At 42.9% G+C, this 71256-nt stretch overlaps 4 protein-coding genes, 1 long non-coding RNA gene and 2 pseudogenes across 5 annotated transcripts; 1 reads left to right on the top strand and 6 right to left on the bottom strand.

Annotated features, from left to right (window-relative positions):
* Nucleotides 1-1032: 1032 nt before the first annotated feature.
* On the bottom strand, nucleotides 1033-2392 carry LOC119865748 (annotated as a pseudogene).
* A 991-nt stretch (nucleotides 2393-3383) lies between these two features.
* LOC119865675 (WAP four-disulfide core domain protein 6A-like) lies at nucleotides 3384-8225 on the bottom strand. The gene is made up of 4 exons (XM_038572453.1): nucleotides 8028-8225; nucleotides 6684-6815; nucleotides 4638-4805; nucleotides 3384-3715 (listed from the first exon to the last, which is right to left on the bottom strand). Coding segments are annotated over exons 1-4 (492 nt in total). The 5' UTR covers nucleotides 8218-8225; the 3' UTR covers nucleotides 3384-3713.
* Nucleotides 8226-10410: 2185 nt separating this feature from the next.
* LOC119865676 lies at nucleotides 10411-13058 on the top strand. The gene is made up of 3 exons (XR_005377915.1): nucleotides 10411-10758; nucleotides 11285-11446; nucleotides 12925-13058. It is a non-coding gene; the product is annotated as an uncharacterized LOC119865676 (long non-coding RNA).
* Nucleotides 13059-17103: 4045 nt separating this feature from the next.
* Nucleotides 17104-32368, bottom strand: WFDC8 (WAP four-disulfide core domain 8). Its single transcript, XM_038572452.1, has 8 exons — nucleotides 32151-32368; nucleotides 26308-26417; nucleotides 22815-22955; nucleotides 21365-21532; nucleotides 19432-19572; nucleotides 18329-18471; nucleotides 18068-18095; nucleotides 17104-17486 (listed from the first exon to the last, which is right to left on the bottom strand). Exons 1-6 carry the CDS (start codon nucleotides 32207-32209, stop codon nucleotides 18332-18334), a joined length of 759 nt encoding a protein of 252 aa, XP_038428380.1. The 5' UTR covers nucleotides 32210-32368; the 3' UTR covers nucleotides 17104-17486; nucleotides 18068-18095; nucleotides 18329-18331.
* Nucleotides 32369-41530: 9162 nt separating this feature from the next.
* On the bottom strand, nucleotides 41531-45796 carry LOC100685603 (L-lactate dehydrogenase A chain-like). The gene is given in 5 exon segments (XM_038572995.1): nucleotides 41531-42096; nucleotides 42099-42452; nucleotides 42656-42691; nucleotides 42694-42858; nucleotides 45694-45796. Coding segments are annotated over 5 exon segments (1209 nt in total). The 3' UTR covers nucleotides 41531-41545.
* Nucleotides 45797-50957: 5161 nt separating this feature from the next.
* Nucleotides 50958-52790, bottom strand: CE10 (protein). Its single transcript, NM_001003165.1, is given in 3 exon segments — nucleotides 50958-51225; nucleotides 51604-51753; nucleotides 52661-52790. Coding segments are annotated over 3 exon segments (333 nt in total). The 5' UTR covers nucleotides 52770-52790; the 3' UTR covers nucleotides 50958-51151.
* Nucleotides 52791-54061: 1271 nt separating this feature from the next.
* LOC119865749 lies at nucleotides 54062-58409 on the bottom strand (annotated as a pseudogene).
* Between the last annotated feature and the right edge of the window lie 12847 nt (nucleotides 58410-71256).

Below are 71256 nucleotides of genomic sequence, written 5' to 3' on the forward strand. Positions count from 1 at the left end.
CTGGGTTCTAATGGACAGAATAATGAGCAAATGGTTGATAACAAAGAAACACAACATCTTCCACTGAGGTCCGTGTAAAGCAGAGAGTTCCCTGTGCTAAACTCCTATGACTCTAAGTTCATTCCTAAGGACAGCAGGTGAGCAGACTCTATAAATGGCAAGGCACACTCTGGCCATTTCCAAGGACCACTGATTCAAGGGCCTTCTAGGACAGAATGATTTTGTTCCAGTCATTCATGTATGTCAACATTAATCAAGGACTGAGAGGTACCAATGGGACAGACAAGCATCAGGTGCTTATCAGATTTGGCTGGGTTCCTGAGCTGCTATAGTTCCTCGATTGAGAAGTACTCTCTGACATTATTAATCCATCACCTTCATCTTATGCATAGGAGACTGAGGTCCTGAGGGAATCATCCCTCCATCCTACCCTGTCCCAACAAGGTCATACATTCAACCTAGGGCAAAGCTGGGATTTATATTTGGATATATTTATTCCCAGATAAGTGCTCTTCCCACAGGATGCAAACCAGTTTTGACTTTTTTGCAAATTTGGTCTGGATCACAAAGATGCACAAAGACAGGCTTCTCCAGAGAACAGACTCTCACAGATTTGTGGAGGCAAGAGCCAGATAAATTAAGGAGATGTAAACACAGGGGCCACTTGGATAGATGGTCCTCTGAAAACTGCCAGACGAATAGGACTTTGGGGTCTTCTGCACAACCTTTCCCTGATCCTCCCCAGACACCAATAGACTTCTTAATCTTTGATTTTTTCCCCCCACTGATGGGTTGGCCCTTAAATATCATCCAATCCACAGGTTCTGAAACTTTAAAATCACTTGGAAGTACTTGTTAAAAATGCATATTTATGGGATCCAGAGGACCCATATTTTATTTTTATTTTGTTGTTGTTTTGTTTTTATTTCATAATAACAAACTTAACTCTACAACTCAGCTAGACTTGGAGGGGAGTAAGGAAAACATGGAACCCATTGAACTGCAATGAGAGCACAAATATTATGGGATATTTCAAGAAGATGGGGGTGAGGAGGTGCTCTCTTCAGAAGGTGGTCTGGTCTTGCTGGACTTGCCGTTCTTGGACTCAAAGTGCTCCATGGCTTCCACAATATTCATGATCTCTTTGACCTTGCCAAAGACCATATGCTTGCTATCCAACCACTCAATCTTAGCAGTGCAGGTGAAAAGCTGGGAACTATTTGTGTTGGGTCCAGCATTTGCCATGCACAAGATACCAGGACCATGTGCTTCAGGATGAAATTCTCATCATCAAATTTCTCCCCATAGATGGACTTGCCACCAGTGCCATTATGGCAGGTGACATCACCACCCTGGCACATAAATCCCAGAATAATCCTGTGAGAGCAGGAAACTTTATAACTAAATCCTTTCTCCCCAGTGCTCAGAGCACAGAAATTCTCTGCTGTCTTTGGAACCTTGTCTGCAAACAGCTGGAAGGAGACCAAGGGCTCGCCATCCACAGACATGTTGAAGAACACGGTGAGATTGACTGTGGTTAGGTGGAACAGGCTGCTCCAGGACAGTGGCTTCTGCAATTCCTTGAGGACCTGTATTTTAGACAGCCTCTCCCCACCCTAAGTAACTCTAATGTAGGTGTTTGCTAACAGCATTTTCAGAAATATTCATTAGTTTAACTAGCCCCTTTTAAAGAAAAAGAAACAAAGACATGGAGAGGAAAGGAATTACTAAATAATAAGTGGATCCCAGACTTTCATTAGAGCCTCTTGATCCAAGTGATATCAGACAATGAACTCATTTGAAAGTTACATCCATTCGTCATGGATGCAGTCTTAAGCAACTGACTCTTGGTTTTGGCTCAGGTTGTGATCTCATGGTCCTGAGATCCAGCCCTTTGTGTCAGACTCAGCATGGAGTCTGCTTGAGATTCTCTCTCTCTCTCTCTCTCTCTCTCTGCCCCTCTGGCTTGTTCTCTCTCTCTCTCTCTCTCTCTCTTTCTCTCTCAAATCAATCAATCAATCAATCAATCAATCTTAAAAAAAGATACATCCAGGTTTTGGTGTGCTGTGGTAGTCAAGCCTCCTGCTGTGGGGCTCCTTCCTGAAGCCTGGCACCTTCTTATCTTTCCCAGTCCTTTGGGGACCCCTTTATCCATCCTCCTGACTTCCTAATGCCTTTCCTTTCCCCCATGCCTCCAGTCCTTGCCTCTCCTCTTCCTTCCACTTCTTTCTCATCTGTTCCAATTATCTACCTATAGCTGTGAAAAAATTCCCAGAACATTTTCTATTTCTCACCATTTTGTGGGTGAGAATTTGGGAGGGAATGAGCTCAGTGGTTCTCTCCTGAGGTCTTCACCCACTTTCAGTTGGATGTCTTCTGGGGCCACAGTCATCTGAAGCTCTGCTTAATTGGAAGCTCATTCATGTGGCTGGGAAATGACACAGGCTCTTGGGTAGACCTTGTCTGGGGCTGTTAACCAGAGTGCATGCTTGGGCCTCTCCAATATGGTTGTCTTGGAGTGACTGGACCTCTTACATGGTAGCTGCCTCACACACACACCCAAACAAGCATCCTAAGAGGATCAGGTGCACTTCTTCTGGCCTTAACCCTGGAAATCACACAGTATCATCTGGTTTTACTCTACTGGTCAAAGCAGTTCCACAGTGTGCCAAGATTCAAATGGAGGGAGCATAGACTCCAAGGACTCTACCTCTAGACTGAAGTGCTTGAAAGAATTGTAGGTCCCTTCTTTTAAACTGTGCCATCATTCAGTATCTTTCCTTCCTCCATCCCTCCTCTCTTCTCCCTTCCTCTGTCACTCTTCTTTGCTACCCCATCTCCTCCTTTCATGCTTCTCCCCAGTTATCTTCTATTTTGTAGTGTCTGTGCTGGACTCTGGAAGTGTGTCCTTTTTAAAAAAGATTTTATTTATTTATTCACGAGAGACACATAGAAAGAGTCAGAGACACAGGCAGAGGGAGAATCAGACTCCTCACAGGGAAACCGATGTGGGACTCGATTCTGGAACTGGGATTACACCCTGAGCCAAAGGCAGACGCTCAGCCGCTGAGCCACCCAGGCATCGCCTGGAAGTGTATCCTTTATTGAAAGCCCAGAAAACAAGCTCATAGCCTTTTCAGATATGGAGCTTCATGAAATTGATGGAGCTCAAGCTTCATGGTCCCTCACTTGCGCAAACCCAGTTCTATTCTTAAGCATTTTATGGCAATTTTACCGGACCATAGCATCACCAGAGTTCCCAACTTGCAGGATTTCTATACCTCTTTCTCTCTTTCTTTTGGTGTCACTGGATGACCCAATGGTTTCCTTGTTCTGCAAACATTCCACAGAGGGAGTAGATGCGAATTATTCATTCTCAGAGATATCAGACCTATAGAACACTTTATTAGGGAAACTGGAGGCTTCCAAAGTATACACAGGTATGCTGAGAGTTGAAGAGATAGGGTCAGACATTGATAAAGGGTTAAAGGATGAAGGGCATTGTGTTTGAAGAGAAGGTGACCTGGAGGAAAGGGAGTAAGCAAATTCTGAGGTTCCGTTTTTTTGGAACAGCCAATGTTTTGGCAGCTGAGATTTGGCCAGAGTAAGCCAATATGAAGCGTCAGTCAGGCACATGTGAAGAGAACCTTGGATTATGAGCCAAATTCTGAAGGTTGTTCCAGTTCTCTTTATCCTACTGAGGGAGATGGTGACTCTGCAAGATAGCAGAATAAAAAAGGATGAGATGATTGGGCCTTACTCACCTCAGGAACCAAATGCTGTAGTTAATGGAACAAAAGAGATGGGATCATTTTTATATCTTTTCACAGGAAGATAAAACAGAAGTGGAGTGACTTTTAGGGCTCATAGGGTGCTTGTGTGCTCTGGTTTTTCCAGTCAAGTCCCAGTTTACACCTGTTGTCCCAATGTAGTAATTCATGGCATCCCCTTTCACTCTCAAAAGTTTCTTGGTTTGGTCAATAAAGCATGTGGTTGCCCTGGTTCTAATCACCTTAAAAAGGAAAATGAAGAGATTGGGTGATGGTGCATGGCACCAACACTGGGCTGGTTCACTGGGCCTTTTTCTTTTTTTTTTTTTAATAATAAATTTATTTTTTATTGATGTTCAATTTGCCAACATATAGAACAACACCCAGTGCTCATCCCGTCAAGTGCCCCCCTCAGTGCCCCTCACCCATTCACCCCCACCCCCCGCCCTCCTCCCCTTCCACCACCCCTAGTTCGTTTCCCAGAGTTAGGAGTCTTCCATATTCTGTCTCCCTTTCTGATATTTCCTACCCATTTCTTCTCCCTTCCCCTCTATTCCCTTTCACTATTATTTATATTCCACTGGGCCTTTTTCTGACATAGTCTTGGACACTCCACCCCTTCTGCTTCCTCACTCTGCACCCTTTATCCATCTCATACCTCCCAACTTCCCTTTGGCTACTGCTCCTCATCTTACCTTCTCTTTTCCAAAGCATCCTCTATCGACCCCTCTACAAGGTGCATTCTTACCTTGTGATTGGACTTGTTCTATTTGCCCCAGGCCTGCCAACTTCCTGGAATGGGCCCGCCAACACCCAGATCTCCCACTGGTGCAGGTGAGCATGGGAGACGGGACCCCTGGGACTTACATATTTCTGGGCAGATGGCCCTGCAGACAGCTTCAGATTGGAAGTTGTTATTGTTCCCACTGCAACCACCATAGTTGAATCTGTAGCAGCGTTTGTATTCCTTATTGTACCACCAGCGTGGAATGAGGGCCAGGCAGAGGCCCACATTCATTGGCAAAGTGCATATGTCTGCAAGAAGATGGCAGAGCAGTACTGCTCGGGTGCCTGCCTTGCTAAAGAATATTCCAGGCATGTGCAAAGGCTTGGAAGAATGATAGAGCATGATATTTTTAGAGCAGCATGGATGTGCTAAAAAAAAATATTGTGCTGTTACACTTCTCCACTCTTTTGCACATGCTTGGAGAGTCCACCCCTCTCTTGCTTACTAGGTACATTTCTATTCATTCCTCAAAACACTCCACCCCACATCAGGCTCTTCTGTGATCTCTCTCCTGGCTCCATTCTTCACTGTTTGCTTTTCTTTATTGCTTTTCAATCTTGCCTACACTTCCACATAATTGTAATTATTTATTCATATTTTCTGACTTCTCCATCAGAAAGTGAGGTTTGTACATTACATCATCTTGGTATACTAGTTCCTAGCAGATAATCTGGCACTGAGAGGTTGCTTCAGGAATGTACACAGTACAAAATCAAATATATCCTGAACTTTGAGAAATACTTAATGAGCAACTGTTTTTTTTTAAGTTTTTATTTATTTATTCATGAGAGACACAGAGACAGAGAGAGAGAGAGAGAAAGACAGAGACACAGGCAGAGGGAGAAGCAGGCTCCATGCAGGGAGCCCGGCGTGGGACTTGATCCCGGGTCCCCAGGATCACGCCCTGGGCTGAAGGCAGGTGCTAAACCACTGAGCCACCCAGGTATCCCCCTGAGCAACTGTTTTGTGCACAGTACTATGAGGTACAAATAGAGTTGTTTAGAACCTCACAGTCTGAAGCACAACAATGACAGTTTTTTATTAAAACTCTTAGCACTTGACATATATTGACATATAACCTTAGGAGGTAGGTCCTCTTATTGTCTTCATTTTGCAGATGAGGAAACTGAAGCTCAGAGAGACAAAGTAACTTCCCTAAGGTCACAAAGATGACAAGGGATTTGAACATAGATATTCTGTTGCTCTTAGAATTAAGACCAGATCCCTTACTCTGGCTGGCAAGACTCTGCCTTGTCAGAACCCTGCCTATGTAGCATGGCCTCACCCTCCTGATACTTCTCTCTCTCATCATGGGCGTACTTGCTCTCTAGTCTCTGAAATTTCTACGCCTGAACTTGCTGTCCCTGAACACAGGGACTTTGCACATGTGTGCATTTCCTGTGCCTGGAAATTTTCCCTCCAATTTTTGCCTACTTACAGCCAATCTTTCAGATCTTAAATCATAGATCTCTTTTCCAGGAAAACCTGACCTGCCTCCCCTGGCCTATATTGAGCAAGCAGAGCCCATCATGTGTGTAAGCGGCACCAGTAAATATTTGTTGAATGGATGAATGAATGAATGGTCCTTGATGGTCCTCTTTAAAGTTCAATCATATGGGCACAGAAGGAAGAGTGGAAGAGTAAAAAAGTGGTTAGAGAAGGAATCCTGGATTTATATGACAGAGAAGCCTGGTGGGGGGCAAGGGGGAATGCCAGGAAATAGAAATTGTATACTTGTTTCTTATAGCTATCGTATCACCTGATACTATTTGATGTTTGATGGGACTTCACTGAGAACTTGGCATCTCAGAGGATCACAGAAGAATAGCCAAGAGACCATGTGGTCTAATGCCTACATCTTTCTTACAGATGCGAGAAACTAAGGTCCATAAAGCAAAAACTCTGTTATTCACATCACATACATGAATAGGGGCAGAAAATGAAATAAACTCCTCCCCATTCCAGCGCTGCTAGGATTTGGTTTAAGTAAAAGATGCACCCAGATTCTTGGTCAGAGACCAGCCATCAGGAAATCAGGGGAGGGGTCGAACACTGCCAGTGTAGATGGGCAGAAAGTGGGGGCCAGGAGGGAGGGCACTGGATACTTCAGGGGGTTTGTGTGTTACCTTCCTTGAGGTCTAAACATTTCTTTGAACAGTTAAAATTGCAGCAAGTCATCTTCTCAGGGCAGCTTTTACTCCTCGAGCATTGGTCGATTTCTCTGTAACGGCATGGTATTCTGGTACGGGGACACTTGACTGAGGAAGGGGAAAAAGGGAAGAAGGCAGGCAAGAACCCTCCATTGACAGGCCCAGCACATCACTGCAGAGTTAGAGAAGGCTTTTCGCTTCATCGTCCACAGAAGTAGAGACCTTCAGAGAGCTCAGGATTTTCATACCACTGGCCCCACTCCCAACCCCATAACAACTCCTCATCTATTCACCAAACACAACCCTACTCTCACCCGCACCGCCCGTAAGGTTTTAGGGAGAAGGATGCTCTCCTCTAGGACTACTCTGGTCATTGGATTTCCTATATTTGGACGTTCCCTGGGTGGGGGTAAAAGGGCTGTAGCTCCTCTAGGTGACTGAGATCTCCATTTGTGGAGTCAGGTAGCTGGGCTTTTGAATTCTCTGCAACCCGTGGTGTGGCAGGCACCATTTTTGGACCTTGATTCTTTCATTTGCCTGTAAAGTTATTTGGAGGTCTAGTTGACAAATCTTGGAGGCCTTGTCAGGCGGCCTGGGGCATATTACTAATAACTAATATTAAAGAGATACTATGAGCTTGTCCTCTTTTCCTTAATTCTCATGGCACTTCTATGGGTGAATCCTACCAATATCCACATTTTATAAAACAGAGGAATCTGGAGCACAGGGAGGTCATGTGAACTTCCCCAAGGTCACACAGCCACCAAAAAGTGGAGCCTGGATTTGAACCTGCAATGTATGGCTTCACTGCTGAGTGCTCAGTGTATTTTAACTGCTACTTATGGGAACCTTCATATCTCAGCATTCCAAGGGACTTCCAGAGACCATTCTTTACTCCACAGGCAAGGACTCTCTGGGGGTTTGGGTGTGGGGAGACTTTTGGGGGCTGCAACTGGAAAATTTGAAGCTGCTAAGGGTGGTGCTAGGGCAAGGGACCTTTCTTGTAGGAAAGGCCCACAAGATCCCAGCACCTTTAGTCCATCTCATGAGCTCCGGGTCTAGGCACCTCCAGAAGGAATCCCTCTCATAATGACAGTGGGGAGTCTGTTGCCATAAACTCGGGTTCCTGCACTCACAGAGTGCATCTTATCAGGAGGAAGGGGCCTGAGGGATGGACTGTGAATATCTCCCCTTTCTCCCACACAGGACCCCAGGTTGAGTAGGGGAAGCTTTCCTCATCTGTAGAATTCTTCCCAGAAACTTCCTCCCTCCCAGCAACTTCCATGTCTCCGCTGGGAGGATCTGGTCCCCAGTACTTACTGGCAAGTAACCCCTCAACCAGCTCAGGTTTCCGGACTCCCCCCAAGAGGATGAAGAGTGCTAGGACTGACAGAAGTCCCAAAAGCCCCATGTTAAGAGCTACTGGCCTGGCTGATGGCACCAAAATTAAGAACTGCTCCTCAGTAGCTCCTGCTTCTGAACTTTGGCTTCCCTGGAGCAAAAGCCACATATCACTGGAGACAAGCCAGCTACACTCCCTCTGTTGGGGAACATCAAGTCCCAGAGGTCATTAGTGGGAGTATCTGGAACCCACAGCACTAACCCTGGGGGAAAGGGATTTTGACAGGCAGCTTCTACTCCTCAGCTCACTGAGGCTCTCTGGCTCTCTGGTAGCCAGGAGGAGGGAGTAAAGCTTGTCTGGGACTTCTAGACTCCCTTGGAGAAAGGGATGTCCAATTTCATTTTCCATTTTCCAGGGGGGAGTTTAGAGATCAAGAATATGCTAGTTCTTGAGATGCCTGGGTGGCTCGGTTGATAAAGCATCTGCCTTTGGCTGAGGTTGTGATCCTGAGGTTCTGGGATCAAGCTCCATAGCATCGGACTCCCTGCTCACTGGGGAGCCTGCTTCTCCTTCTTCCTCTGCTCTTCTCTTCCCCACCCATGTTCTCTCTCTTTCTCTCTCTCTCTCTCTCTCAAATAAATAAATAAAATCTTAAAAGAATATTCCAGTTCCCTCTTTCCAATCTTACCCTTCTCCTGATATGTTTTTGTCTGCTTCTTTTTCTCACGCTGTTTATTTTTCTTCTCTCTATGCTTCCTCCTTTTATTCTGTCCCTTGCCTTTTTCTCTTTTCCTGTGAGTCTCCCTCTGAGTCTCTTTCTCCCTGCCCTTTGTTTCCCTTCTTTCTCCTTTTTGTTTTCTTTGGGCCACTCCTTTCTCTTAACCATTGCCAAAAAGAAAAGGTATTGCCATAAGGAGCTTTTGGGGGAGGAGACAGGTTGATCCCAGGTTAAGCCAAATCTTCAGAGAGTATATGTTGAGATCATGGTGCTTTGAAAGCAAGAGAGGATGCCAGAGCTAACAGAGAGCCTCTGTCATTGTGTGCAATTTGGAATGTATGATGCAGGAGGAAATGATAAATATCAGTTACAACCTCAGAAACAGAAGCCATAGGCCATGAGGATCCTTCCTTGAACTTTTCAACTTAAGGTTTGAAGCAGAAATATGACATGTTCTTGGCTCACCTTTGATTTCACCTGCAGCTGCAGGAGACAGATCTAGTGAACTTTTTTGTTCTAATCCATTTTTTAAAGTGAAGTGGAGTTCACATCAGATAAGATTAACCATTTTTAAGTGGACAGAGTAGAGGCTTCTTAGTACCATCACAATGTTGCATAATCACCACTTTTTTTTTTTTTTAATCACTCCAGAAGAAAACCTTAGGGGCACTGGGCTGGCTCAGTTGGAAGACCATATGACTCTTGATCGCAGGAGCTTGAGCTCCACATCTGATATAGATATTACTTAAAAAAATAAAACTTTTTTTTTTTTAAAAAAAGGACTACCTATTAGTAGTCACTATTTCCCCCAGCCTAATCCTGCCCCTGGCAACCAGTAACCAGTAACTTTCTATTTCTATAGATTTACCTTTTCTGGATATCTCATATAAATAGAATCATACAGCATATCATCTTTCATGTCTGGCTTTTTTTGCATAGCCTAATGCTTTTGAGGTTCATTCACATTGTAGCCTATATAACCGCTTTGCTCCTTGTTATGGCTGAATAGCATCCAGTGCACAGTAATAACTTCCCACTTCTAGTGTCAGAGTCTACTTCTGTGCTGTGGGTTTTCTCTGGCTCCCTGACAGCTTGCTCAGCTTGCATGAGGAACAATCTAGAAGAGCAAGGGGTTTAATACACCCAGATATCTGGGGGGGGGATGGGAATTAGTGAAAAAATGCCTCAGCTGCTCCATCACGGAGATGAATGCAGACATTTGGACATATGTTTACAGGGTTCCTTAGAAGGTCCCCAGGGGGAGTAAGCTGCAGTTTGTCCCCATCGTAACAGCTCACAATCGACTCTTCTCTTGCCTGTATCACTTACCCGCCCCCTCCCCCCCATCTTGTGTGTTTGGAAAGATGTCCCAAGTAAACTCCTTTATCCATGTCCTTGTCCTAGGATTGGTTTCTGGGGGATTCAAACTAAGGCAGTGCCTGTAGACCCTTGTCCTAAAAGGGTCTTATAATTTTTTTAAGAAACAGAGAATAACAATGTCTTTGATGCTCTCAGCTCTCGAAGTTCTGACTGTTTTCACTCCCTTTAATGGTGTCACAATAGCCTCAATGATCCTTTACTCTATGCAAGATGTAATGTACCAAACAATGTGAATTATTCAGCCTCAGAGGCATGGGACTAAACAGAATCTTAATTGGGGAAAACTGGGGGCTCTAGACATCGGACATAAAGGAAAGAAGCATAGGGATGGGATCAAAAGAGAATTATACCATGTTTGAAAAGAGGCTGAGATAGGGAAAGAGGAATGCAGAAACCAAGGTTCTGTTTGGGGGAAAACCTGGGGCCTTGGAATGTAGACTGGAACAGTGGAACCCAACGTGGAGAATCAGCCAGGTGCATGGACACAACCTCAGATCACGAGCCACCTCCTGGTGGTTGTTCAGGTGCATCCTTATGCACTGAGGAATAGGAACCCGGCAAGAATGTAGGATGGGACCCACTAAGCATCCTGGGCTCAGCTTATCTTCAGTGTGAGTCTTGAAGTTATGTTTGTGCTTCTTTGCACAGTACCATTTGAGGTACATGCTCTGCAATATTCACACCATTTGCTATCCCACACATCCACATCTTTTGCTCTGCATTCCCTCTGCCCACCCTGCTGCTGCTCATTAGCGGCACTCCCACCTCTCCCTTTAAAACCTCAAACATCAGCTCCTCTGTGATGTCACTGACTCCATCTATACCCCATACCCCACAGACACCTGGACCAATCCTGCATTGTTCTACCATGCTTCTGATTTCATGTGTGTTATTGTGGCTGGTTTACATCCTTGATCTCCTCCATGAGGTTGTGAGCTTCCAAGGGAGCTTTTCAGATTTTTTAGATTGTGTCTAATTTCTACCCACTCTGCTCCATTGTCAAGTCCTGCTTACTTTACCTCCTAGACACCTTTCAAACTCACCTCACTCCTCTCCATCCCCTCAGTTCCTCTCTGGCTCAAGCTACCACATCCTTTATTCCTGAGTCCTCAAAGATACTCTGTTCCTTCTTTGTAGGCATCGTAAAAACCTGATCATGTCACAGTCCACCTCAGTGGACTCATTTGCTCTTGGCATCAAAGTGAGATACTAGCCTCTGGTCCAGAGTAGTTGAAGGTTTCCTGGTGCTAAGTTGCACTTCAATAAGGAGAAAGGCAGCACATCTGCAGCAAAAAGCTGGTAAATACCAACAGCTTAGTTATGACGTACAGCAAAAATGTGCCAGTAATAGCCACCAGGGGACTCAAAAATTAACAAGCACAAACAAACAAAAAAGAGAATAATGAGTTAAAAGCAACCATGAGACTGCTGGTACAATCCTACAGTCATCTTCCGTTTGGGGAAACTGAGGTCCAGACAGGATGAAGATACTTCCTAATATTAACAAAATATCAGGGGCAGTGATGGTTCTAAATTGCAGGTCACCCCAACCCAGCAATCTTGCTCAGAGACCAGCCCTTAGCAAAGCAAGGATGATGCCACCTAGGTGGGCAGATGAGAAGGTGGGCAAGGTGGATGGTTATTCTGAGGCTCAGAATAATATCTTGATTGAGGTCTAAACATTTTTTTCCACAGCTGAATACACAACACTTCTTGTTGTCATCTAGACATTGTCTGTCCTTCGCACATTCATCCCTTTCTTGGAATTCACATTCCCTAGGGAAAGGACAGTTTTACAACCATGAATGATGGAGGGCACAGTGTCCACTCTTCCCCCAACGTGAGGCAATTCTGGGGAGTCAGGGAAGTTTGCTTTGTCTTTGCTCATCCACCAAGAGACCTTTCTTCAGGGTGTCTCATTTATTTCCCAGCACTGTCTATGCTACCCTCCCTTTTGACACCCCTTATTCTCTACCTTCTTACCCCATGCCTAGTTCCACCCCCTAGCCTCATCCCCTCTAAGGCAGGATGTCTCAACCTTGTCACTAGGGCCTGATCATTAGTTATGGGAGGAGAAGGGCTGTCCTGTGCACTGTAGGATGTTTAGCAGCGCCTTAGCCCTCTACCCACTGTACACCAATAGCACTCCCCAGTTTAAAAACTAAAAACATCTCCTGACATTGCACATGTCCCCTGGAAGGCAAAATGGCCCCACTGAAAGCCATTGGTCGGAGGTAATTTGGTCATTTTGGCCTGGTTGAGGAGTCCGTATTTGGGAGTTCTTTCTGGGGGGCACTATTGCACAGTGATTAGTATTGCTTACTCTGACTTCAGAGAGTTGGGTTTTAAAATTCTACCCCTTGGATTACCACTCACCTCTCTGAACTGTGGTTTCATCACTTGTAAAATCATTTTAGCCTCAAGAGGTGTTGAGGAAGAAATGAGACAAAGTGTGTAGGGACGCTTGGGTGGCTCAGTGTTTGAGCATCTGCCTTTGGCTCATGACCTGATCCCGGGATCTGGGATCAAGTCCCGCATTGGGCTCCTTGTGTGGGCCTGCTTCTCCCTCTGCCTGTGTCTCTGCCCCGCACTCTGTCTCTCATGAATAAATAAATGAAACCTTAAAAAATTTTTAAAAAGTGTGTAAAGCTCTAATCATAGCAACTGATGCATAGCGATGTTAACTAACATTTGTCAACTGTTTGCCATAAGCCAAGAGCTTTTCTGTGCATTTAAATCATACCTTGTTCAGTTTTACTGACATCCCCATTTTGCAGAGGAGGAGATACAGCACATGGAATTTAAGCATCATGCCCGAGGTCATGGACACTGAGTGGTGGAACCAGAATGTGGATCTCTCAAACTCCTGACTTTCTAAATGTTCAGTAAATGGCAGCAATAATCATTATTACTATGAGGTCATGGATTCTTAACTGCAGTTCAAAGAACCTTCTGGATACTGTCTTTTATCCTTAAGGTAAGGCACCCCTGGGGTTGCAGGAATGGTTTATAATACTCTGCAGTATTGTATTGCATTTGAAAGAATCAGGACTTGCTAGGGATAATATCCTGAGAAAGGGGGCTGTTTCTGTTGTGGGGTGAGAGGAAGGGCTCCTAGACTTCCCAGATTCCTACAGTCTCTCTCATACACACTAGATCCTGTGACTCTTCCCTCCACTCCACTCTACCCCATTGACCCTCACTTCAAAGGGGCTGAAAGTCCTGCATTCTTGCATTCACTGAAGGGCTCTTCCATAAAGAGAGAAATTGGAAGAAATATGCAAATTTCTCCCAACTTAGGACCAGCGCTAACATGGTGGGAAGCAACTCAAGTCTTATGCCTTGTTCCTTCCTCCTAGTAACTTTCCTCTCTCCAGGGTGAGGGCTGAAGCCCCAGTATTTACTGGGAAAGATCCAGTCACTCAGACAAGAACCCTTGTCTAGTGAATGGGACATTCACTAGAAGGGTGGATAAGACCAGGATGCTCAAAAGTCTAGAAGACTCCATACTGAAGAAGAGCTGGTCTGTCCAGTGATTCCAGAGCATGAAAATGTCCAGCTGCCTTTGACCAGCCTATTTCTTCAGTAGTCTGTATGTTGGATGTGAGAACTGGAGTGAAGCCAGCCACCTCCTTTCCTGCTGGGAACCCCAATTTCCTGAGATCATCAATGTGACAGCGGGTGTCTATAGCACACAGCCCTGGGGAAGGGTCTTTTGTTGCATGGTTCCTGATCCTCAGCAGCCTGGGCAGAAGCGTGCCCTCTGGTCAACCAGGGGGAGTGGGCAAAGCTTGTCTCACATTCCAGGTGACCTTCGGAGTCAATGCCACCATCAGGGTCGTCTTCTTGGTAACTCTGAGAGTTGCAGAATGTGCCTGCTCTCCATTCACTTTACATTTTATCTGCACACTAAGTGGCATGTCCTTTTTGTTTGTCTCTGACATGTGTCTCTATGGATCTCTTGTTATCTCTGTCTTTCTGTGCTTCTCTGTGTCAGTGTCTGACCTACTCTCTTCTTCTTTGGGTCTCTCAAGGTCTCTGTGTCTCTTTATCCCTCTCCTATCCTTTCCTCCCATCCTTCTCCATTTTCTCTTTCAGTAGTTTATATTCTTTGAATAAGGCCAAAAGAGTAAATGTGTTGCCACAGAGTGGGGCATGGGGAAGGAACAGCCTGTCAGCACAGTTTTCAGAGAGTATTTGTCAAAGTTGTATTACTTTGAGAACTTTAAGGAATGTCATAGAGCTTCTAGGGGGGTGTCTCCCATCTGGTGCAAACTCCTTGTTGTTGGAGGAGGAACTGTAAGATAGGGAGACCTGCCTGAGAGACTACACCCAAGAAGAGGTCCATAGCAGTGGAGTGGCTGGCTTCTGACTGGACTGGTGAAAGGGCTCTGGAGAGAGTGCTAGGGTACTTGGTAGCTTTCCAACAAAGAGTCCACATGTCAGCCAGTCTCTCAGTCTTGGCAGGGAGAGAGACTCTCTTCAGAGAGTAAATGTCATCTGTAGGGTCCTCATTTCTTCCATTAACTAGCTGTTGCACTTTTGGGCCAAGCTTTGTTCTCCATTTGTCCTACATGATGGGCAGAAGCCAGACAAAGCAAGCCTCATCATCAGTTTAGTGATGATATGGTCACAAAATTTAGGATCACTGACAGAGCCTTCTATGGGAGTTTGTGATGTGGGTCTCAGCCTATTTACAGTGAGTTTCTCAGCTAGGAAGGCCTGAGACATCCCTGAGTGGGGGGCATATTTACTCAAAGAGAGGCCTCCAGACATTCCCCTCACAGACATCCCCCTACCACCACTGGGCCAGTGTTGTGGTTGGATAAGATTTTGTGGTTCTTTTTATGATCCCAGGACTTGCATCTATCATACCATCAGGGAACTTAAGAGAACAAGATTTAATAGTCACAAGCCTTGTAGGGTACATGGCAGGCTAGAGGGCCACACAGGAGGTTGTGGACAGAGAATGTGGGAGAAAGTGCAGACCTAGGACTCTCCCTTTATTAGGGTCCCAGGGTGAAATGTAGGGTTTCATGAGTTCACTTTCTGTTGGTGAATTTAAAGCACATAGAAGTGGGTATTAGGGTGTGGGAAGGGAGAAACTGGGCTTTGCCATGATCAATGATTTGGATTCCTTGAGGACTTCCTAAAAGTGGAACTTCGTGGGTGAGGGGAGAGTGGTTGCTCATCTAGTCCTGTCATTACAATCTGTGTTATACAGCTGAGTTGTCCTATTGTGTATTGCAGTGGGTGTCTTTGAAATGGATGCCTCACCACTCAAAAGCTTAATGTCAGGCACTCACATTACAATGAAAAAGCTGACTCTCAGGCACTTACACTACAGAATCCCATACCATCAGTTTCAGGGACCCAGTGGACCCCACAAAGGGAGCAGGAAATAGAATTTCTAATGAATAACCAAGATGTCTTCAGAGGTGCTGTCCCTCTTTATTCTGTGTCCTTCTCAAAATCATCCCAGAAGAGATTACAAAGCTGAACCACCTGGGTGGAAGGACTCTGAGGGCACAAGTCCCATTTCCTCATCTTACACATAGGGGTCATAAGGCCCATTGGAGTGCAGATGCTGATTCAATGTCATCAAGTGAGTGAGTGTCAGAGATACAGGTCAGAGGGAATGGAGTGTCTGAGTTCTTGTCAGAGGTCACTATGGAATCTTCTGATATTAGTGTGGACATAATATGTTACTATGGAGTGGGAGGAATAGTACGTAAAAGGGGAGGGGGTGAAGGTGATGTGTACAGTGGGGACAGAAGCTAAGGAATTCCAGGGTCTATAAATGCCCAAATGGTTCCTGCGGCCCCCAAATGAGACCAAATTCTTCTCTAAATCTTCTTGAAAGTAAATGAAAACTCAGAATTCTGATTGTTCTATCTATCTATCCTGTCTTGCTTAATTTCCAGCCCCACCCAAGGGTCTCACTTTCAAAGCAGGTGAGATGAAATTTATGTCTTTGGGGCCTGAGATGAAAGACACATTTTGGCCCCTTCCCTCACCCAATTTCTTGAAGAAGGCGAGTAAGGATACATGTGGATCTTTGCCCTGCTTCTCTTACCTCCTCTCACTGATGGTCATAGTACCCTGCCTCTACTAGCTCAGCCACACTTCTGTTCAAGTACCTATCCCCTGTCAGAATGAGAAACTCCAAGGGGTACTAAGCTTGATGGCCTCTACCTGGAAATTTTTGCTTGTTAATTAGGCCAAGACAGTTTCCTCAAACTTCCTGTCCCTGGCTTTCTGTGTTGTTTCCTGAGTCCCTACATGTATTACTGAGTTTCATGTTGTGTCCTTAAATGAATTCTGACCTTCATTAAACAGGCCTATGTTTAGAGCCTAGTGCTTAGCACATTAATAGGCCCGGAATAAATGCTCCAAGTAAACTACTGGATGAGGAAGGTAGGTATGTGGGTGGTTCATAGTATGATGAATGGGAAGATCATTTGAAGAATATGAAGAAGGATGGGTGAGGGTATCATGGACATTTGGATGCATGAATACATGAACATGGATGGGTGGGTGAAGAAGTGGGTTGCACTGAACATAAGGATGGATAGGTTAGTCATGGAATGAATGGGTCTATTTGATGGAAACTCTGAATGGAAGGGAGGTGAGTAAATTGGTAGGTGGATGGAAGGGAGATGGGCATAGAAATGATGGAGAAGTATGTCGTTGGGCATGAGAGGATGGTGTGTGTATGAAAGATGGATAAAGGCTGGATATAAAACAGGCAGCTGCATAGGCAGAAAGAAGATGGGTGGGAAGGGTAAGTGGATGGATATATGAGTGAAACCATGGATGAAAAGACAGGTAAATTTAAAGATATATCAATGCAGTGTAGGTGAGTGGGTGGATACATGAGTAAATGGAGGGAATGGTGGTGAATAGGTGGGAGTAGGGTAGAAACATGAGTATAAGAATAAAAACATTAACGAAAATTAAAGATAAAAAATCATGTACAAAATAATTTATATTACTCTAAAGTAATACATTTGAAAGTGGAGAGAAAATGGATCAATTTTAGCAACACATAAGAGACCTAACTTTATAGAAGAAGAGGTAGAAAGCCTGTACAAGTATAAGATAAAACACAAAGAAAATTAGTAAAGATATATCTTACAGAAAGAACCTAACCTAGATGCTTTTGGAGCACAATTTTGTCCAGCTTTCAAGGAACAGAGGATATCATTAAAATGTTATTATTGAAACTATTATTAAAGATACTACAGATCTTGGGAGGTGTCTGGCTGGCTCAGTTGGCAGAGCATGCAACTCTTGATCTCCGAGAGTGAGTTCGAGCCCCACTGGGGTGTAGACATTGCTTAAAATAAAATAAATAATAAATTTTAAATGAGCACTGGGTGTTATACTATATGTTGGAAAATCGAACTCCAATTAAAAAATATACAAAATTTAAAATATTACAGGTCATAGGGAGAAAAAGTACGTTTTCCAATCAGTTTTCCATGCTAGTTTGTTGAAAGGTATATGACTCAGATAGTAAGACATACCAAAGTAATAGACCTATTTTTCTTTTGACCATTTATGTGAAAATTCTGCACAAATTATTTGCTTAAAGAACCTTCAGTGTATTAATACAAGTATATCCTCAATACGATTAAGGTCAATCCAAGAATGCAAGGATGATCCAACACTTGAAAATTTAATAATGTACTCTCTTATACCAGCACTTTAGAAGAGAAAAATCATTACATGATTTTTGGATGCCTAAAAGGTTTTTGACAAAATGCCACAGTAATTTCTAATAGCAGCTGTAAATGGATGAAAACAACCCAAGAGTAGTAACATCTGTTGATCCCAAAGCCAACAACAAGTATCATTTTATACAGCAAGAGACGCTGACTCTAAAATAAAGAACCAGACAGGGATAAATGTCATTACCTTTATTTTCAGCATTGTTTCAGAGGCTCTACATGATATAAAAAGACAAGGAAAGATATAAGTCGTGAAATTGGAATAAAGAAGAGTTAAATTTCTCATAATTTTTGGTTGACATGATTCTCTATAAAATCAAAGTAATCCCATTAAATACTGTTCTACTTCGAAGACAATTTGGAAGGTAGTTGGATAAGAGATAGTATTGATAGCTTTTTATCATGCTAGTCATAGTTAATTACATCGATGATAATATTTTCCACTTACTGGTCATTTTTGAGATTCCAGGCACTTCAGTCCACAATGTGAACAGCACTTCTGGGACACTGGGCAATCACGATCCTGCAGGCACTTGGGTCTCTCAATCTTGGAACACATCAGGGGCTTGCGTGGGCAGAAACCTGATTTGACTTTATGGGATAAAATAAGACTTGACCTTGAAATACTTGATCATAGTTTGAGACAAATTTGGGGGACTTGGGGAACCCTAAAAGGGCTATCTTCTGAGGAAGCCTCTTACTCTTTCCCCCTAGAGTAACAATAGTGTGCAGAAGGCAGAGTATCAGCATTCTATGGCTAATAATTTGAGGAGTATCAAAGAGGCTTGCCATGTCTGACATAGAGAATCCGTTAGGATTCCTGCCACTCCCACAAAACTAATGGATTTGGGTTTCCTAATCCCAAAGTACCAGAGTCTGAAGGAATGTTAGAGAGCATTCAGAACTTCCTCATTTTAGAAATTGTAAAATTTGAGGATTTTGTAGGGGCATGTGAGTTACCTAAGGCCATATGGAAAACAAGTAGAAGAGTTGAAGTCAGTTGAAAGGCCTTGGGTTCCTTCCAGGACACCAGGCTGTACCTCAAAACACTAACAATCTCTGAGACGAGAGCATATTATCTCAGCACTACATGCAGAAATGAGCACTAGTCTCAGAGGTACAAAGTTCAAGTCTGCCCCAACAGCATTTTGCTACCCATCTTTTCCCCAGCATCCCTTACATGATGTGAGTATGCTCTACATGTTCTGAAGTTTTGTGTAGACAGACATAAGACTTATTAGGAATGGACGTAATGGTTATCATTTTTTTTGTATGAATAAGTGGATATTGTCACCTGTTGGTCAGTGAAGAAGAGACTCAGAATAAATAAGTTCTCATGGGGAAAAATAGGCAGTGATACTATGCCTGGTTGGCTTTGAAGACTAGCACAATAGTTTCCTGAAATCAGGAAGGCAACAGGAGAGCAGTGATTGGGCCTTAAAAAAGGAAAATTTCCCAAGAGACATCTAAGGTCAACCAAAGGGGCATCCCCATTCCATGAGACAACATGACATCCTTAGCATATTTGGGAGGTATATCTCCAGTCCTCACCTGTCCAGGCCTTGGCACAAACAAAGCCACACATGGATTCACAACATTTGTCACTTTTGGGGCAATCCATGTCACCCTTACAGGAAGCTGGACACTCCATACGGTTCTTGAAGGGGAAGAGTGGGCACTGTCCAGTCTTGACTAAAACAAGAACAGATGTGAGTTTCCTCAAACCCCACCCATCTCACACCCTTCAAACACCTTTACCTTCTCTTCAAAACTAGTATATCTTTCTGTGACTTGGTTCACTCTACCATGACTACCTCTGGGAGCCTGCAGAGGAATGCAATGCCTCAGCATCTCATGGGATGTGGTAGGAAGAGAGTTAGGCTTGTTCTTTGAAACCCCAGGTAAGAAGGTGGCTCCTCAGGTTGGGCTGGCAGCTGAGGATGTGGTAGGAAATGGTCAGATTCAGTGGAACAGGACCCTGAACTTTACAGATTCTGGATCTATTTTTAAGGTAGATCTAAAAGGATTTCCTAACTCAGTAGATGTGGATTGAGAATGTTGATGTTGATTCATTAAGGGTCATTTAGAAGTCGATTTCAATCAAGATGGGGAGAACTATGGGCAGAGCAAGTTTGAGGTGGGAGAGCAAAGATGAGGAGTCTTGTTTTAGACAAGTGAAGCGTGAGGTGTTTGTGAGATTGAGATGAAGGAGTAGAGTAAGCAGTTGGAGTTTGGGAGTCAAATTCAGACTGGAGATAAGACTGTGTGGGTCACTAGGACCTGGGTGGTATTGAAATCAATTTGTTAGGATTTTGTGCATGTTTCCTGTGATCATTATGTGATTGCAAATTCTATGAGGGCAGGAAGTATTTCTTGTCTTCTCTTTCTCCTTCTACTCCTTGTCCTTCTTCCTCAAGTCAGACTCAGACAGACTGTGGTGTGTTTGACTCTCAGAGCTATTGTTAGGTTCTTTCTGAGCCCCAGATGGAAAAAAAGTTTCCCCCAAACTCACCCAAGCCCATTTCCCTGGTTGCTTCTTTCTGCTGGCTTCTGAGAGTGAGCCAAGGTCTAATCCATAGTGCCATGATTCCTTACAGCATCCCACAACGGGTAAGGCCACAACAGTGCCTTGTCTATTCAGGCTCACTGGATGTACAGAATTAAAATTCCAGATCTACCCGGGACCCACTGTGAATCCTTGGGCGACTAACTTTATCTCTCTGACTCTGTTTCTTTGTGAGGCTAATAGACGTGATGGTACAGTATTCAGCTCGATTCACAGACCCGGAGGCCAAAGTACTAGTGCTGCCTTGTATGTCACACAGTGTTGCGTTTGAACATCAATGGTCACTCCCTGGATTGCTACTATTTAGTGAGCCCACACTACTGAACAGCCCCCATGTCAGACCTTGTGTCCTGATCACATATAATCCTACCAACACCTCACCTCAGTGAAGTCTTTGCTGTTAGTCCAGTATTACAGGGGAGGGACAGAAACTCAAAGAGGTGAAGAAATTTTCAGGAAATGGGAAAAGGAGGAGTTTCATCTACCTCTGCAAGACACTGTCTCCCAATATTACTGGTGTTGGTCATTAGAGTAGGAACTAATCCACAGCCCTCACCTTCACCTCACCCTGTTCTTCACTTACTCCATGCTCTACTCCTACTTCATGGGATTCCAGACCTGACCTGTTGATGCTTCATTCTTGGATGAGTCCTCAGGTACTACTCAACAGGCATGTGCTCTATGTCATTTTTCTGCCACAATGTCTCCATTAGGTAAATGCTATTTTTATCCCCCTTTTATAGACAAGAATGCTGAAGTGCATGGAAGCAGAAGACTGACCCAAGGCCACTCATTCAGTGAATGACAGAGCTGACTTGAGTCAAGACAGTTTCACCTCAAAGCCTAAGCTTATACCTAGGCTGGTATGCTATTTCTGGTTAGACTAGTTCCTCGGACTGCTAGGCTTATAAGTCTTACCAACTGATGAGCAAGCCACTCTGCAGTTTCCTCTGCTGATGAAGTTGTTGGCATTCCCATAGCAGCCTCCATATTTAAACGGTTTGCATATCCGATGTTTAAAGTCAAAATACCAGCGCGAGAGCCCAATGTTACAGCTTCCTTGGTCTGAGGGTAGCATGCAGGGTTCTGAGGGTGGGAAGCAAAGAGTTAAGGCCAGAAAGGGTAGTAGAAAAGAGAAGGGGTCAGGTTCTTAGCTTCTACACAATTCTTGGTATGACCATACAAGTCATACAGAGCCACTGTCAAGAAAAGTCTAGACTAGTTCTCCTACAAATAATCTATGTTGTGCACTATCTCTGAGCACCATTTCTACCTTGCAAAAGACATAGTGAAAAGCATATGAGGATGTTTTGTAGCTGATCTTTTACTCTAAGGCCCTGAGCTTTGGGAAGGTGAGACTTGTTCATTGACTGTATCCAAAGTGCCTAACAAAGCACCTGGTGTATAGAAGGAACAAGCCATGAAGAAAGAAAAACAGCAATGTCTCATGTCTGGATCCTGTCTGATGCTCACAGCTGAACCATGTCATTCTCTATTAGAAATAGATAGGTCACAGGACATCCACATCAAAGAAGATTGCTCTAGGGCCATCATAAAGGGAAACTAAAAACACAATATTGTGAAACCCATGAAATGCCAAACACCTATGAGTGATTTATGCTTCTCTATCCATTATGGCTTCATCCTCAGTCTAGCCTGCCCTCTCTGTAGATAAGATTCCCTGAGAGTGTCCCACTTTTCAACAACACCCAATATAGACCACCCAGGCCCCAAATTCCCCAATCAAAGCCTCTCTCCTATAGTAGATTCTTTCCTGAATCTCAGTAGCTTTTTACTGAGATCCCTCCAGTTATATATGGTGAACATTCTCCCTCATTATAATGAATAATAAATCCACCTTGTTCACCTATAAGTGTATTCCCGATGGCCTTTGTCTAAAGGACATTAAAACAGACAATTTGGATATATATATATATATATCATAATTTCCTATTATGAGATGCTCTATATTTTAAGTTAGCAGGAAACTTATTTGAAGGCCAAAGGGTCCAAAACTAAGGCCAAAGGGTCCAAAACTAAGCCCAGCATCTAAACCAACTGAGCTTTGTATTTACCACATGCCCAGCAACAGTCTCTTGACGTTAGGGGGCACGCAACTAGTATTAGTTATTTGTGAATGCTTGAATGTTGACTCAAAAAAAGACTATCATCCATATTATCCAGTTAATATCCACCATGCCTGAACTCATTGTTTGTACTTGAGTGTTGGGAATCTGAATAGTAAAAGAAAAGCATGAACCCTAGCTTTTTGTCCTACCATCCAAGAGAATCATTCAACTAGTTCTGGATGGAGCAGGAAGAAAGGCACCTGTAAAGGCACCTGTGCCCACAGCCTGGGGGTCACTACCTTGGAATGGATCCATACACTTCTTCTCACAGGCGAATGAGCAGCACTTCATGTAATCCTGGCAGTGCAAATCACTTAAGCAGAAGTCTGGAACTTTAGTCTCACAGATGACCCTGTCTTTGGGGCATACTCCTGGTTTCCCTGCAACAAAGCAATGTCCACATTCACATCTCTTGAGAGTTTCAGCTCTCCTCCTATGGCAAAGGTGAAAAGTGATGTTCTATCGGCCCTGTCTTCTACCTTCCATCCTCTGTTCTCACTCTGCTTATATTTAGGGATTGGGTCTGTTTCTCACCACTCATGGTTCATTTAGATCTATCTGAGTCAGGAATCTATGCTCAGGTCAACTGAAGGGGAAGCATCTCAGATTCCACAGCAGGGAGTTATATGAGGATCAAGAGTCTTACCATAAGTTCAGGAGCTCCTCTCTCCTCTTGGAATAGAATATGTTAATGCCCATGGCATCTACCTCCAGAACTGTAGTTGATTGGGGAAGTTAATTAGTAAGGAGTAGAGGAAATATCATGGAAATAGGAGTATAGGAGTCACCAAAAAAACCTGATTTGGGCTCCTGGCTCCTTGTGAGCTCAAGGCCAAACTGAGTTCCACTATACAGCTTCGCAGTTACCTCTAAAGTGTGCAGAAATGGGCAGCAGGAGGAGCACTCCAAGATAGACCTGGTGTGGAGGCCTGACGCCAACACAACTATAAATAATCTTGGGAAAAAGGTATTCCTTTGGAGTCCAACGTTTCTCATCTATAATATGAGAAAATCCTTACAACCTGCTTAAAAGAATTAAGGGGATAATGCCTGTAATGCATTTGTCACAGTGCCTGGCACATGGAAAGAGCTTGGCAGATATGGGTTTTCTTCCTCCTTTTTAAGGGCTAGACATGGCTTCCTAATTGCCGGGGTTGTAGGAAGCAGAATTTGAAAGTTGCTTCGCCAAGATTCTCATCCTCTGGTTATTAAACCAAATATGAATTTAGGTGCTGCTGTTAAGGGAGTTCATAGATGTGAGTAGAGTCCCAAGTTAATTGATCTTAAAATATAGAGATTATCTGAGCGGACCAGTCCTAAGTTCTTGAGTCCTTAAAATGAAGCGCTTTCCCCCTGATTAATAGGGAAGAGGTAAGAGAGATTCAGTCCAACGCGCTATTAGTAACATTGAGGATGGAGGAAGCTAGGTGCCCTGGATGGAAGGTGGCTTCTGGAAGCAACCCCCATGGTACAACTGCAAGGAAATGATTCTGCCACAGCCAGAGTGCATGGCCAAGAACTCTGGGTTCCTAGATGGGAATGGCAGCTTTGGCTGACACCCTGGTTTCAGCCTGCCAAGACCCTGAGCAGAGAATCCTGGCACACTATACCAGACTTCTGGCCTAGAGGTAATGTGTCACACAGCGACAGATAACTACTATACTGTGCAGTTGGCTGCAGGACTCTAAACCAAGCAGCTCTCCAGTGAGATCTGACCAGAGAAGCATGATTCATTTGGATACTACTGAGACTTGGAATTATAGAAGTTTGGAATTGGAAAGACCATATAGGTCATTAGTATCACCCTCCCAATTTCCTAGGCAAAGGAAAGAAGAAGAAGAAGAAGAAGAAGAAGAAGAAGAAGAAGAAGAAGAAGAAGAAGAAGAAGAAGAAGAAGAAGAAGAAGAAGAAAGAAGAAGAAGGAGAAAGAAGAAGAAGAAGAAGAAGAAGAAGAAGAAGAAGAAGAAGAAGAAGAAGAAGAAGAAGAAGGAGGAGGAGGAGGAGGAGGAGGAGGAGGAGGAGGAGGAAAGGGAGAGGGAGAGGGAGAAGGAGAAGGAGAAGTCAGATGTGAAAATACAGTTAATGAGGGGCAGCCCTGGGACCTCCAATTCATGACTCACTCTGGAAGCCAGAAGCCCCGAGCATGCCATTGAGACTTTTAGTACTTTCCAGATATATTCCTTACCCTTCATACCATGCTTCATGCATCCACCATGGACATCTGAGGCTAAGAAGAATTGTGGTTCCTAATCTGGAGTGTACAATGGAAACCTCTGTGCATCTTTTAGAAACTGCAGACTGTGGCCTGAATCAGAATCTCTAGAAAGTGAAGCCTAGGGACTTCAATTTTTAAAAGCACATCTGGGGACACCAAAGCAGGCAGTTGAGCATCATGATGCAGGCTACTCCTTGGGAGCCAGTGTTCTAGCAAATTAAATAAAGGAGACTAGGGATCCCTGGGTGGCGCAGCGGTTTAGCGCCTGCCTTTGGCCCAGGGTGCAATCCTGGAGATCCGGGATTGAATCCCACGTCAGGCTCCCTGCATGGAGCCTGCTTCTCCCTCTGCCTGTGTCTCTGCCTCTCTCTCTGTGTGCCTATCATAAGTAAATAAAAATTTAAAAAAAGGAAGGTCTATGACTATTAATATATAAATAAATAAATACATAAATACATAAATGAGAGTAAAGCAAATCAAATAAGGGATACCTCCAAGAAGTAAAAAGGCATAGAAATCTTGAGATTCTAAAGACAAATGTCCCCACCTAATGTAGACTCTAGTCAGTCCAGCCTCCCTTCTGCTTCTGGAGGCTTGTAAACCATTTTTTTGGTTTAGCCATTGTACCTTCTTGCCCCACTGTCAGCTTCAGCTCTCACTTATAATCCTCCTCCCTGCCGGTCAGCCGTCCTCAGTTCCTTACCTTGTCTGTGCCGTCTCCTCCTGAATGCACACACCCTGATGGTCCCTCTGCAACTACTAAGGATGCTCCCTGGGTGTAGATATCAGCTCTCTGCTGTCTTTACTGGACACACACTTTCTGCACCACATCCATATCCATGATGCTAACTGTGGTTCCTATACCTCTCTCCAGACCCATCTTCACTTCCAAGCTAAAGACACATATTCAACCACCTGGGGAACATGCATCTGGGCATCTATAAGACCTCTATGCCCACATGTATAAAACAGAACTAGGGTCTCCCTATGCCTCAGCAATGCCTCCATCTCTCTACTCACATCTTTATATTTGACATCAGCAGGCTCCCAGGTGGTCATGAGAACCCTGAGATTCCTTTCTCCCAATATTTCACCCCAGCATCCTATCAGTCATGGACTTGGGCCAGTTTTCCCTCTAGTCTCTCTCCAAGCCCCATAGCTTCTTCTCTTGACCACCATTTCCAGGGCAGGCCAGACCTCATTCCATTTCTGTCCTCCACTGTGCAACTGCCTCCTCACTGTCCTCTACCTCAGGCTCCTGCTTAGTGATAGATTCACTTTAAAAATTAATCTTGGAAAAGACACATATCAGGAAAAGGTAGAGAAATAATTTGGAGGCAGTAGATGAGGGAAGGATCAAAGGGCCCAGGGTGTGTGAGCAGGGCTAGTTCTCTAAATCCACAGAAGATGTGGCTTTAGAGAACTCACTCAAATAATGTGAGTCCTTGCCTCCCGCCTGACACTCAGTCTCAGAAAGGCCTGCTAAGGAAGGGTGGCTGAAGCTCCTCTGAACCCACGTATCTCTATTTTGACTGGCGATGAAGTCGTCTCCTCCAAAGAGATAGAGAGAAGCAGCAGGAGTGCTATATTCCTCCAGGAGAAGGTCGAACTGTGGAGAGGAAGGTTCCTGTGTGGGATGAGAAGAGGCAGAGGGATTAGGCACAAGCCAGACAGACATATAGAGCTTGTGCTGAGAACCATGGAGACAGTCCACCACTTCTCTCAGTTCACAGCTGAGGAAACCAAGATGCACAGTGGGGAAGGGGTTTGTCTGAGGTCAGGTGGAGAGTAGGGCAGGACCTTCAGGCCTAGGACCTTCCCAGTGACCCCACACTCTGCCATGGTCTGGAGCATGTCCCAGCAGGACATTTGCCCATTGTCTTGTTCCTCCATGAAAGACCACATGTGAAGGATCACAGGATTGTTCTGGAATAGTTGCAGGGCTGGTTTGCCCACTGTCACACTGTCATTCCAAGGGCAACCCTAGCCATGAGTGGACACCTTTTCCTTGCTTCACTGATGACAAGAGACTGATGGTATGAGGTCTTCATGAGGGCCTGAGCATGTCCCTCTGGGTCTTAGAGCCCCAGGAGCAAAAAATCCCAGGTGACCTTGGGTGAAGAAAAGAATGCCTCATCTTCCTTCTGGTGTTATCCAAGCCTAGCTTCTGATACTCCCAGAGCACTCCATACACAGATGACCCTTCCCTACTCACTTGACACCCATTTCAACATGTCTTTTCTTTGTCCTTATGTCTTCTAAATTCTGTGATGTGAAGAACTGATAATGCCTTGCCATGTTACCTCTCTCAGACTAAATGCATCTCAAAAACAGCAAGAGAGATAGATGGAGGCAGAAAGGAGGGGAGACAGAAAGAGAGGAAGGCAGAGAACGTTGTTATGCCCAGGAAGGCACCTATGTTGTTGGTGGAACTTCAAACATGAAGTTCAGACATGAAGTTCTGAAAAGGCATAGAGTCTTTTCCAGATCTCCTGAAACCATATTACGTGGCTGCCTAAGACTAAAGACTTATAGCAATGTCTTCATTTTTGTCCCTAGAATTCTAATCCTGAATCCTCCCCACATTTTACAACAGTGCCTGGGCTGTTCAGTAATGACAGTTATGGCTCCAAACTCAGTGACACTAATTTTTGATCCTGGCTGGTAACTTAGCACTGTAGCTGTGTCTTGGAGCCTTAGTTTCCTCATCTGGAAAATGGGAATGATACAACATACCTGGCAACTTTGGTGTCACTGTAAGGATTAGATGAAATCAGGTGAAGCTTATTCATGAAGTGGCATGGCATGGTCAAAAATAGTGCTTGGAGTTGAATCTGAACTCATGTGGTGGATCCCCTACTTGCCAGCTATGCCTCTTGGCTCAGCCACTGAACCTCACTGAGCCTCAGTCTTTTTTCCTTTCTTTTTTCAAGACTTTAGTTTTAACTAGTCTCTATACTCGACGTGGGGTTTGAACTTACAAGCCCAAGTACAAGAGACACATGGTCCTCTGAGCCAGCCCGGTGTCCCTTACCTCAGTTTTCCTCGAAGGAAATAGTAACACACCTACTTCATAGACATGAGAATTAATGAAACTCTTGTGGAAAGCATGATGACTGGTGTAATTAATATACTTTAGGAAGTAAACAAATAATTTACTGAATCTCAAAGAAAAGGTGCCTATTGTCTTTTTGGCTCTTGAATTTCCCATAAACATCTCTGTATATCATTATTTCTCTTCCCTGGGAAGATTAGCCAAGGCCCTATGGTGTCTTAAATTCTTTTTTTTTAATTTTTTAAAATTTTTATTTATGATAGTCGCACACACAGAGAGAGAGAGACAGAGACAGAGACACAGGCAGAGGGAGAAGCAGACTCCATGCACCGGGAGCCTGACGTGGGATTCGATCCCGGGTCTCCAGGATCTTGCCCTGGGCCAAAGGCAGGCGCTAAACCGCTGCGCCACCCAGGGATCCCTAAATTCTTTTTTTTTTTTTCACTTTTTAAAAATTAAATGTATTTTTTTTTATTGGAGATCGATTTGCCAACATATCGTGGAGTCTTAAATTCTTATATCAAATCACTCTTTGGGTTTGAAGTTTTATATCTATTGACCCAGTCTTAAGTAGTAGTTGATCAGACAGCCTATAGTCTCTTAGTAGGAAGCAGATCTCCAGGGATGCGGGTACAAGGAAAGATGTAGATCAATTGGATTGCCAAATATAATGTAGGGTATTCGGTTAGAATTTTTAGTAGAAGTATATCCAATGAAATATAAAGACTGTAGTTACACGAAAAACGATTCAGTATTTATCTGACATTCAAATTTAGTTGGTCATGTAATATTTTTATGTGCTAAATCTAGCAACCATAAAACAGTGAATTCATTCTGGAGGGGTATTTCTTTGGGCAAGAGACTACAAAACGTGTCCTGTGGGGAACAAGCAAACGTGTGTGGCTTACTGGTTCAGTGGCCCTGCGGACTGGGACAGATGTGGGAGGCATGGACTCGATCGTCCTGTAGGAACAACAATGAGCCAGGAATGAAGACACTTTGATCAAAGCCCAAGTTCCACCATTAATTCACCATGTCAATTTGGGCTACTTTTATTTCAGTCTACCCATTTGAAAAATAAGGAGGCCAACTCAGTCAGTCCTGTCCATGCTGCATGCTGGCATTCCCCTACTCCAGAGGACACAGATAGATTTTCTAGAGGCACAGACAGGTTTAAGGACATGATGTCCTGGTTCTTAAATTCCACATTTACTGTTTCTTGAAGTTGGTCTGCCTGAGAAAAAGCCTGCAGCCTGCCTTTCTCCTCTTCTATCTGTCTCTCAGAATGTCCTGTGCTGCTTCCAGAAAAAGGTGGGGATGGGAGCATATGCCTTACCCATCTCTTATATGTGTTGAAAGTATAAAAACTGAGTTCTAAACAAAGGAACAATTTGAAAATGTATTTTCCTTTTTATTCTTTCTTTTTTAAATAAATTTATTTTTTATTGGTGTTCAATTTGCCAACATATAGAATAACACCCAGTGCTCATCCCATCAAGTGCCCCCCTCATTGCCCCTCACCCAGTCACCCCCACCCCCCGCCCACCTCCATTTCTACCACTCCTAGTTTGTTTCCCAGAGTTAGGAATCTCTCATGTTCTGTCTCCCTTTCTGATTTTCCTGAGTATGCTTCCCTGGGAGCAAAGCAAAAAATATGTGGATAGGAAATAAGGGGACAGCACCTTGTTTCACTCAAGTGTCAAGTTATAGTATGTCATTATGCCTTTAGCTCCCTCTTCTAGAGTTAGAAATCCCAAGGACAATGGCATATATCCACAGGGATGTACATAAAAACATTCATTTCAATTGAAAAGCGAAGTCAGTCTTTTTGTGGGAGAAACTGGTCTGATTTGGCTAATTGAAGACTGTCTCTTCCAACTAGCTGATTCGTTGAGCATTTTCCATAAATATAGGGAGTTAAATCTGTGGCTTCAAAAAAATTTCTGACTGTGTTTAAAGCATGTTAGTAAGATAAAAGCATTTTATAAAATATATACTATCAAAGGTCTATCAGAGTTAACTTTCCAACATTTTTGGAGTGCATCAGATTCATCAGATTCAATAAGGTGTCTAAATAAAAGAATAACAGGTATAATTAATAACATTATTGAACATGTATTAAATATTGGTAATGGCTTTTTGGTAAACTTCCCAAAAATAAAGAAAATCACTTGTGATTTTTTGTCAGTATCCTAATTACTTAGAAATAAATTCTTTTCAAGTATAAGATTTCCAATCTATGCCTTTATAAAATTTGAAAGGGGGTTTAATGAAGCTGCTTTTTAATATTTAACTTAGATCATTAAAAATAATTTTTATTAGAGAGCATTTTGTGATTTGGTGGGGCAACGTACTAGAAGTTCAAAAAACCAAGTGACATATCTATAACAAAATTTTGTTCCCCTGCACTTACTTATCACTAAGAGATGCATTACCTATAGAATTTTGCTTACCATTGAAATTTTGGTAATCAATAATTTCAATGTATTTACTTACATATCCATTGTTATTGTTATTTAAATAACGAATGGAATGAAAAATCAATGCATAAGAAAAAATTTTATTCCTAGAGTCTTCTGGTCCCAGTAAATGAAAACTTAAAATTTCAATCTATATGCATGTTTTTATTGCATAGCAGTATGAAAAGGTGGTGATTAAAGACTCTTGAGCATAAGATTATATTGCCTTAGAGTAAGAGTCTGTGGGGTATTAGGAATGGAAATATGAATTCAAGGAGAAGGAGAAGTGTTTTAAAATGTCCGACTTTTAAAGAAAGGCTTTCCATGTATTTTTTAAATGGATTGTAGGTATCAAATTAGGACTGACTTTATTTATTTATTTATTTATTTATTTATTATTTGCATCAACATGGATGGAACTGGAGGGTATTATGCTGAGTGAAGTAAGTCAATCAGAGAAGGACAATCATTATAAGGTTTCAATCCTATGGGGAATATAAGAAATATGAAAGGGATTATAGGGGAAAGGAGTGAAAATGGGAAAAGTTAGAGAGGGTGACAAAACATAGAATGGTATTTTGACCCCAATCGATTTATTTTTATTTATTTTTATTTTTATTTTTTTGCTTCTGCTTTATTTTCTTTTTTTAATAATAAATTTACTTTTTATTGGTGTTCAATTTGCCAACATACAGAATAACACCCAGTGCTCATCCCGTCAAGTGCCCCCCTCAGTGTCCGTCACCCATTCACCCCCACCCCCCACCCTCCCTTTCCACCACCCCTAGTTCATTTCCCAGAGTTAGGAGTCTTCATGTTCTGTCTCCCTTTCTGATATTTCCTACCCATTTCTTCTCCCTTCCCTTCTATTCCTTTTCACTAATATTTATATTCCCCAAATGAATGAGACCATATAATGTTTGTCCTTCTCCGATTGACTTATTCCACTCAGCATAATACCCTCCAGTTCCATCCACGTTGAAGCAAATGGTGGGTATTTGTCATTTCTAATGGCTGAGTAATATCCCATTGTATACATAAACCACATCTTCTTTATCCAGTCATCTTTCGATGGACACCAAAGCTCCTTCCATAGTTTGGCTATTGTGGACATTGCTGCTATAAACATTGGGGTGCAGGTGTCCCGGCGTTTCATTGCATCTGTATCTTTTATTTTTAAAGCTGGGCAGCTTCAACAAGATTAATATCTACAACATGTTTGCATAATACATTTGAGATTCATCCATGTTTTTGCGTGTTGTCTGGAGCTCTTATGGCTGATTTATGTTTCATCTTATGAGGTACCATAGATTGTTTTTCCATTCACTTAATAGACATTGGGTTGTTTCCAGTTTTTGGTGAGTATGAGTAAATCCTCTACGAATGTTTTCATACAGGTTTTAATATGGACATAAATGGTCATTTCTCTTAGCTAAATACCAGGGAGGAGGACATCTGGGTTATGTAATAAGTATATGCTTATAAGAAACTGCCAAAGTGTTTTCCAAAATGGCTGTACCATTTTGCATTTCTACTAATAACATATGAGAGTTCCATGTGCCTCATATCCTTCCTAGCATTTAGAATTATAAATGTTTATTTTAGTCATTCTAATACATGCATAGTGGTACAAGTGCAACAACTTTTAAGAGATTAAAGTAATTTTCTTGAATTTCTGGGTCTCTAAGAATCTAAATCACTTAAAATGATGGTAGGGTTTGTTTTGGTTTTTTTACTATTTCCCAACAGTCCATTGTCGAATGACAATGTTTCACACCCAGTGGGTTCCTCAGTCCCTGAGCCTGGGTGGTCAAAAGTTTCCCCAGAACCCCATCACAGAACCTACCTCTTTTCCCAGCTTCCCCACATGGCAGAGGTTGTTCTTTGCAGTAAACGGAGGAGCATTTTGCAATCAAAAGATCTCCTGATGGTCAGGAGCCGGGGGAAGAGTGTGAATTTCCAGGTTACAATTTTTGGAAACTACAGGTAAGGCCCCACTGTGACTCTACTACATCCCATGACTGCCTACTGCTTCCCCCACTCCCACCACACAGCGGAGCACAGCCAGCCTCAGGCTCTATTTCCAACTGAGAGCTCCTCCCTCACATCTTCCTCCTCCCAATGACATAGCATGTCTCCTGCTTGGCTACTCAACCAAGAATGTGCCTTTAGCCTCAGCCACTGGGCAGACCTTGAGGAGGACAATTAGCTCTATGGGTCTCTTTCATGCACCTTGCCCTAAGCTTAGGCAGAGTAAGTAGATGCCTCCTTCAAAGACGTAACTCCTATCTAGTGATCTACATTCTGATATTGAAATCCTCTAAGGGTGGTATACAGAGCACTACATCTCTCTGCTATATGTTGTTTAAATGTCTTAAACTTTCTAATTTTGTGTCTCTTTGACCTATCAGTAATTCAGAAAGTTGTGTTGAGGGCTCTCAAGACAAACACTTCTCAATTTACCCCTGTAATTCCATCCTTGTTTGTTTAATATATATTGATCCTATTGATTTAGGTAAATACAAACAATTTCTGGTGAATTGGATCTATTATCATTGTACAGTGACCCCTTCTCTATCCCTAGAGTAAAGTCATCTTGTAGCTCTGTATTGTCTGATATTAATCTATCTATACCATGTCTTCTTGGTTTACATTTGCCTCGACTTTCCCCTCTCAGTTTGCTTTCAACCTTTCCATGCACCTGTGTTTTATTTTTCTTACAGTGTCTATATACATTTAAAAAAATCCTTTCCAGTCATCTTTGCTGATCAATTGGCATTTATGGAGTTAATGACATGTGTGTTCATTTCTACAATCTTATTTTGAGTTTTCTATAATCTCTTATTATTTGCAGATTCTGTACGTGAAAATTTATTTTGTTTGCTGAACAATTCAATATCAAGGAAACAGATAACTTGATTAATAAATGGACAAAGGACTTGAATGGGAATTTCTCCAAAGAAAACTACAAATGATCAACCGGTATAATGAAAGATGGTCAGCATCATTGATCGTCAGGGAAATGAAAACCAAAACTACAGTGAGATCTCCAGTTACACCTTGTTAGAATGGCTATCATCAATAATCCACAAGATAATGAGTATTGGCAAGGATGTGGAGAAAAGGGAAGTCTTTTCCATGTTTGGTGGAAATTTAAATTGGTGCCATCACTATGGAAAACAGTCTGGATGTTCCTCAAATAATCAGAAACAGAACAACCATGTGATTCAGCAATACCACTTCTGACTATACTATATCCAAAAGAAATGAAAGTAATATCTTGAAGCGATATCTGCACTCCCATATTCACTGTAGTGTTACCCATGGTAGCCAAGATATGGAAGCCATCTAAGTGTCAGTGCATGGGTGAATGGATAATGAAAAAGTGATATATATGAACTTTATTCAGCCTTAAAAATCCTGTCATTTGCAACAACATGGATGAATCTGGAGGATATTATACCAAGTAAGAGAAGCCAGGTACAGAAAGGCAAATCCTGCATGATCTCACATGTGGAATCTCAAAAAGTTGAACGCATAGAAGCATAAAGCAGAATAGTGGTTGCCAGGGACTGAAGGGTGTGTGGAAAAGAGAAGGTACTGTTCAAAGGGGGCAAGCCCCCAGTTATAACATGGGAAGTTCTGGAGATCCAACATGTAGCATAGTGACCATAAATTATAAAACGGTATTGTACACTTGAAATTTTCTAAGAGAGTAGATCTAAGTGTTCTCACCACACATTATAAAAAAGAGATGGCTATGTGAGGTGTTGGATATGTTAATAACTTCATTATGGTGATCATTTCACAAAATGTAACTATATCAAAACTTATGATACCCTTCTTCAATACATACGATTTTTATTTATCAATCTACTTCAAGAAAGCCAGGTGAGGGGGGGAGGAGCAAGATGGCGGAAGAGTAGGGTCTCCAAATCACCTGTCTCCACCAAATTACCTAGAAAACCTTCCAATCATCCTGAAAATCTATGAATTCGGCCTGAGAATTAAAGAGAGAACACCTGGAATGCAACAGTGAGGAGAGTTCGCGCTTCTATCAAGGTAGGAAGACGGGGAAAAAGAAGTAAAGAAACAAAGGCCTCCAAGGGGGAGGGGCCCCGCGAGGAGCCGGGCTGAGGCCGGGGCGAGTGTCCCCAGGACAGGAGAGCCCCGTCCCGGAGGAGCAGAAGCTGCACCGACCTCGCCGGGCGGAAAGGGGCTCGCAGGGAGTTGGAGCAGGACCCAGGAGGGCGGGGATGCCCTCGGGCTCCCTGGGACACTAACAGGGACCTGCGCGCCCAGGAGAGTGCGCCGAGCTCCCTAAGGGCTGCAGCGCGCACGGCGGGACCGGGAGCAGCTCGGAGGGGCTCGGGCAGAGGAAGAGGCTCCGTGCGGAGGGGGCTGCGCGGTTCCAGGAGCAGCTCGGGGGGGGCTCGGGGGCGGCTCCGCGGAGGGGGCTGCGCGGCCCGGGAGCGCGAATCCAACAGCGCAGGCCCCGGAGCACAGGGCGCCGGGACACAGCCCAGGATCCCGCCTCCCCCGGGACAGGCAGAGGCCGGGAGGGCCCAGGACAGCAAGGAAGCTCCTGCCCCAGCTGAGCAGATCAGCGGCCCCGCCCCGGAGCCTCCAGGCCCTGCAGACCGGGAACTCCGGAGTTCCTGCGGGGGCTGAATCCAGGGCTCCAGATCTGGCCCCGCCACTGGGGCTGTTCCTCCTGCGGCCTCAAGGGGTAAACAACCCCCACTGAGCCCTGCACCAGGCAGGGGCACAGCAGCTCCCCCAACTGCTAACACCTGGAAATCAGCACAACAGGCCCCTCCCCCAGAACACCAGCTAGACGGACAACTTCCAGGAGAAGCCAAGGGACTTAAAGTATACAGAATCAGAAGATACTCCCTGGTGGTTTTGTTTTTTTGTTTTGTTTTGTTTTGTTTTGTTTTGTTTTGCTTTTTGATTTGTTTCCTTCCCCCACCCCCTTTTTTTCTCCTTTCTTTTTCTTCTTTTTTTTTCCGTTTTTTTTCTTCCCTTTTTTTTCTCTTTCTCTTTTCTTTCCTTCTTTCTCTCCTCTCTTTTTCTCTTTTTCCCAATACAACTTGCTTTTGGCCACTCTGCACTGAGCAAAATGACTAGAAGGAAAACCTCACCTCAAAAGAAAGAATCAGAAACAGTCCTCTCTCCCACAGAGTTACAAAATCTGGATTACAATTCAATGTCAGAAAGCCAATTCAGAAGCACTATTATACAGCTACTGGTGGCTCTAGAAAAAAGTATAAAGGACTCAAGAGACTTCATGACTGCAGAATTTACATCTAATCAGGCAGAAATTAAAAATCAATTGAATGAGATGCAATCCAAACTAGAAGTCCTAACGACGAGGGTTAACGAGGTGGAAGAACGAGTGAGTGACATAGAAGACAAGTTGATAGCAAAGAGGGAAACTGAGGAAAAAAGAGACAAACAATTAAAAGACCATGAAGATAGATTAAGGGAAATAAACGACAGCCTGAGAAAGAAAAACCTACGTTTAATTGGGGTTCCCGAGGGCGCCGAAAGGGACAGAGGGCCAGAATATGTATTTGAACAAATTCTAGCTGAAAACTTTCCGAATCTGGGAAGGGAAACAGGCATTCAGATCCAGGAAATAGAGAGATCCCCCCCTAAAATCAATAAAAACCGTTCAACATCTCGACATTTAATAGTGAAGCTTGCAAATTCCAAAGATAAAGAGAAGATCCTTAAAGCAGCAAGAGACAAGAAATCCCTGACTTTTATGGGGAGGAGTATTAGGGTAACAGCAGACCTCTCCACAGAGACCTGGCAGGCCAGAAAGGGCTGGCAGGATATATTCAGGGTCCTAAATGAAAAGAACATGCAACCAAGAATCCTTTATCCAGCAAGGCTCTCATTCAAAATGGAAGGAGAGATAAAGAGCTTCCAAGGCAGGCAGCAACTAAAAGAATATGTGACCTCCAAACCAGCTCTGCAAGAAATTTTAAGGGGGACTCTCAAAATTCCCCTTTAAGAAGAAGTTCAGTGGAACAGTCCACAAAAACAAGGACTGAATAGATATCATGATGACACTAAACTCATATCTCTCAATAGTAACTCTGAATGTGAACGGGCTTAATGACCCCATCAAAAGGCGCAGGGTTTCAGACTGGATAAAAAAGCAGGACCCATCTATTTGCTGTCTACAAGAGACTCATTTTAGACAGAAGGACACCTACAGCCTGAAAATAAAAGGTTGGAGAACCATTTACCATTCAAATGGTCCTCAAAAGAAAGCAGGGGTAGCCATCCTTATATCAGATAAACTAAAATTTACCCCAAAGACTGTAGTGAGAGATGAAGAGGGACACTATATCATACTTAAATGATCTATTCAACAAGAGGACTTAACAATCCTCAATATATATGCCCCGAATGTGGGAGCTGCCAAATATATCAATCAATTATTAACCAAAGTGAAGAAATACTTAGATAATAATACACTTATACTTGGTGACTTCAATCTAGCTCTTTCTATACTCGATAGGTCTTCTAAGCACAACATCTCCAAAGAAACGAGAGCTTTAAATGATACACTGGACCAGATGGATTTCACAGATATCTACAGAACTTTACATCCAAACTCAACTGAATACACATTCTTCTCAAGCGCACATGGAACTTTCTCCAGAATAGACCACATATTGGGTCACAAATCAGGTCTGATCCGATACCAAAAGATTGGGATTGTCCCCTGCATATTCTCAGACCATAATGCCTTGAAATTAGAACTAAATCACAACAAGAAGTTTGGAAGGACCTCAAACACGTGGAGGTTAAGGACCATCCTGCTAAAAGATAAAAGGGTCAACCAGGAAATTAAGGAGGAATTAAAAAGATTCATGGAAACTAATGAGAATGAAGATACAACCGTTCAAAATCTTTGGGATGCTGCAAAAGCAGTCCTAAGGGGGAAATACATCGCAATACAAGCATCCATTCAAAAACTGGAAAGAACTCAAATACAGAAGCTAACCTTACACATAAAGGAGCTAGAGAAAAAACAGCAAATAGATCCTACACCCAAGAGAAGAAGGGAGTTAATAAAGATTCGAGCAGAACTCAACGAAATCGAGACCAGAAGAACTGTGGAACAGATCAACAAAACCAGGAGTTGGTTCTTTGAAAGAATTAATAAGATAGATAAACCATTAGCCAGCCTTATTAAAAAGAAGAGAGAGAAGACTCAAATTAATAAAATCATGAATGAGAAAGGAGAGATCACTACCAACACCAAGGAAATACAAACGATTTTAAAAACATATTATGAACAGCTATACGCCAATAAATTAGGCAATCTAGAAGAAATGGACGCATTCCTGGAAAGCCACAAACTACCAAAACTGGAACAGGAAGAAATAGAAAACCTGAACAGGCCAATAACCAGGGAGGAAATTGAAGCAGTCATCAAAAACCTCCCAAGACACAAGAGTCCAGGGCCAGATGGCTTCCCAGGGGAATTTTATCAAACGTTTAAAGAAGAAACCATACCTATTCTCCTAAAGCTGTTTGGAAAGATAGAAAGATATGGAGTACTTCCAAATTCGTTCTATGAGGCCAGCATCACCTTAATTCCAAAACCAGACAAAGACCCCACCAAAAAGGAGAATTACAGACCAATATCCCTGATGAACATGGATGCAAAAATTCTCAACAAGATACTGGCCAATAGGATCCAATAGTACATTAAGAAAATTATTCACCATGACCAAGTAGGATTTATCCCTGGGACACAAGGCTGGTTCAACACCCGTAAAACAATCAATGTGATTCATCATATCAGCAAGAGAAAAACCAAGAACCATATGATCCTCTCATTGGATGCAGAGAAAGCATTTGACAAAATACAGCATCCATTCCTGATCAAAACTCTTCAGAGTGTAGGGATAGAGGGAACATTCCTCGACATCTTAAAAGCCATCTATGAAAAGCCCACAGCAAATATCATTCTCAATGGGGAAGCACTGGGAGCCTTTCCCCTAAGATCAGGAACAAGACAGGGATGTCCACTCTCACCACTGCTGTTCAACATAGTACTGGAAGTCCTAGCCTCAGCAATCAGGCAACAAAAAGACATTAAAGGCATTCAAATTGGCAAAGAAGAAGTCAAACTCTCCCTCTTCGCCGATGACATGATACTCTACATAGAAAACCCAAAAGTCTCCACCCCAAGATTGCTAGAACTCATATAGCAATTCGGTAGCGTGGCAGGATACAAAATCAATGCCCAGAAGTCAGTGGCATTTCTATACACTAACAATGAGACTGAAGAAAGAGAAATTAAGGAGTCAATCCCATTTACAATTGTACCCAAAAGCATAAGACACCTAGGAATAAACCTAACCAAAGATGTAAAGGATCTATACCCTCAAAACTATAGAACACTTCTGAAAGAAATTGAGGAAGACACAAAGAGATGGAAAAATATTCCATGCTCATGGATTGGCAGAATTAATATTGTGAAAATGTCAATGTTACCCAGGGCAATATACACGTTTAATGCAATCCCTATCAAAATACCATGGACTTTCTTCAGAGAGTTAGAACAAATTATTTTAAGATTTGTGTGGAATCAGAAAAGACCCCGAATAGCCAGGGGAATTTTAAAAAAGAAAACCATAGCTGGGGGCATCAAAATGCCAGATTTCAGGTTGTACTACAAAGCTGTGGTCATCAAGACAGTGTGGTACTGGCACAAAAACAGACATATAGATCAGTGGAACAGAATAGAGAATCCAGAAGTGGACCCTGAACTTTATGGGCAACTAATATTCGATAAAGGAGGAAAGACTATCCATTGGAAGAAAGATAGTCTTTTCAATAAATGGTGCTGGGAAAATTGGACATCCACATGCAGAAGAATGAAACTAGACGACTCTCTTTCACCATACACAAAGATAAACTCAAAATGGATGAAAGATCTAAATGTGAGACAAGATTCCATCAAAATCCTAGAGAAGAACACAGGCAACACCCTTTTTGAACTCGGCCATAGTAACTTCTTGCAAGATACATCCACGAAGGCAAAAGAAACAAAAGCAAAAATGAACTATTGGGACTTCATCAAGATAAGAAGCTTTTGCACAGCAAAGGACACAGTCAACAAAACTCAAAGACAACCTACAGCATGGGAGAAGATATTTGCAAATGACGTAGCAGATAAAGGGCTAGTTTCCAAGATCTATAAAGAACTTATTAAACTCAACACCAAAGAAACAAACAATCCAATCATGAAATGGGCAAAAGACATGAACAGAAATCTCACAGAGGAAGACATAGACATGGCCAACATGCACATGAGAAAATGCTCTGCATCACTTGCCATCAGGGAAATACAAATCAAAACCACAATGAGATACCACCTCACACCAGTGAGAATGGGGAAAATTAACAAGGCAGGAAACAACAAATGTTGGAGAGGATGCGGAGAAAAGGGAACCCTCATACACTGTTGGTGGGAATGTGAACTGGTGCAGCCACTCTGGAAAACTGTGTGGAGGTTCCTCAAAGAGTTAAAAATAGACCTGCCCTACGACCCAGCAATTGCACTGTTGGGGATTTACCCCAAAGATACAAATGCAATGAAACGCCGGGACACCTGCACCCCGATGTTTATAGCAGCAATGGCCACGATAGCCAAACTGTGGAAGGAGCCTCGGTGTCCAACGAAAGATGAATGGATAAAGAAGATGTGGTTTATGTATACAATGGAATATTACTCAGCTATTAGAAATGACAAATACCCACCATTTGCTTCAACGTGGATGGAACTGGAGGGTATCATGCTGAGTGAAGTAAGCCAGTCGGAGAAGGACAAACATTATATGTTCTCATTCATTTGGGGAATATAAATAATAGTGAAAGGGAATATAAGGGAAGGGGGAAGAAATGTGTGGGAAATATCAGAAAGGGAGACAGAACGTAAAGACTGCTAACTCTGGGAAACGAACTAGGGGTGGTGGAAGGGGAGGAGGGCGGGGGGTGGGAGTGAATGGGTGACGGGCACTGGGGGTTATTCTGTATGTTAGTAAATTGAACACCAATAAAAAATAAATTAAAAAATAAATAAATAAATAAAAGGAAAAAAAAAAAAAAAGAAAGCCAGGTGAAATTTTTTAAAAGTAAAAAGTTTCCACTGGGTGGTCAGCACTAGAGTAACGAACAGGTTAAAAATATATTATTACTTTGAGTAATCCTTGGTAAGTCAAGATATTTCATTCTTTTGCTTTTTACTTGTTATGTATTTTATTTCTAGATATTCTACTTAGTACTTTTTCAATATCCTTGTGATTTTTGAAAGATTTTATTTTTAAGTAATCTCCAGACCCAACATGGTACTCCCAATGCACAACTGCAAGCTCAAGAGTCACATGTTCCACCAACTAAGCCAGCCAAGAGCCCCAGTATTCTGGTGATATTTATTTTCCAAAATTTATTTGGTATTTTAGTTGGTGTGACAGATAGTTGGTTGCATTATCTTTTTACATTATATGGCAATGCACACTATATTCTGACATATATAGTACACAAAATAAGATCCTTTAGAAGAGTTATGCACAACACATGCAATATTGAATTTATACATTGGATCCCAGGATATGACTGAAGAATAAAAGATGGACTAGGCATGTTGGGTGTTGGGCTGAAGGAATCAGAAGTTACTGAACACAGTAAATACACATCTGGTTTGAGGAGTAACTGCAGCATATATAACATTGACAGTGGTGCCTCCGAGATGATAGAACTATATTACGTTAACCAATTTAGGACTACACAAGCAGGTATCATCCAGCATCAGGATATAGCTGCAGGGTTTTGTGCACCATTCCCATTTGTAACTTTAGGAAACTGATGTTTTTCTTAGGCCACTTTAATATTACGACTTGAGTAACAGGTCAGATAATAAGGACAACATACACAACCTCCAACTAAAATCTTGTTGCAGTCTAGACAATGACGTGGTACATTAGAGAATTTTATTTTTTTTATTTTTATTTTTTTAAATATATATATTTTTTAATTTTTATTTATTTATGATAGTCACACAGAGAGAGAGAGAGAGGCAGAGACACAGGCAGAGGGAGAAGCATGCTCCATGCACGGGGAGCCCGACGTGGGATTCGATCCCGGGTCTCCAGGATCGCGCCCTGGGCCAAAGGCAGGCGCTAAACCGCTGCGCCACCCAGGGATCCCCTACATTAGAGAATTTTTAAACTGCAGCTCCTTTTGGATCCCCCAAAGTATATCTGCACTCTTCTTCAAACGGGCCTCTTCCTCAGGAGTCAGAGTCACCTTCACAACATTGGAGATTCCATTCTGTTCCAAATTGCAAGGAACACTAAGGAAGACATCATCCTTTATTCCATAGAGACCTTTAATCATGGTGGAAATTGGATGCACCCACCTAAGATTCTTCATTATACTTTCTGCCAAATCTGCTATAGACAGTCCAATGGCCCAGGAAGTGTAGCCTTTCAGTTTGATCACCTCATAGGCACTGTCAACCACCGGTTTGTGACCCTCTTTCCACTGTTCCTTATCTGCATCAGTGCCTAAGTCAGGGTGCAGATTCTTCAGAGAGACCCCAGCAACATTTACTCCATTCCATACAGGCACACTGGAGTCTCCATGCTCTCCAAGGACCCACCCATGATAGCTTAATGGGTGAACTCCCAGCCTTTCCCCCATTAGGTAAGGGAACCCGGCTGAATCCAGATTGCAACCACTTCCAATAACGCAATTTTGGGAAAGCCACTTATCTTCCAAGCCACATAGGTTAAGGTATCCACTGGATTGGAAACAACAAGCAACTTGCAGTTTGGGCTGTATTTGACAATATTAGAAATGATGAACTTAAAGATGTTCACGTTAGACTGGACCAAATTAAGACGACTTTCTCCCTCTTGCTGACATGCCCCAGCTGTGATAATAACCAGCTTGGAATTTGCAGTCACATTATAGTCTTTGCCAGAGCCAATTTTTGGTGTTCTAAGGAAAAGGCTGCCATGCTGGAGATCCATCATCTCTCCCTTCAATTTGTCTTCCATGACATCAACAAGAGCGAGTTCATCTGCCAAGTCCTTCATTAAGATACTGATGGGGGGATCCCTGGGTGGCGCAGCGGTTTGGCGCCTGCCTTTGGCCCAGGGCGCCATCCTGGAGACCTAGAATCGAATCCCACGTCGGGCTCCCGGTGCATGGGGCCTGCTTCTCCTTCTGCCTATGTCTCTGTCTCTCACTGTGTGCCTATCATAAATAAATAAAAAATAAAATAAAAATTAAAAAAAAAAAAGATACTGATGGCACAAGTCATGCCTACAGCTCCAACCCCAACAACTTAATCTTATTCTGGGGGATATGGTCTTCCTTAAGAAGATTCTGAATCACCTGATCCTTGAGAGTTGCTATTTTGGACTTAGAACCAAAAGGAATCCGGAATTCACATCGGGCAGTGGAGGCGGCGGCACGGAGCCAGGTCAGAACTTGGCGGCGGCTGCTCCGACTCTCTGGTGATATTTAGGTTCTCTTTCACTTTATCTGTGCACTATTGCCATCTTTCTTTTCCTTTCCTTTCCTAAGCACTTTTGTTTTGTGCTCTGTCTATAGTAATTTCAATATCTGATGTCTCTGTGGATCTCTGCTATTTCTCTTGACCTTTTTCTTCCTTTCTTGTTTTCTTAAACGGGTGGGAATTTCTTTTTCTTGTGAGCTCGTATATTTCATGGAAATTCCTCTTTCATGACACATGACCTGTAGAATTTCTTGGAATCCTGTGTTTAAGTGAGCAATGTCAAAATCAGTTTGTTTCACATACTACCCTAAACACTCAGACTGTTTTCATCTCAAGCCTTGCCTTTAGGTTTTTCGGACTTCACCCATGTGCTAATTCCTGCTGCACTGTTATGTGGGAAAACTAGCTTGTAAGTGATGAATTTTTGGAGGAATCTTTTCCCCACTCTACTGAATGGATAAAGGATATGTGGAATGGATATACAATGGATCATTATTCAGCCTCGAAAATGAGGGAAATTACCATACAGGCTACAACATGGATGAACTTGAACCCAAGCTAAGTGAAGTAAGCCAGTCACAAAAACCAAATACCATATGATTCCACCTTTGCGAGATTCCTAGAGGAGTCCGATTCACAGAGACAAGAGAAGGGTAGTTTCCACAGGCTGGGGGGATAGGGATGGGGAGTTGTTGTTTAATGGGTACAGAGTTTCACTTTTACAAGATGAAAGAGTTCTGGAGATGGATGATGGTGACAGTTGTACACCCATGTGAGTTTACTTAATGCCACTGAAGTGTGCACTTAAGAATAGTCAGGATGGGGATCCCTGGGTGGCGCAGTGGTTTGGCGCCTGCCTTTGGCCCGGGGCGTGATCCTGGAGACCCAGGATCGAATCCCAGGATCGAATCCCACATCGGGCTCCCTCCATGGAGCCTGCTTCTCCCTCTGACTGTGTCTCTGCCTCTCTATCTCTCTCTGTGTGACTATCATGAATAAATAAATAAAATCTTTTAAAAAAAAAAAAGAATAGTCAGGATGGTTGGGGTCCCAGGTTGCTCAGTTGGTAAAGCATCCAACTCTTGACTTTGGCACAGGTCACAATCTCAGAGTTGTGAGTTTGAGTCCTGCATTGGACTCTGTGCTGGGCAGGGACCCTGCATATGATTCTCTTCTGCCTCTCCCTCTGCCCCTCCCTCCTTCTAAAAAATAGTCAAGATGGTTAATTTTATGTGTATTTTACCACACTTACAAATAATAATAAATACATAAAAGGGACTTTTGATTTCTGCCCAGATGTAGAAAGCTGAATAAACCCCTCAAACTTACTGAAAACAAAGCTTGACAATTTTTTTTATTGGAGTTCAATTTGCCAACATATAGCATATCACCCAGTGCTCATCCCATCAAGTGTCCCCCTCAGTGCCTGTCACCCAGTCACCCCCACCCCCCGCCCACCTCCCCTTCCACCACCCCTTGTTTGTTTCCCAGTTAGGAGTCTCTCATGTTCTGTCTCCCTTTCTGATATTTCCCACTCATTTTTTCTCCTTTCCCCTTTATTCCCTTTCACTATTTTTTATATTCCCCAAATGAATGAGACCATAAAATGTTTGTCCTCCGATTGACTTATTTCACTCAGCATAATACCCTCCAGTTCCATCCAGTCAAAACAAATGGTGGGTATTTGTCGTTTCTAATGGCTAATATTCCATTGTATACATAGACCACATCTTCCTTATCCATTCATTTTTCAGTGGACACCGAGGCTCCTTCCACAGTTTGGCTATTGTGGACATTGAAGCTATAAACATCGGGGTGCAGGTGTCCCGGCATTTCACTGCATCTTTGACAACTTTTCTTAAACTCACCAGAGCACTGAGATCCCAGGACAACTAACCAGTGCAGTATCAATGGAGACAGGCACCTGCAAGGAGATAGAAGACACAAACATTGATTTCCTAGGAGATAGGCAGCCAGAAACCAGAAAGGATAGTTAATCTAGGTGGTTGACATATTGCTAGAGGCTGAGTATTACTCTGCCATTAGAAACGACCATTTGCTTCGAAGTGGATGGAACTGGAGGGTATTATGCTGAGTGAAATAAGTCAATTGGAGAAGGACAAACTTATATGGTCTCATTCATTTGGGGAATATAAAAAATAGTGAAAGGGAATAAAGGGGAAAGGAGAAAAAATGAGTGGGAAATATCAGAAAGGGAGACAGAACATGAAAGACTCCTAACTCTGGGGAACGAACTAGGGGTGGTGGAAGGGGAGGTGGGTGGGGGGTGGGGGTGACTGGGTGACAAGCACTGAGGTGGGCACTTGACGGTATGAGCACTGGGTGTTATTCTATATGCTGGCAAATTGAATACCAATAAAAAATAAATTTGTAAAAAAATCAAAAGAAAGTGAAAAGTCTGAGGCTGCAAATACTGGGCAAGGGTGGAGGCAGTGGGCAATTCACACACTCTTACAGATTTTCTCCAAAAATCCATGGTGCACTCAAGGTAACCACAGCAACAAACAACCCATAAATCACAAACTAGCCTGGGTCCTGATTAGATTAACACAAATTTCCACATTAAAGACCTAATATGGGCAGCCCAGGTGGCTCAGCGATTTAGTGCCACCTTCCACCCAGGGCATGTTCCTTGAAACCTGGAATCCAGTCTGGTGTCAGGCTCCCTGCATGGAGCCTGCTTCTCCCTCTGCATGTCTCTCAGCCTCTGTCTCTCTGTGTCATTCATGAATAAATAAATAAAATCTTTAAAAAAAAAAGATCTAATAGAAGGAAAGGCGAACCCATTTCCAGGGATAAATACTATTACCTGTTTCTGGTTCCTTGCCCGTCCCACTGAATATAGCTATAAAAATTGGAAAGTCAGTACTAACAGACAGATGGGAAAGAAGGCTAGAATTCAAGTACCACATTGTTGATGATGGATCTACTGGGATTTTTCCCCCTCTGATATCCCCCACCAAACCTGAAAATAAGCACTAGGGCACAGGTAGAATGACGGGAGAAACTTTCTAAAGTTGGCTTGAGACATAGAAAAGAGAACTTGTAATGCCCAGAAGAGGTGCAGAAATCACCTGGTTTTTTCTCTTTCTCTTAATTCTTCCCTTTCCTCCTTCTCCACCTCTCCCTCCTCTTTCTTTTTTCAAATATTTTATTTTTACATAATCACTACACCCAACACAGGGCTCAAACTCACAGCCCGACATCAAAAGTTGCATGCTCTACCGAGCCTGCTGAGTGCCCCTTAATTTTTCTTCTATGTCCTAGTCCCTAAGAAAAAGAGTGGTGATCAGGATGGGAAGGAGCCAAGACTCTGAGAGAGGGGAAATCTTCCTCTGTTGGGTGCAGCTGTAATTCTATAGAGCAAGGGGCCACCGTTGTCCCTGTTTATCTTTTCTCTCTTTGTTCTCTCACCAACTGGCTCTGGATATGGATGTAGTTGTGGAAGGGCCTAGTAGAGCAGGATAACCAAAGCCTAAGCTGTTTGGAGCTGAGGGGAAATAGAAGGCACGGGGGGGGGGGGGAGATGACCAACAAGAACTTGAGAAAGCAAACACATATAGTTGTCTATTTATTTCTGGGTTCACCTCTAAGCCATTGCATGCATGGATGTGATCCTAGCTGACATACTTTGAGAAATGAACCAGCAGATAGGTACACCACCACCTAGATCCCGGACTAGCCATGTGGTGGTGCATATTCAGGGAGGCACCAAAGGAATTGCAAACAGTGGCTTTGAACAACTGAACTGACATAGGAACACAACTCACCCAAGACAGGTTGAACTCACTCTGCACTTAACCATTTGAATTACTTTTGAAAACACAGTATTACCTTCTCTGTTCAGTGTGAACAAGACTCAGAGTCTTAAAACATTCAAAATGTACAGGATAGGGACACCTGAGTGGCTCAGTGGTTGAGCATCTGCTTTCAATTTAGGGCTTGATCCGGGTCCAGGTTCAAGTCCCGATTCAAGCTCCCTCTGGAAAGCCTGCTTCTCCCTCTGCCTATGGCTCTGCATCTCTTTGTGTGTCTCTCATGAATAAATAAATAAAATATGTTTAAAAATGTCCAGGATATAATCCAAAATTTTGGAATATATGAAATTAAAGGAAAATACCAACTCCTATGGCAAAAGGCGACCAACAGACTCCAGTTTCACGATGAAATAAATGTTGAAATCATCTTTAAAAAGTGTTAAAGCAATTATTATAAAAGTTCTGAAACAAGTAATCAAAACACCCTTGAAAGATGGAAAAATAGAAAGTCTCGGCAAAGAAATGGAAGACCTAAAGAAGAAGAAAATGGAAATTTGAAATGAGCATGATAACTGAGATTTAATGCTCACTGAATAGGCTTAATATCAGAATCCACAGGGCAGAGAGATAGGAGCAACCAACTTGAAGACTGCTGCATGGGAAGTATCCAATTTGAACAACAAAGAAAAAAAAAAAAGAAGAAGAACATACCAAAAATATACAGAGCCTAAGGGGCAACAACCAAAGTTCTGATGCTGAAAAAATATTTGAGGAAATAATGACTGAAAATTCCTAAATATGTTGGGAGACATAAGACTGTAGATCAAGAAACTTTGATGATCACTGAAGACTTGCTCTCTCAGCAACTTGCAAGTATGCAATACACTAGTATTAACTATAGTGAGAATCCTGTGCATTAGATTGCCAACACCTGGCAGGGAAGACCTGTGGTGGGGGTGGGACCAGGGGAGTGCAGGTGCACAGCAGGATGGACTGTCTGTAGATGAGTGCTGTGGTACAGGCCAGTGACTGAAGACAGGGCCTGATCCAGGACCATAAGTGGCAGCAGTGGCTCTGCAGGTCAGCACATGAAGCGCTCCTGTGGCTTCACATTTTCCCAGGGCATGTGTACTGCAGTGAAGGCCTGTCACAGGTAGGCCAGCCCCAAGCATGTACACTTCACTTTGGTGGGGTCAGTCACGGGGGTCTTGACAGGCATCTTGCAATTGCACAGCTACAGAGGCCTGGGTCGGCTACTGGTGCAGTTCCTGAGCTCCATGTGGGCAGAGGCTAAGGAGTGGAAAGAGACTCAAGTGTCTGGTGACAGTGAGAGTGGCAAAAGCTACTGAAATCTGCTTTGAGGTCTATGGATGCCATGCTGGCCATTGGTATCTTCAATGGCAAATCTGCTGGGTTGGTTTGTAGGGCAGGACACCATTTGCCACAATCACTTCCACTGTGTGTCTGCTACTGCAGAACTGTTTTTGTTCACAGAAAGCTGTGTAATTATTGATCTATGTGGAGGGACAGAGGCTAGGGTCTCATGTGTTGCCACTTGCTGGACATCATTCTGTATGCATATGTTTTGAGATGTCATGTTCATTTTTCAGTTCCAAATATTTTTTATTTTCTATGATGATTTCATTTTGACCTATGACTCCTTAGAATTGCTTGTTTAATTTTATTTAGATTTTATTTCTTCGAGAGAGAAATGGAGCAGAGAGAGAGAGAGAGAGAGAAGGATAGAGAGACCATGAGCGGAGGGAGGGGCGAGGGGAGAGGGTGAAGCAGATTCCCACTTAGCAGGAAGCCCAACATGGGGCTCAATCCCAGGACCCCAGGATCAGGACCCTTGCCAAAGGCAGACAATTAGTTGATTGAACCACCCTGGTGCACTGCTTTCCTTAACTTTTACCCATTGGAAATTTTTTCTATCAATTTTACCTTACTCATTTCTAGTTTTTTTTCCCACTGTGATATGTTTGATTTCATTTTCTTGACATTGGCTGAGACTTTTTAAAAAAAATGTTCCATTTGCTTTCTTAAAAATGTATATTCTCGGGATCCCTGGGTGGCGCAGCGGTTTAGCGCCTGCCTTTGGCCCAGGGCGCGATCCTGGAGACCCGGGATCAAGTCCCACGTCGGGCTCCTGGTGCATGGAGCCTGCTTCTCCCTCTGCCTATGTCTATGCCTCTCTCTCTCTCTCTCTCTCTCTCTCTCTCTGTGTGACTATCATAAGTAAATAAAAGTTAAAAAAATTTAAAAAAAAGAATGTATATTCTCTAGTAATTCATTTTGATACATGTCAGTGCTTGCTATTGTGTTGTTCAAATCTTCTAGATCCTTCCTGGGTTTGTTGTATTTAGTTTGTTTTGTCTTCCTACTCTATTGGTTACTGGGAAGTGTGTTAAAATTGTCTGCTGGTCAGTTATGCTTCTGGCAATGGCAGGCCAGTTGACTTGGGAACAATCCTTCCAAGAATGCAAAATGAGATCTCCTGGGGTTCTCCTGGCCCCCTATTTGGATACTCCCAATTGTGTTTCCAGGATAGGTTACCTCTGGGCTTTGAAGTGAGACACCCCAGAGCAAAGGCTCAGCGTGTTCCTCAGTGTACCCACTGGTTAAGAGTGTCCTATCTGCCTGGTGGCTCCAGAGTCTTTCTCAACTGCTTCTTTTTGTTAATTGCTTAGCAGAAAACAGTTCATTGGTTTTGTCCTAAGGCAAGCACCCCCTGCTAGTCCAGGAGAACACTATGGACCTGTCCTCCTTCGCCCGTCTCAACTATCACTCTTTCTTCACAATGCCCCTTTCCAACCCTATTCGCCACCAGATCTCCTATTTTAAGCACATCTCTGGCCCCTGACATATATGCATTTCAGGAAACTCAAGTACAGGGGCATGTAGAGAATGAGGTCTACATATCTCTTTGTCATCAACCTGCTGAGAGGACTTGAGTAGGTTCAGCCACCTATTGTGCCTATTGGTTTTCCTTTGTTAATTTTAGCAAGTAATACCTGCGTGTTGCAGGTTTCATGGATATAACAACAGAGATCAAAAAGGAAGAGTTGGCAAGTTCCAGTATGCTGGGGTCATAGAGCTTAACGCCAAATTCATAATCCAATCTTGTCCACAACTTCATCTGTTGGTTTGGGGACAGGAAGTAGTGAGGGAATCAACCTTTCATATCCTCAAGTTCCCTTTCTTCTCCCCCACTCTATATTTAATACTGTCTTGGAGGAAAATTAACTTTCATTTGAGTTGCCCCAATTCCTCCCTATCCTCCAATTTTAGGACTAAGTATCTCTTCTTCCAGGAAACCTGATACTATGATGCACAAAATGACCTCTCTGCATTTATATCTTAAGGCACTGAGTGTATATCCCATTCATGCTTTTTTCCATGCCCCATCCTGGTTTCTGCTAGTTTGGATCATAAGACTTAACCTTTCCCTGGACTGTATGCCAACAGAGAGTTAGTCACACCTCGACTCATGAGGAGTGGTTCTTCCCTCAAGTCTGGACACATTGTACGCTCTCTATAACCTTCTAAAGTTTGTTTATTTTTTAAGAGTATTTGCACTTGAAGATATTCCTATAGTTTCCAAAAAAAAAAAAAAAAAAAAAAAAAGATATTCCTATAGTTTCCAAGTGATTGAGTAAACGACGCCAACAAATAAGGCATTGTTGGAGAGGAGAGCTTAGAGAAGCCAATGGTATTTCCTATCCATTCTAGACCATGGGTGCTGTCACCTGTGAGATTGATTGTACTTCCCTGGATTAGTTCAAAGGGAGTCCACTTGTGGGAACCTACTAGAATCACAGGCCTGAAAAGAAAAGATAAGCTGCATAAGGAAAGTCTGGAGAACTCAGAGGGATGGTGCTTCCTGTAGCTATAAGAAGATCCCACACAGGGATCCCTGGGTGGCGCAGCGGTTTGGCGCCTGCCTTTGGCCCAGGGCGTGATCCTGGAGACCCGGGATCGAATCCCACGTCGGGCTCCCGGCATGGAGCCTGCTTCTCCCTCTGCCTGTGTCTCTGCCCCTCTCTCTCTCTCTGTGTGACTATCATAAATAAATAAAAATTAAAAAAAAAAATAAATAAAATAAAAAAAAAAGAAGATCCCACACATAAGCAGTTTTCCTCAGAGATGGTAGTCTATGAACAAAGAGAGTCCAGGAGTCTTGGCTAAGGAGTTCAGACTTCTGAATGGTGAGAGGGTAGAGAAATCCACTGGGAGGCAGGCGTTGGAAACTTAGGTACTAAATGAAGGGAGCTAAAGGTAGTGGTACTATAGAAGAAGAGACAGAGGTTCTGGGTTAATGCCACTGTTTATTTTTCAGGGAAAAGAAGCTGATATACAATGGTTCAGGGAAGAGGGTTGGCAAATAGGAGAGACATTGCCTTGGGACCCATCCACTCCCCTCCCTGCCGCCTCCCAGCTGGGATAAGACGATCATACCACTGGACATCATGTAGAATTAGCCTGACACCTTGTAGGTGTCTATAGGTCCTAATTCCAAATGGTGGTTGGGTGACACAAAGTAGTTACAGCCTCGGTTCTGGGTGTAGTGTCCTTATGGGTCTCTGAAAGAGAGAAGGGGTAGTAGGTATTCAGTGACCACACAGTTTGCTGAAACATATTTCTTTGAGAGTAACAGATCCTCCCAAACCCTGGGGGCAGGGATACTTAATGTGGTTTAGGGGATACCCACACAAGGCTTCCCTTGGGTTTTTTCGAGTCTAGTGAGCAAAGGGACATTAATATTAGATCTCCTGAGTTTTGAATAAATCAGGCAGGCCTACAAGCAGACAATGGAGGCTTGGGCTGAGGGAAGGGGTGGGGATCCCCAGTTGGAATGGGTCCTGGGACTGAGGAGGTATAGTCTCTCTGTCTTTCCCCTACAATAGTGGTTCTATAGGTTTAACAAACGAGTGGCAAGAGGAAGTGATTCTTAACCCTACCGATTTGTCGGATATTCAAGCAAATACTTCCACAGGCAGCAAAGCAGCATTCATACCCAACAGCACAGTCCCAGGAATATTGGCACTTTCTTTGGCACTCGTAGTAGGTAGGTGACCTCGAGCAATCTCGCATTTTCGGTTTTACTACAACTGAGAAGGAATACATGAGCAGTGACTCCAAGAAGAAGAGTTTTTCTCACTATTATCAGCCCCTCTAAGGCCCCAGCACCACCTCCATTGGTTTCTCTTCTTCTTTTCCCTGCTCAGGGATCTGGGAGGCCTTTTCCATTCCAAGAGTCAAAATCCAGCTCCTACCCCCTAACAAACCCAGCAACCATGAGGCCACCTCCATGGAATTCAACATCACATGACCTGAGTCCTGAAACCCAGTTCGCAGAACAAAGAGGCTCAAAAGATCTACTGGTCTCCTGCTCTCATTTTACAGAGTGAGAGGAACAGGGTCCCAGAGGAAAGGAAGAACCGTCCCTTGCTTTTCCCTGTCTGGCTGAGACAACCCTCCAAACCTGGCTATTCCTCAGAAACCTTTGCCAGCCAGTATGGACCCACTCCTCTCCCCTCAATTCTGCTGATTTTAATTGTTTTACCCGAGCCATTCCAAACTTCTCTTGGTCAATCACCCATTTTAGTACTCTTCCCACATCCAATGTTTTAAAATACTCAATTTGGTAAACAAAGGGCATATTTCAAGAGATAATTAGTCCCCCTTGCCCAATTTGGTGCTCATCTTTGGAACTCCTGAGTGGAAGACACCAATTCCTGGTGGTTCAAGCTAGGCATTCTCTATGCAGGCTTTGAATCCTGTGCAGCTTTCCACCACTACAGGTCCTCCTCAACAAAAACACCATAGTCCCCGCAACATACAGAAGAACATCATTACTTGTCACATCAGGAGTCCCTGAAACTTGAGAACTGCACATTCAGCTTTCCTCTGGTATCCTGGCTTAAAAAAGGAACCAAGAGTTTCACATATGCCAGTGCCGGGTTCCTTTTTGTTTTCTAGCCCCTCTTCAGTTTGAAGCTCCACCAAAATACCTACTGAAATTTGGACGACGAGTTACTTTCTTAGTTTTTTCTTTCATAGTTCCTGTCACTGGCATGATGACCAGGCAGTAGAGTGTCACCAGCTGGAAAACCAACCACTTCATGATGTTAACTCTGGATGTCTGAATGTGAGCCTGGCAGCAGACCCAGTATTTTACCAGGTCCTGCAGGGGGTAGCGAAGGGCTTTGGGGTGTGGAGTTTGGAGAACATGTGACTGGTCTCTCACTGCCCCATCTGGTTCTGTCTCATCTTTTCCAGGCACCACTCCTTGGTTGGGCCCTGGTGTCTCCTGAGGTACTTCCTATTTCTTATGTTTTCTACTCTGCTCACTGAAGAAATGAATTCTTCATATTTAATCATTTCTATTTTAGAAATTTGAAAAATACAGAAGTACAAAGAAAATGAAGGAGATATAATCAGCTATCCAACCTAGATAGGTAATAGTGTCATTTGTTTTCATAGAAAGATAGCTTTAAAATTGTCTTTTCAATAAAAAAAATCATACATCTTTACTGTTTGAGAGTTTTAGTAAATTTTAAAAGCCATTTAAGAATGTCAGTCCAGGGATCCCTGGGTGGCGCAGCGGTTTGGCCCCTGCCTTTGGCCCAGGGCACGATCCTGGAGACCCAGGATCGAATCCCATGTCGGGCTCCTGGTGCATGGAGCCTGCTTCTCCCTCTGCCTGTGTCTCTGCCTCTCTCTCTCTCACTGTGCGCCTATCACAAGTAAATAAAAAAATAAATAAATAAAAAAATAAAAAAAGAATGTCAGTCCAGCAGTGAAACACTGAGACACCTGCATTCCGATGTTCATAGCAGCAATATCACAATAGCCAAATTGTGGAAGGAGCCTCGGTGTCCATAGAAAGACGAATGGATAAAGAAGACCTGGTCTGGGATCCCTGGGTGGTGCAGCGGTTTGGCGCCTGCCTTTGGCCCAGGGCGCGATCCTGGAGACCCGGGATCGAATCCCACATCGGGCTCCCGGTGCATGGAGCCTGCTTCTCCCTCTGCCTGTGTCTCTGCCTCTCTCTCTCTCTGTGACATCATAAATAAATAAAAATTAAAAAAAAAAAGAAGACCTGGTCTATGTATACAATGGAATATTACTCAGCCATTAGAAACGACAAATACCCACCATTTGCTTCAATGTGGATGGAACTGGACGGTATTATGCTGAGTGAAATAAGTCAGTCAGAGAAGGACAAACATTATATGGTCTCATTCATTTGGGGAATGTGAAAATTAGTGAAAGGGAATAAAGGGAAAGGACAGAAAATGAATGAAAATATCAGTGAGGGTGACAAAACATGAGAGACACCTAACTCTGGGAAATGAACGAGGGGCAGTGGAAGGGGAGGTGGGCGGGGGGTTCGGGTGACTGGGTGATGGGCTCGGAGGGGGGCACTTGGCAGGATGAACACTGGGTGTTATGCTATATGTTGGCTAATTGAATTCCAATAAAAAATTTTTAAAAAAATTTTTAAAAAATAAAATGCTGTCCCACAGCGCTATATGTATTATTATGGCTACAGGGTCTTTCCTCCATAGTTTTTTAAAAACATTTTTCCCACTGGTATTTTTGTGTATATTTTTTTTTTATTGGAGTTCGATAACCTCCAGTGCTCATCCCGTCTAGTGCCCTTCTCTCCACTGGTTTTGTAGTAGCACGTTAACAATATACAGTTAACAAATGGGAGGAAAAATCACAAGCTCCTTAAATCTTTTTTTATGCTTTTCCTCCTTGCTGTGTCAAATGTGTTCATTGCTCTTTTATCTCAGTGGCTGTATCAACACTTAACAGCTGCAAGTGAAGCTGATAGTGAATTTGGTCACACACACAAAAAAGGGAGAATTGAGAGACAAATGAAGTAACAACCAGCAGTTTGCTAACTGCCATTTACTCTGCCATCAAGGCTCAGGACCTTTAAGACCTAAGCGCAGGCAGGGAAGCTCGGTGAGGCGGCCACTTGGCAGCCAGACTGCGCGGGAACTGCCCATTTTGCTTAAAATGGACACGGTGAGAAGGATTACAAACATCCCATTTCTCTACCTCGTCATCAAAGATTTCTGCTTTAATCCTTAAGGACGAGCGTGGCCTTCACTTGGTCAGGCACATGCTTGCCGCTCAGCGCCTCGACAATCGCAAGCGCAAACGCAAAGCTGGTTGCAGGCCCCCGGCTGGTGAGGACCAGGCCGTCCTTCGCCATGCGGTTCTCGGAGTAGCTATAATGACTTCAATTCATCATTTTGTCTTTTGCAAGTGGGTGTGTTGTAACTTTGCTTCCAAAACCTATTTCATGAGCCCAAAGAGCTGTAGGACCTGCACAGATGGCGGCTATGAGGCCCTTCCTGTCTTCTTGCTCCTTCATTATCTCCTTCTCGGCAGTGTACTCACATACATTCTGTGTCCCTCTTTTTTTGCATCTTCCAGACTGGCATCAGGACAAATGACGTCTCGGCTACGCTGTACTGGGTCTTTCTCAGCCAGACCCGCAATGGTGACTTTAATTCCAGCTCATCTCATGACATCTATAGAAATGACTGTCTCCATCTCCTCTGCTCCTTTGGCCAGGATGACCAGAGCTCTTTTTTTATTTTTATTTTTATTTTTATTGGAGTTCAATTTGCCAACATATAGCATAATACCCAGTGCTCATCCCATCAAGTGTCCCACTCAGTGCCCGTCATCCAGTCACCCCCACCCCCCGCCCACCTCCCTTTCTACCACCCCTTGTTCGGTTTCCAGAGTTAGGAGTCTCATGTTCTGTCTCCCTTTCTGATATTTTCCACTCATTTTTTCTCCTTTCCCCCTTATTCCCTTTCACTATTTTTTATTTTCCCCAAATGAATGAGACCATATAATGTTTGTCCTTCTCCAATTGACTTATTTCACTCAGCATAATACCCTCCAGTTCCATCCACGTCGAAGCAAATGGTGGGTATTTGTCGTTTCTAATGGCTGAGTAAAATTCCACTGTGTGTGTGTGTGTGTGTGTGTGTGTGTGTGTATATATATCTCACATCTTCTTTATCCATTCATCTTTCAATGGACACCAAGGCTCCTTCCACAGTTTGGCTTTTGTGGACATTGCTGTTATAAATGTAATTAAACATGTGCAAATCATGTTTAACTCAACAGAGGATGAATGTCAATTTCCTCAAACCTTATAAGGTACCACAGTGTAAGTCTGGAGATAATTGCAGGAATCAGCCCTCTATTGCCTATAAAAATTTGAGTATCAGAGGAATATTCGTACATTTTGTACTGGGGTAGATGGGGAGTCGAAGCTAACCCCGATATTCACCAGCATCGTAACACTGGAACAGTCCTATGACTTCTGTAGACTTAGTTCACTCATGAATTCTTGGCACTTCCATGGTGAGAATGAAATAAATTGACATCTTTAAACACTTTCGTAATACCTGGCACACAGTAGGTGCTCAATGCAGTACCTTCGTCTTATCTCCAATCTTGCTTCCCAATGACACATAGCAAGCCCCAAGTACCAGAAGAACTCTCTTAGTTTATAGTTTACCCTGAGTATTAAAACCCGGTCCTAGAATTGGACTCTTAGAAGAAAACCTGTTTGGTCCAGGAGTCGGTGAGATTTGCATGCTTATCCAAGCAGATCTGCCAACTCCACATGGATTGGTAGCAGAGCCAGGAGTAGATATAGGAACTCAAAACAGCCATTTCAAATGAACTACCTCTACTCTCTGAAAGAACAGCAAATGTGGGGAATTTGTTCTGGTATTATGGAGTGAGGAGGTGAATTCTGAGAAGGGACCTTTTCACGTTCTGTGAGGTGGAGGGTCAATTACTCTACCTTGTCCTTCAACTTAAATTATTTCTTCCTGTTGACAGGCTCCACCAACCTACTCCCTTGGAGAAAATCCCTCAGGCTTTTCTTCTCCCCTGCCTCCTCTTCTTTCCTTGTTCACCCTAGTGACTGTGGGGAGAGCTCCACAGACTGTCTCCTCTTTCAACATTTTCTGGGTGGGATAGCTCTTCCCAAAGACACACAATCTTACTCTTTAACCTGAAGTCAACTGTAAAGAACTCCCTGTCCAAAAAGAATTCCTAAAGGATGCTTAAATTTCCATCATCAGCCATTTTTTCTTTGGAGATTGGATCCCTTTACAACTACAAGTACTGTATGAAATATATGTAGCCAGAAAACAAATACAGCTCAAACTCATACCTACAGAGAATGGTCTGGTGGTTTCCAGAGGTGGCAGGTAGACTGTGAACAAAATGAGTGACAGGGACAAAAGGTACAAACCTCCAGTTACAAAATAAAGAAGTCCTGGTGATGCATTGTATAGCATGGTGACTGTAGTGAACAATACTGTATTGTATATTAAAAGGTTGCTAAGAGAATAGATCTCAAAACTCTCATCACTGGGCACCTGGGTGGCTCAGTCAGTTAAGCATCTGAGCTTCAGCTCAGGTCATGATCTCTGGGTCCTGGGACTGAGCCCACATTAGGCTCCCCACTCAGCATGGAGTCAGCTTGTCTCTCTGTTCCTCTCCCCTGCCCCTACTCCACGCTCTCTATCTCTTTCTCAAGGTAAAAAAAAATAAATCTAAAAAAAAAAAGTTTTTGACACAAGTAAAAAAAAGCGTAATTGTGTGGTGATGAATGCTAGCTAGACTTATTGTGATGATGATTTCACTATATAAATATTGAAACTTTATGCTGCATATGTGAACTAATATGATGTTATATGTCAATTATCTCTCAATTAAAATGCAAATACTTGTGGAGTAAGCAATCAGTAGGTTTTAGGGAGGGCTCAGGAATGGGGACTATGAGAGCAGATATCAACCACACAAACTTGTGGTTTTAGAAGAATGCATGCACACATTATGGGTCAAAATACATAAGCAGGTATCATATATGTGTATATATATGTATATATTAAATGATATTATATATTATTTAACATTAATACATATACATATATGTATATGTTTTAATAAATGTGTGTGTGTGTGTGTGTATATATATATATATATATATATATATACTGGATGTATGCACATGGATGTCTCCAGGCAGTGTGTGAAATATTCCTGGACATAGAGTTTGGTAGAAGGAGGTCTGCTTCTTGGGAGCCCTGGCCCTTGGCCCGTGGACTCTTCTTTTTTAACAAGCTCCAAATCATGTGTATGAGTGCCCAGTGCAATGCTCCTCTCTGATATCTGGTGAGCAAATCCCCCCAGCCCTCAACCCACAAACATGTGCCAAGACCTTGGTGCTAGATTTGATCACTTCACTTCCCTTATTTGCTAGATGGCCACCTGCCTTTCCTTTTTTTTTTTTTAATTATTTTTTTTCCACCTGCCTTTCCTAAATCCTTCCTGTTCAGTCTCTTTTTATCCACTAAAACCCCCAAGGCATTTGGCGGGAGATAGTGTTATGCTTTAATTACCAAAATATAATCAATCCAAACTTGCACAAAGCAAGTCCAAGGCAAATAGAATTATAAACTGCACTTCAGTCTACCAATGGGTAGACTCAGATGCATCAGATAGACTCAAGACTTGGGTCTGTTTGGGTGACCAGAACTGTGAGTAAGGTACAAAGCATTCCTCCTAGCTTAGCCAGATATACTGCTCATATTAAAGAAAATCCAATCCTTTGGAATGGGAAAGTATCAGAGGGAAAAGTCTGTGACATGGCCAAAATGTAGCTCCTGGGGAGAACTTACAGATCTGCCACAATGCAAATCACCATTAAGTTTTAGGCCTTTGGTAGAAAGGGAGGTGGGCGGAAGATGGGGGTGACTGGGTGACAGGCACTGAGGGGGGCACTTGATGGGATGAGCACTGGGTGTTATTCTATATGTTGGCAAATTGAACACCAATAAAACATAAATTTAAAAAAAAGTTCTGGGCCTTTGAACCTTGTTTTTCTGCTCTTCTGTCCTGGTTCCAGGTCACAACCTCCTCTCCCCCTCCCCAAGTAAGAAGAGGCCACATAAAAGAGCTATCAGCCAGTTCCTCACACACTCAAACCCTTTCAGAGGTAAGTAGGGATAAGGATCTGGAGGCATCAGTTTTTATTGGTGGTTTGCTTGGATGAGTTCTCTGAATAGGTGGCATCAGCACTATTCCTGTGAGATGGAGATTACTGTCTCTGGTGTTTGAATAAGAAACTTGAGACAGAGGGGACGTCCCACAGGTAAAAGGGGCATACATGAAACAAGATATCTGTATTCCTGACTCTAGATCCAGTACTTTCTCCTCTTTAACATTATCTGGAAAGCCCAGGATCCTGAATTCTGAGAGGAGCAGTTGTTCTGTGTCTTTGCAATGCCTAGGGGTTTTGTCATCATCCTACACTGTATCTCAAGATGACCAAAAAATTCACCCAGAATCCTGTATGTGAGTAGTATCCAGCCTAGATGTGATTATATATCTCTTCTGGCTCAGTTAGTGCACCTGAGGTGTGCAAAGAAGGGGATTGAGCATCCCCAGGATCCTGAGCACCCTTTAAGGGCAAGTAAGGAACTCAGAGAACTGGACTAAGAGTAAGGCCTTTTCAATGAACAGATCTCAAAGTTCTGGAAAACTTAGATATAGAATGATAGTTTCATATTTTTTACAATTTTTCATTTATTTTTATTTAAGTTTGATTTGCCAACCTATTTGCCAACCTATTTGCTCATCCCATCAAATGCCCTCCTCAGAAACAAATACATAGCTTCATGGAACCCATGGCTTTGGGTTTACTGTGTTTCTGTCAGTGTGTACTAGTTTTCCTTTTTCTTTGAGCAAAGGCAGTGTCCAGGAATGCAGCCCGCCCCAGGGCCTACTCACCTTCACCCAGCTACCTCCTACCTCATATCCCCACCTGTAAAGGGATGACAGAGCATCTGCATTGCTCATCTACCTTGCTATGCACTGCTGACTTCAGAGGATCACAACTACACTCTGAGCCAGGCTAAGGAACTAGGTATCCCAACAACCCTGAACTGACGTTCTTTTGTTAACTATGTGAGTGATTTATAGGATTTCTGGCAATCTACCATGCTCAAAGGTAGTTGGCCTTTGACCTGGAGCTTCTCCAGTTAGGTCATATCCCTTGGTAAATATTGCTCATTGGTAAATGAAATCTCAATATCTTCACTTGGCAATTTTCCTTCATCAAGCCATGCTGAGGCTAGGTGGCAGGGACACAGGTTCTGAATGGAGAAAGTTGGAGAACAGATGTAAGCATCTAAGAGTATGATCCCTCCAGCCTTGGATCTTTTACATTTTAATTGCTTCCCTCTTTTGCTTTCTTTTTTCTTTTTTTTTTTTTTTTTTTTTTTTTTTTTTTTTTTTTGAAGAGTAGTTGCATTTATTATGTATGTGGCATCATCCTCTGGCCCTTCCATAGCTTTTATTTTTTTTTTTTAATGAATTTATTTATTATTGGTGTTCAATTTACCAACATATAGAATAACACCCAGTGCTCATGCCATCAAGTGCCCCCTCAGTGCCTGTCACCCAGTCACCCCCACCCCTGGTCCACCTCCCCTTCCACCACCCCTAGTTCGTTTCCCAGAGTTAGGAGTCTCTCATGTTCTGTCTCCCTTCCTGATATTTCCCACTCATTTTTCTCCTTTCCCCTTTTGCTTTCTTTCCATAATGTTCTTCTCTTGTTCTCCTCAGGTCTTTTAAATCTAACCTGCTCAAAGTCAATGTGTCAAATGTTCACATGCTAAAACTTGCCCTATTTTCAGCTTCTAAATTTCACTTTTTCATCAAGAATATGTTTTCACAGCCCCTTTTCAAAAATTTTGCACCTTTTAAATGATCTCTTGTTTTTGAGGGAGAGGGATTTTGGTTGATTCCTCTCAAGCCCCATTGTTCACTAGAACTCTCAGGGATGATGGAGAATTTGTATGTCTGAGCTGTCCAATATAGTAGCCACTAGGTACATGTGGCTATTGAATGCTTAAAATGAATGGGAGCTGAATTTTTAATTTAATTAAAACCATCACATGTAGATAGTGGCTACCTTACTGGACAGTACTTTTCTTGGTGGAAAACTTCTGAACAAACATAAACACTTCCAGAGGGAAGGACAATCACTGTCTTGAGATATTCATTGGAATTTTACTCTTATCTTGGGCTCTTTTTTTTTTCTATGATAGTCACAGTGAGAGAGAGAGAGAGGCAGAGACATAGGTCAGAGGGAGAAGCAGGCTCCATGCACTGGGAGCCTGATGTGGGATTCAATCCTGGGTCTCCAGGATCGTGCCATGGGCCAAAGGCAGGTGCCAAACCGCTGCGCCACCCAGGGATCCCTTATCTTGGGCTCTTTTATTTTCTTTCCTCTTTGGTTTCAGAATGGTGAAGCAGCAGATAAAGGCTAAAGGGGGCAGATGGAAGGGCTCTGGGAATTCTGAGTGTTAATTAAGGCTCCTGCTTCCATATGCTATCTCCCCCACCCCTCAGCTGCCAGTAGTCAGCAGGCTATTTCCTCTTCTGTCCACTGTTTTCTTCTTAACCACTACTATCATCTTTGTCCTTCCTTATTTTATTGTTTTATTAGCTGTCAGCTCTACAAATTAAGGATTTTTTTATAAATTTATTTTTTATTGGTGTTCAATTTGCCAACATATAGAATAACACCCAGTGCTCATCCCATCAAGTGCCCCTCTCAGTGCCCGTCACCCAGTCACCCCCACCCCCCCGCCCACCTCCCCTTCCACCACCCCTAGTTCGTTTCCCAGAGTTAGGAGTCTCTCATGTTCTGTCTCCCTCTCTGACATTTCCCACTCATTTTTTCTCCTTTCCCCTTTATTCCCTTTCACTATTTTTTATATTCCCCAAATGAATGAGACCATATAATGTTTGTCCTTCTCTGATTGACTTATTTCACTCAGCATAATACCCTCCAGTTCCACCCACATCGAAGCAAATGGTGGGTATTTGTCGTTTCTAATGGTTGAGTAATATTCCATTGTCTACATAAACCACATCTTCTTTATCCAGTCATCTTTCGATGGACACCGAGGCTCCTTCCACAGTTTGGCTATTGTGGACATTGCTGCTATAAACATCGGGGTGCAGGTGTCCCAGCAGAAAAAAAACTAAAAATTTTAATGAAAATAGTTTTAAACATCTAGACGAGAGAAGAAATTCTGAGCTTAGTACTAAAAGCTAACATTTATTGAGTGTATACTATGTTCCAGCTCCTATGCTAAGTGTTTCATATACAAGATTATTTGATCCTAGTAACCTAATGAGATGAATATGGATTTATTTCTGTGATACAGAAATACAGATGAGGAATCTGAGGCTCCAGGAATTATGTGATAAGCCCAGTTTCCACAGCGAAATGTTGGGGGGAGTGGTTGTTGGGATTCTAGTTCAAGCCTATTTGACCCTGATGCATATGTTCCTTCCTCTCTAAAATACAGCAAATTGTGGTTGCAGAAATTTCCTTTCTATTGCTTTTAAAAGAACAGGAGGTGTGATAACACACATTTGATATTCAGGTTGTTTCCTTGCTTCTTCAGGAAAGCTTAGGTATGTCCCTCAAATTTTGCATGACCTTTAGTCATAAAACATCTCAACTTAATAATTAAATGTGCAGGCCATGTAATGAGTCAGAACTCCACAAATTGTTGAGAACTGAGGACTCTCTCCTCCCTCAGAAGCTCTAGTTGTGAGAAAGGATGTGGTCAGTGTCTCCACCTTGGGCTCTTTGTGATTCTGTTCCTTCCCCTCCATCTGGCTAATAAAAGTTTCTCTCTCCTAGGTAGTAGAATCAGAAAGAACCAATAAGTAGGAGTAGGACAGTTCTCACACAGTGCACTACTATCATAAGTTGGCTTTGTGCTTCTTATACTCTTTCATGGGAGATATCAAGGATTCACTACAGATACAAAATGGCATCTAATCATTTGCAATACAGATGTTCCCCAACTATAGCCCTCTTCTCTGCTACTAAAGGCCACTGTAGCCAGATTCATCACCCTTTAGATTCTTCAGTCATGACTCAGGTCTACAGGATCCCTATAGACTTCTAGAGAGACACAGTAAGCTCTATGAGTAGTAACCACAAAGCCTTTTCCCTCAACTTGGAATTAGAAGACAGCTTCCCCACTTCCCCAAGCAGAGCTTTTTACCAATAAAATCTTTGAAATCCTCTCTACAACCCATTCAACTTTGTTTTCTTTCTTTTTTAAATTTAAATTCAATTAATCAACATATATATATGTATATATATATAGTACATAATTAGTCTCAGATATAGTGTTCAACAATTTATCAGTTGCATATAAAACCCAGTGTTCATCACATTATGTGCCCTCCTTACTGCCCATCACCCAGTTAACCCATCCCCTCACCCACATTCCCTCCAGCAACCCTCAGTTTGTTTCCTATAGTTAAGAGTCTCTCATGGGGGCAGCCTGGGTGGCTCAGCAGTTTAGCACCTGCCTTCGGCCCAGGGCAGAGATCCTGGAGATCCGGGATCGAGTCCCATGTCATGCTCCCAGCATGGAGCCTGCTCCTCCCTCTGCCTGTATCTCTGCCTCTCTCTCTCTCTCTCTCTCATAAATAAATAAAATTTTTTTAATGTTTCTTTTTTTATTGGAGTTCAATTTGCCAATATATAGCATAACACCCAGTGCTCATCCCATCAAGTGCCCCCCTCAGTGTAAAATCTTTTTTTTTGTAAAATCTTTAAAAAAGAGTTTCTCATGGTTTTTCTCCGTCTCTGATGACTTCCTATTCAGTTTTCCCTCCCTTCCCCTATGATCCTCTCTACTGTTTCCCATATTCTACATGTGAGTGAAGCTATATAATAACTGTCTTTCTCTGTTTGACTTATTTCACTCAGCATAATATCCTTCAGTTCCATCTATGTCTATGCAAATGGTTAGTATTCATCCATTCTGATGGCTGAGTAATATTGCATTGTATATATACCACATTTTCATTCATTCATTCTTTCTTTCTTTCTTTTATTTATTTTTAAGATTTTATTTATTCATTCATAAGAGACACAAAGAAAGGCAGAGACATAAGCAGAGGGAGAAACAGATTCCTGCAGGGAGCTTGATATAGGACTCGATCCAGGACCCTAAGATCACAACCTGAGCCAAAGAAAGACACTTAACTACTGAACCACCCAGATGCCCCACATTTTCTTCTTTAAAAAAAATATATTTTACTTATCTATTCATTTGAGAGAGAGGGAGATAGGCAGAGAAAGCGTGAGTGCAGGGCCAGGGGAAGAGGGGGAAGCAGGCCCCCTGCTGAGCAGGGAGCTCAATACAGGGCTTGACCCCAGGACCCCAGGATCACTACCTGAGGCAAAGGCAGATGCTTAAATCAACTGAGCTACCCAGGCTTCCACACATCTTCTTTATCCATTCATTTGTCAAAGAACATCTTGGTTCTTTCCATAGTTTGGCTATTGTGAACATTGCTGCTATGAACACTGTGGCGCAGGTGCCCCTTCATCTATTTAGATGAAAGTTTTAAGAGTCCCTTGACTAGATCTTGGCCATCAACTTTCATAAGCCCTATTGACTAACCCATCCCTCATAACTCATTCTGGAATCACTCTGGTACTCTCTGTCTTAGGGTATGTACTAACTATTCCATTATATTGCTTTATGTATGTTCTTAACTAGAAAAATCAGGACACTTGACATATTCTATGATTCTAAGTTCATAAAAATAATGAATATAACAGGGATCCCTGGGTGACTCAGCGGTTTAGCACCTGCCTTCCGCCCAGGGCGCGATCTTGGAGTCCCAGGAAGAAGTTCCACATCCGACTCCCTGCATGGAGCCTGCTTCTAACCTCTGCCTATGTGTGTGTGTGTGTGTCTCTCTCTGTGTCTCTCATGAACAAATAAAATCTTTTTTTTTTAAATAATGAATATAACAAAAAAGGACACACATACACAGGGTATCCATGCATAGTGGAAGTCCTAATGCTTATCTGTTTCCTTTTTGTATTTTTCTTGTTATTGTTTGACAAATTATACAAGCTGAAGATTTATTGCATTTATTATTTATTTATTTATTTATTTATTTTTATTGAAGCTCGATTTGCCAACATACCGTATAACACCCAGTGCTCATCTCATCAAGTGCCCCCCTTAGTGCCTGTCACCCAGTCACCCCATCCCCCCATTCCCCTCCCCATCCACTACCCCTTGTTCGTTTCCCAGAGTTAGGTGTCTCTCATGTCCTGTCACCCTCTCTGATGTTTCCCACTCATTTTCCCTTCTTTCCCCTGTAATCCCTTTCACTATTTCTTATATTCCCTGTATGAGTGAAACCATATGATTGTCCTTCTCCAATTGACATACTTCATTCAGCATAATACCCTCCAGTTCCATCCACATTGAAGCAAATGGTGGGTATCTGCCCTTTCTAATGGCTGAGTAACATTTATATATATATATATATATCACATCTTCTTTATCCATTCATCTTCCGATGGACACCGAGGGCTCCTTCCACAGTTTGGCTTGTGGACATTGCTGCTATAAACATTGGGGTGCAGGTGATCTGGCATTTCGCTGCATCTGTATCTTTGGGATAAATACCCAGTAGTGCAATTGCTGGGTCATAGGCTAGCTCTATTTAACTCTTTGAGGAACCTCCACACAGTTTTCCAGAGTGGCTGTACCAGTTTGCATTCCCACCAACAGTGCAAGAGGGTTCCGCTTTCTCCACATCCTCTCCAACATTTGTTGTTTCCCATATTGTTAATTTTCACCGTTCTCACTGGTGTGAGGTGGTATCTCATTGTGGCTTTGATTTGTATTTCCCTGATGGCAAGTGACGTGGAGCATTTTCTTATGTGCTTGTTGGCCATGTGTATGTCTTCTTCAGTGAAATTTCTGTTCATGTCTTTTGCCCATTTCATGATTGAATTGTTTGTTTCCTGGGTGTTGAGTTTAATAAGTTCTTTATAGAAAAGATTTATTGCTTTTAAATCAGAAAAAATGCATTAAAAAAAACAATTTTGCAAAGGAAGTAACACGTAATGTGAGTTGGGGAAGTACCCTAGGGAAGCCAATGGCTAGCTTGATACGCTGTTAGGTGCCAGAGGGTGAAAGGGAAAAGTAGGAGAAAGAATAACCCAATATTCACAAGCATTTTCTATCTTTTTCTGATCCCAGTCTACTTAATTCCTGTTCTACCACAGGCAGCATTTGGAGAAGACCTGTCCTCTGCCAGAACTTAACCCAAACACACAGAGTGACAACAATGAAGCCCCAGGTTCTCCTACTCATCATGCTCATCTATGGGTTTATGCTACTTCTGGCTCTGCTGGGAGGCATTAAGGACAAGATTTTTCTAGGTGGTATGACATGGGAGGAGGGGTCTCTGCCCAGGCCTGGGATGTCAGGTGTAACTGATTATGTGACCATCTTTTCTGGATCACAAACTCCTTAAAATAGAGACATAAAGAAAGATTTAGGTTGGATGTCCCTAGTTTGGAGCCCCTCCAGCTCCCTGTCTGAGCTCTGAAAGTGACGATGGGCATATGGAAAGGGAACATAGCTTTGTCTGTAAGTGCATACCAAAAGCTGGCACAAAATGATAATTTCCAGTATTAGACTACCTTAGACAGGGGAAACACCAACACAGAGCTGCCCTCTGAGTCCATATTTTCAGGTCTCTTGCCTTTAATGAATACCAAAGGGCAATATTATTTACTTGGAAGGGAAGAATCTTTTAGAATGAGAAAAAATGGAAAAGGCAAGTGAGACATTGTTAGGAGTCAAAATTTGGGGCCAGATGATAATGAGGGGATAATGAGGAAGGTTGTGGGATAGTGAAAGATATAAAATGTAGAGTGAGGCTGAGTGATTAGGTGGTATGAGCAGAGAAGCAAAGAGACAAGGGGAAAGATAGTACCTATTCTCCCTCAGCTCAGTTTTCCATTCTGTAAACTGGGTATGGGAAGTGAAGCTAAAGAATATTGTAGGCCCCGAAATCCCAAGTGCTAAGGAAATAGACCTGGTGAGGTAGTGCCAAAGTTGTGAAATTGTCCTGGCTCCTATCTTTAGGGAGCTTGGAGAGGGCCCAAAGGCCTGAGGTGCTATGGGGACATGTGGAAAGAGGGAAGGCATGTGATGCAACAAGGGTCTTCTATGAAAAGACTCAGCTAGAATTCAAGGAAAGGATTTTTTGGAAATGAAAACAAGTGTTTTGTTTGTGACTACGAGCTCAGTATTCAGAGCTCAAGAGTTGTTAAGCTTGGGAAAGGTGTTTTCTCTAAGTTGTGGGTGATGGATCTGCCAACACCTACCATCTCAGTTCCAGTTGGAAGAAGAGCCACTGAGCAGTGCTGGGTACACAGCCTCTGTTAAAGTATTGTAAGTAGAGGTGCACTAAATTACAGAAGTGTTTATCTCCCAATCATACATGTTGCTGGACCTTCTGTGGAAATATCTGATTGGACAATGAGTGAGTTGGTTGGAGTAAGATGATCGGGCCTGGACATGCTTCCTCACTACTGGTCACCCTCATCCAGAAGCTGTGACATGGAACAGATTAACCAAAATCCTGGCCAAAGAAGCAGGAAGCATAAGGCAATGTCCTCCTATCTCCATACCAAGACTGCCATTTAGGACAAAAACCCAAACACCAATGTGAGGGGCTCACTTTTCTTCCTTTGCTCTCATTCAGTTCCCCCAAAGGGTCATCCATTGGTTTGTTCATCCCTCCTTTGTCCAAGGTCCAGACTATTGCCTCCTTCGTCTGGCCTTTCCATTGGTCCCTTGAGGCAGGCAGGCCCAAAGAGTCTTGGGCTCCACCTACGTCCCCAGTTAGCAAACCTCTTTGGAGAAATTGCTTAAAATGGGTAACTCCTCATCTTACAGAAAGAATTTCTGTTCCCATTAACAGGGATCAGGGTGCTATTAAGTTTGGCTGTGCCTAGAGCTCCCTGACTTTTAACCACTTGACTTGCCATAAGGTAGTCACCCAGGCCTCTTATTTATAAGGAGACTGGCAAATATAGTCTAGCTTTATTCCCAAGGAGAACAGAAAGCAGGATTTGGTGAACACATGGTCTGTCTCCATATGCAAAGTCAAGCTCCTCAAGGAAGATCCAAGAGCCTGGCCTCCATATCACTGTCCAATTGAACAAGTACCCCTATGGTAAGAAGCTGGCAAGCCCTATCATAGAGAAAGGGTTCCTGCCCTCAGGGTTGGCACCCTGAGCTTCCAGAATGATTCTTCCTTCTGGCATCCCAGTATCTTCCTATTCCTGCCTGTTTTGTCTGCCTGCCAGCTTTTAAAAAAGATTTTATTTATTAATTCATGGGAGACACACAGAGATAGAGACACAGGCAGAGGGAGAAGCAGCCTCCTGGAACCTGGGGATCACACCCTGAGCTGAAGGCAGACGCTCAACCACTGAGCCACCCAGGTGTCCCTGTATGCCTGGCAGTTTTATCTGGTAATAATACTCATATCCTGTGGTAATGTGAGGCAGATTTTCGAGCCCATACTGTTCCCCTAGTTTATATTTGAATTTCTACCATTAGTATCTTGAAGGTCATTTTAATGATGTAACTTCCCTTGGATGAGGGGATTATAAAGTCCCTACAACGTGTTCATCTCTGTGCCTCTGCCTGGTCTAGAGAATGAGATATTCTCATTTAGATGGGATGAGTCAGCACCTCACACTTATCAACTATAGAGCCCATGGAAAGGTTCCACAATGGAATATAGGATAGACCGAGGCCAGGCAAGGGACTAAGGCCTACCAGAACACTGGTTAGTGCCTTAGAGCTCAGGGTAAGAAAAAGGCACAGGGACTCAGGGGCTCAGGGAACCATCCTGCAGGAGTGGGGCTTTGTCTTGATCTTCAGGGATAAGGAGCACTTGGAATTCTATTGAGTGAAGTGGCTATTCCTTCCAACAAAAATAGTAGAGAAGAATAAAAGGTTAGAGACCCCCATGGGAAGGATACAGAAGGAAAGTGTTGTCCCTTTGGGTATCTTGGGTATTATGGGGAAGGGAAAGTAGTTTCTCTCTATCCTTCTGGGTTCCTAGCTGAGACCTCTGCAATAAAAGATAGATTAGGAGGAGTTAAAAAAAAACAGAAGTGAACTAAATGCATATCTACAGTAACATGAGACAGACAAGGAAAACTGAGTAGCTCCCTGAAATGGCCCTAGTCATCTCTTTAAATATCATCCTCAGCTAAAGACAAAAGATGTGGAAAGGAAGGAGCCAGCCAGTTATGGGAGGTCACCAGGAAAGGCAGAGTTGTTGTTGCCTTATGCCAATCTCATTCATAAGGTTTTACTTTTTAAGAAAATATTTCAGTTAGCAATCTGGGGAAGATACTGATAATGCATAATATGTGTAAATGATGTAAGCATGAAATAAGATTAAGTTTGATGCAGTGACTATATATCCTCTCACCTGGATGCACAGACAACTTAAACATTTTTCCATTCACAGTTCTTTAGAAAATGTTTTTTTAAAAATCTGGGTAGGTGTGAAGTGCGTAGAGTCAAACTGTTACCTATAACCTCCTCCATTCCATCCACACTTGGATTTTTTTTTCTCCATCAGTGTGGTGGAACTTCCCTGTTACAAGCCTGGACTTCCACAAAGCTCTGTCACCTGCAGGTTGTTGTCTAAATGAGTGTTCTCCAGTGGCTCCTGGACTGTGGCTGAGGAGGAATAGAGCCAGTTCTCAGGCCACTTCAGGGTCCCATGCCAAGGCTGAAATCTCCATGCCTATGACCCAACCCATGGCTGAGACTCCTCTTGGGTCCCTTGGCATATGGTGCTGGATCCACAGCTTCCACAAAGGTACTTTTGTCTGTGAGTGGATTCCAAATGTTGCATGTTGTGTATGGGGTGGGGGGGCAGTCAAGACGGGAGTCTTATTCAGCCATCTTGCTGATGTCACTCCCAAAGAGTACCTTAATGAAATTGAATGATATAGAATTATTGTATCTACAAAAACTATTAGTATCCTTATTTTTTATTTTTCAAAGTGTAAATTCAGTATCATTTAAATATGAAATATGCTGGTATCACTTAAGAGCTAATTCTTGCGGAACCCAGAAAATTTTGGGGAAATTCAGGCTTAGAAAAAGTTGTCCACTTCAAATTTTATAATCAATTTTTAAAAGTCTCTGGTGATTTTTAAATTTTAATTAACTCACATTTATAGACAGCCTTTTCTGAAAAGACTATATTCTATATTTATTTAAGGGAGGTAGGGCATTGGTGGGTGGGGGGGAGCAGAGAGAGAGGGAGAGGCAGACTCATTGCTGAGCAGAGAGCCCAGCAAGTGGCTCCATAGCAGGACTCTGATATCAGGACCTTGAGATAAGAGCCTAAGCTGAAAGCAGACACTCAACCAACTGAGCCACTCAGGTACCCCCATTTACTGATATTCTTAAATGGCTTTTAAAGTATACCAAAACACTTCAATAATAAATATGTATGATTTGGGGGGTTCAACTCTAAAGATATCTTTCATGAAAGACAAATGACATTATTATCTATCTAGGTAGTGGATAACTGATTATATCTGATTAGTTTTCTTTATGCTTTTCTGTGTTTTTCAAATCTCTAAATTAAATAATGATAAAATTATAAAGAATTCATTTCTGCAATGAGAGAAGTAGAAAGCATAAGACAAGAAAAATACCTCAGGAGATGGCAGTGCCCAGCCAAGGAGTGGTGCTTGGAGGAGATGAAGCAGAACCAGGTGGGGCAGTGAGAGACCAGTCACATGTTCTCCAAACTCCACATCCCAAAGCCCTTCGCTACCCCCTGCAGGACCTGGTAAAATACTGGGTCTGCTGCCAGGCTCACATTCAGACATCCAGAGTTAACATCATGAATTGGTTGTTTCTCCAGCTTGTGATACTCTACTGCCTGGTCATCATGCCAGTGACAGGAAATATGAGAGAAAAAACTAGGAAAGTAACTCGTCCACATTTCAGTAGGTATTTTGGTGGAGCTTCAATCTGAAGAGGGGCTAGAAAACAAGGAGTCAGGTACTGGCATAATGAAAATGTTGGTTCTTTTTTTAAGCCAGGATACCTAAGGAAAGCTGAATGTGCAGTTCTCAAGTTTCAGGGACTCCTGATGTGACAAGTAATGATGTTTTTCTGTATGTTGTGGGGACTGTGGTACTACATGATGTTTTTGTTGAGGAGGACCTGTAGCCATGGAAGGCTGCATGGAGAGTGCCTAGGTTGAACCACCAGGAGTTTGCATCCTCCACTCAGGAGTTCCAAGGATGAGCAACAAATTGAGCAAGGGAGATTAATTATTTCTTGAAATATGCCTTTTCTTTGCCGAATTGAGTATTTTAGAACATTGGGTGTGGGGAAGAGAACTGAAATGGATCTTGACCAAGAGAAGTTTGGAATGGCTGGGGTAAAAGAATTGAAGTTAGCAGAAATGAGGGGAGAGTAGTGGATCCATACTGGCTGGCAAAGGTTTCTGAGGGACAGCTGGATTTGGAGGATTGTCTCAGCCAGACAGAGAAAAGAACGAGACAGTTCTTCCTCTCCTTTGGGACCCTGTTCCTCTCACACTGTAAAATGAGAGCAGGAGACCAGAGG

This window comes from Canis lupus, chromosome 24, assembly GCF_011100685.1.
Source record: "Canis lupus familiaris isolate Mischka breed German Shepherd chromosome 24, alternate assembly UU_Cfam_GSD_1.0, whole genome shotgun sequence".
Lineage (NCBI taxonomy): Eukaryota > Metazoa > Chordata > Mammalia > Carnivora > Canidae > Canis > Canis lupus.

Excerpts from the sequence above, each read along its gene's own strand:
- LOC119865675 (XM_038572453.1), bottom strand. The coding sequence starts at position 8,217 with ATGTGGCTTTTGCTCCAGGGAAGCCAAAGTTCAGAAGCAGGAGCTACT. Across the intron at positions 6,816-8,027 it reads GGTTGAGGGGTTACTTGCCA|TCAAGTGTCCCCGTACCAGA; the intron begins GTAAGTACTGGG and ends CCCCTTCCTCAG. Across the intron at positions 4,806-6,683 it reads ATGTTTAGACCTCAAGGAAG|ACATATGCACTTTGCCAATG; the intron begins GTAACACACAAA and ends ATCTTCTTGCAG.
- WFDC8 (XM_038572452.1), bottom strand. The coding sequence starts at position 32,209 with ATGCTCCTCCGTTTACTGCAAAGAACAACCTCTGCCATGTGGGGAAGC. Across the intron at positions 22,956-26,307 it reads GCCAGTCAAAATAGAGATAC|GGAAACCAGGAGTATGCCCC; the intron begins GTGGGTTCAGAG and ends GCTTTGTTGCAG. Across the intron at positions 18,472-19,431 it reads TTGTGCCAAGGCCTGGACAG|TCAAATCAGGTTTCTGCCCA; the intron begins GTGAGGACTGGA and ends TATCCCATAAAG.